Source organism: Scyliorhinus torazame, chromosome 9 (genome assembly GCF_047496885.1).
Source record: "Scyliorhinus torazame isolate Kashiwa2021f chromosome 9, sScyTor2.1, whole genome shotgun sequence".
Lineage (NCBI taxonomy): Eukaryota > Metazoa > Chordata > Chondrichthyes > Carcharhiniformes > Scyliorhinidae > Scyliorhinus > Scyliorhinus torazame.
In genome coordinates, this window is record NC_092715.1 from 183661904 (window position 1) to 183733992 (window position 72089).

Consider the following 72089-nt stretch of genomic DNA (forward strand, 5'->3'; position numbering starts at 1 on the left):
GAGACTTAACTGAAAGGATAGGGGTAAAGCAAAACTTTAAAATAAAAACAGCTGTTTATACCAATTAAGTTAAGACGCTTCTTTCCTTCTTGTAGGTGTAAACGTATTTACACTTCCAATATTATTTTAATTGATATTATCACCAATACGTTTACAAACTAAAATGCATGTGGATAGGATTCTTTTTTTTTATACTTGCAGTTTTAAGCCATTGGAAAACTGAATGGCATCTATATTAAATTACTCAACACCAATTTCAAGTCTTCTCCTGCAAAAACATTAACACCTTTATTGACAAAACATGCATATTAAAAATACCATAATTATAAATAAAAATACAAAGCAGATCCTTTGATTTATTGAGTACAACATGTTATACATTCCATAACATGTACAGCAAATGGTAATTAAGGGTGAAATAATGAGATAAAATATGGCTCAATTTGAAAAAGGAAAACGTTTAAATAACCTAAACCACCTAAATGCATGATTCCTTTGATGAAGAATATAGTTAATATAAAAAATTCTCCTCAGGATTAAATGGTTTTCTTTTCTTGCATTCTGCTTCACAAGTTACTTAAGTAACAAATATATCAATTTACTAAAGGGAACAAATTTATTAAGAACATCAGTGATATGTGTTTGGGCAAGTTCTATCGAGATAGAACCCACAATCTATGCTTGGAATTGTCAGTCACATCTGTTTAAAGTATACAAGTACTGTAACTCTTAAGCCAACGATTTAGGAAGATGGGATGCATTTGCTTAATGTGAATTAAAGTGTACTAATTTTATATATTACAGGTAATAGTTTCTAACTACAGGTATATTAATAGTGTATTTTGGCCAGTGTTTCTAAAATCTCTCCAAATGAGACGGACTGCTAGGACTCACTCTTCCACCATGGATCGACTACAGGCAGTAGGGTTACCTCAACCTGGTATTCCTCATCGAGGAATTTATTGGTAAAATTGTGTCTTCTCCCGGATTCACAACTGCAGCCAAGGAGTAATATCAGCACTGTAGTGCCAAAAATAACAGCAGAACTCATTTATTTATAACAAGCACTTTGAGGGGATGGCTTGAGATGTGGCAGAAATATTTTGCTGCATAAGTAAATAATATCAATCTCCAAACGTTCTCACCAGTACCTTTCTAGGTTTCTTTGCTCTGTTTCAATAAGCTGTTATCAATCTTTGTACCTTCCCTGTGTGTACTGATTATTGAATCAATTTATCGTAAGTAACTCACTTTTATTGGCATAAACAATTTGCTATGTATATGGCAACCTATATGTGACTAATTTTTGATATTTTTTGTAAAGGAAAACATGAAGATGTTGCATACCTAAACCTCCAGAAATGCCTTTCATAAAACAATGTGAAGGGTACCCATTAGAAACTAAGGTTAGTAGGTACCAGTTCAAAGATGTTGATTTAAAACTGCAAAGGGAAGGAATAAAAGGGTACCCAGAGGATCTTGATTGCAAGGGAGCAGAGGTATTGATTAGGCTTCGCCACCTCTTTCATGGAGGTAAGATCATTTTTGAAGCAGCTCAAGATAGCTGAAACGTTGAGACCAGCATGAGGAACTCCTGCAGCAATGTCCTGGAGTTGATGATTGGCCTCTTCAATCACAATCATCTTCTTTGTTCCCCCGTTTCACCCAGAAATTGCCCTTTTTAGAGCCGAATAGGCCCCATCATCTGCTAATTACATCAAGTATTTGGTTGCTTAATTAGCAACCAAATAATTGATTTTTTCCAAAGATTTTATATTGGCCCCAATGTTGTGCTTAGATGTGGCACACCTTAATATATGTGAAATTTCAGGCAATACACAGTGTAAAGCTATCTATTCAGGACAGTGTATTAACAAATAGAGTAATAATTTAAATACCAGTTATTGAATTGACTGTGCACTAAGATGAATTTTACCCACCATCTATCCTAAATCCAGTTGAACTGCATTCAATTTATTTCAGTATTCAAAGCTGTTGAGATAATCGAAAAGCAGGACAAGAGAGGGATATAATTGGAAAAGGCAAGTTGATGGAAAGGCTAAAGTTATACCAGTGCTACCAATCCAAGACTAATGGCCCCAAAGTGTAATGTACAATCAAAAGATTTGAGTTATACTGTCAGGTGTGAATTGCTTCAGATTGCAATGAGGCAGCCCGAAAGAAACATTCAGCAAACATATTCTGTAGCACACCGAGAGCTCTGCTCCTGGTTTTTCATATTCTGAAAATATAGACATAATGCCAACCCTTTACTAATATTAAGTGCAAAAGGCCATCTGGGAACATTAAATGAGAATACATACCAGGCTCAAGTTATGTGGGGAAAAGGCAAGGGAATAGGACTAATTTGATAGCCCGACCAACTTTGTGATAGAAATCCTTTGAGGGCTTTATTGCAACTAAGAATGAGCTTCAAAATTGACTGATGTAATTGTGGCTTTTTATCTGATATTTTCCTTTAACCCCTCTTCTCCTGAAGGTAATGATTCATAAGGTTCTATGAAATGTGATGGCCATCCAATAACTTGCTTGTAAGGTTTATTATGTGTCAGCATATCACTGCATGTGTTGGCAGGGTATTTGACTGTGAAGCCTCTCCAGACAAACAAATTTCATGCGTAAAATATACAATTTTAAATGAGCTGCAGGAACAGTGAAATCTGCGGGTGGATATTAAGAACATTTTTGAAGGTGGTAAACAAGTTGTGAAGACCATTAAAAAACAAATTGACATTTTGGTTATTAATAGACACATAGAATACAAACACAAAGAAAGTATGCAAAATCTTTATCCAACACTGGTTAGGTCTCAGCTGGAACATTGAGATCCATTCTGGCACGACACATTAGGAAGGATGTCAAGGCCATAGAAAGGGTACAAAAGTGATTTGGTGGAATCTTACCAAGGGTGAAGGACTTTAGTTATGTGCAAAGATTGCCAAAGCTGGTCTCTATTTCCTTACAGCAGAAGATTAAGAGGAGATTTGATAGAGGTGTACAAAATCATGAAAGGTTTTTACAGAGTTGGCGGTACACTGGTTAGCACTGTTGCCTCACCGTGCCAGGGACCCGGGTTCATTTCTGACCTTGGGTGACTGCCTGTGTGGAGTTTGCATATTCTTTCTGTGTCTGTGTGGGTTTCCTCTGGGTGCACCGGTTTCCTCCCATGGTCCAAAGATGTGCACGTTAGGTGGATTGGCCACATTAAATTGCCCCTTCCTGTCCAAAGGTTAGGGGGTTATGGGGACAGGGGGCGGAGTGGGCCTAGGTAGGCTTCTCTTTCTGAGGATCGGTGCAGACTCAGTGGGCCAAATGGCCTCCTTCTGCACTGTAGGAATTCTACGATTCAACAAGGAGGAACTGAATTCAAAAGTGTTGCTAACCAGAAGACAGAATTTTAAGGTGATGGCGAAAGAACAAGAGGTGACATTTTTATGCAGCCAGTTGTGGCCTGGAATGCACTGCCTAAAAGTGTGATGGAAGCAGATTCACTGGTAACATTTAGGGTGACATGGTAGCACAGTGATTAGCACCGTTGCTTCAGTGCATTAAGGAACCATGTTCGATTCCTGGCTTGGATCACTGACTGTGCGGAGTCTGTTCTCCCAACGTCTGCGTGGGTTTCCTCCGAGTGCTACGGTTTCCTCCCACAAATCCCAAAAGACGTGCTGTTTGGTAATTTGGACATTCTGAATTCTCCCTCTGTGTACTGAACAGGTGCCGGAATGTGGCAACCGGGGATTTTCACAGTAACTAGGGGCTGGTTTAGCACAGGGCTAAATAGCTGGCTTTTAAAGCAGACCATGGCAGGCCAGCAGCGCTGGTTCAATTCCCGTACCAGCCTCCCCAAACAGGCGCCGGAATGTGGCGACTAGGGGCTTTTCACAGTAACTTCATTTGAAGCCTACTTGTGACAATAAGCAATTTTCCTTTAATTTCATTTCATTTTTCAACTTCATTGCAGTGTTAATGTAAGCCGACTTGTGGCACTAATAAAGATTATTATTAAAAGAGAGCTGTATAAATACTTGCAGGTGGAGTTAATGATGATGCTATGGGGAAAAGGCAAGGGAATAGGGCTAATTTGTTAGCTGGATCACAGGGCCAGCACATGAACGTTGGGATGAATGGCCTCCTTCAGTGTTGTATTATTCTCCGATTCTGGGCAATGTAATTCCCGCGTTGAAACAGTAGAGTAGGGACCGTTGGGCTCATACCAGGGATATCGGAGGACAGGCAGCTTATATAATGTATAATATAGAATAAAAAACAGAGAGTTCCGCAAAAACTCAGCAAGTCTGCCAGCAGCTGTGGAGAGAGAAAGTTAACGTTTCGAGTCCAATATAACTTCTTCAGAACGCCCCACCACTGAATACTTTCATTGCACTGTCTGGGAGAATGCTGAATGACAAATGATTTCGATAGTACTTCATGTTTGGCACATTTAAAATATTGTATTATCACTCTTGCTCTATTTGGTAAGAATTCATAGGGGAGAGGGTTTTCATTCGGTAACATTCAAGAAAACCCTGCATTTTGCAGGGATTTGTGAGTGAAATTGCGCAAACATTTTGGAATTGAAGTTCATGTTAAACTGAACATTAATTCTAGAAATGTTAGCTTAACCTGCACAAAACGAAGCGAAGGGCATGTGTGCGCCCTGGGAAGGTCATTTGACCTGAAACGATAACTCTTCCTTCTCTCCCTCCAGCTGCCGCCTGAACTGCTGACTATTTCCAGTATTTTCTATCTTATTTCTGATTTGCAGCATCCGCAGTTTATTGCTGGTTTGTACAGGCCATACACTGGGAGCAGCCAATTGATCAGAATACCTGACGCAGGCCAACACATCATTTGCGCCCCTAGCTTGTGTTGAAACTGGGATTCTTGTTAAATGTTTAACCAATTAGGGGTGGTCGCTGGCAATGACTGCAAGCGCGGCCCCTGGATTCCTCCAGTCACTGACATGCCACACTTGTGTTTGAGGTGAGAGGCAGCGCTCAGTGTGGCCCCCGCTGTGTTCCCAAGCGGAGGGACAGGGGTTTGAGATTGGGAGCGGTGCCCCAGGTTGAAGAGCAGCCTGTGTGAGCTGGGCAGAGAGAGGAGCACCTTGTCAGACTGAGTGGGTGCTGTGGGAGGCAGGGCTGGGCCTCGGTGATGGATTGATTCTCCAGCTCTGTGCTGCATTGTGAGAGGGAGCGAGGAAAGGGCGCCTTCTCGCCCAGTTGTTACTGCTGACCTTTCCAGAGGAGAGCATCTTGTCCGCGGGCCGGCAATGACAGAGGTGGGGCATGCAACAAGCTGTCTGCAAGGACCCTGCAAGTCGGCTGCACATTTTCCAGCTGCAATCTCCTGCCTGTATGTGGCACTGATCGGTGTACAGTGGGTCTGTCCTCAGTGCCGGCGACTCCTTGCTGTGTGTCTCTGCTGCAAGTGGAGAGCCAACTCCCCGCTCACACTTCCATCGATTGAGTCAGTGTGCAAGATCCCTTCCTGCTGATGTGAGCGCCTGGACGCGGGGACCACAGCACCGAACCAACCCTGCTCGCCCCTCTCCAAAAATCACCGTGGCCACGGTCTCCGCCGTTCACTCTTCTCGATGGAGTTGTGAGTTTGCCTGAACCCCCCCCACCCCCCCCCCCCAAGCTGGATCCTCTCTCCAGACAAGTTTGCTGCTTAGAATCCACCCCCAGCATCTCTGAGCCCCTGTCCATGTGAGAGATGAACGCGTACGGATCGCCCTACATGTACATGGCTGGCCCGGTGTCCCAGCCTCGACCCCCTCTCCAAAGGACCCCCAAGTGCGCCCGCTGCCGGAACCACGGTGTCCTGTCCTGGCTCAAAGGGCATAAGCGCTACTGCCGCTTCAAAGACTGTACCTGCGAGAAGTGCATCCTGATCATCGAGAGGCAGCGGGTGATGGCCGCCCAGGTGGCCCTCCGGCGGCAGCAGGCCAACGAGTGCATGGGCAGCCTGATCCCCGACAGTATCCGAGCCGTGCAGGGGATAGCAGCCGCTGCTGCCCCCGCCCAGTGCCGCCAGCCTGCAGCTAAAGGCTGGCAGCAGGAGCAGCCGGACAGCGCGCTGCAAGCCAGGCCTGGTAAGAAGGATAAAGCTCCATCCTCACCCTCACCAAATCGGCTTCACAACGCGAGCTGTGCTATTGTTTAAACTCTCATTTAGTTCACTCCTATCAAATGTCCACTCCGGCTCATATCCCAGGGCAGGGAAGAGGGGAGAGAGATCCTGGACTGCAATAGAGGTGGAATGGAGGGGATTTGCTCAATCCCAGGGCAGGGGAGAGAGAGCCTGGACTGCAATAGAGGTGGAATGGAGGGGATTTGCTCAATCCCAGGGCATGAGGGGAGAGAGCCTGGACTGCAATAGAGGTGGAAATGGAGGGGATTTGCTCAATCCCAGGGCAGGGGAGAGAGAGCCTGGACTGCAATAGAGGTGGAAATGGAGGGGATTTGCTCAATCCCAGGGCAGGAGGGGAGAGGGAGCCTGGACTGCAATAGAGGTGGAAATGGAGGGGATTTGCTCAATCCCAGGGCAGGAGAGAGGGGAGAGAGAGCCTGGACTGCAATAGAGGTGGAAATGGAGTGGGTTTCAATGTGCGATCTGGAAAGAGCTTTAGGAACTAACGTGCAGGAAACACAGACTGAGGGTAGATTCGACCTGTGTGCCCAATACAACTTGCTTTAATTCCTTCTCCTGATTGACATATATTTACTAAAGAATGTTTTTAATTCTTAAAGTGATAGGAGGCGTCGCTGACAGGGTTCACAGAATAAACACACTGTGACTTGTTAAACTGGCAGAATAGATGGAAACCATTGGGCAAGGAACAAAACCTTTCGCTGGTTATATCAACACAGCCTGTGTGTGCCTCCTCCGACTTAACATGTTTAACTTTTTAAATCAAAGGATTTATTGCAATAAATTAAGCATTCTCTATTCTAAACATAGAGATGCGATCTAACCATGAACGGGTTTGCTATATTCTCAACAGGTTAAGCTGTGTTGCTCATCAGGAGGTAGATATGATTGCAAACCCCTCCAGTGTATATTTGTGTAGACTGACAGAGGCACAAGTGTGTAAACGGTGATTCAGTCCGAAGTGCTGAGCTGAACTTCCCCCAAGTAGTAAAGCTATGAAAGGTAGAGGTGATCTTTTCAAACCGAAGATGATCAGGTGGATTTAAAAAAAGACAAAGCGCAACGCTTTATTTCAAACTCTCATTCCGTTCATTTCTGGAATTACAGTGTGTGTGTGTGTGTGTGTGGCGGGGGGGGGGGGGGGTATTTATCTGGGTCTAGTCCTGTGTTATACCGGCGCCGAGATTGCTCGCGGCCATCCTCATTGACTGTCAGCTTCTAATCTGCGGGAAGAACTGTTTTATTTTATAAATAAGAACTCGTGTGATACACAGTTCCTGCTGAAGGATTTTTTTTGGTGGAGAGTTTCTTTTTAAATAACATCTCTACGTTTTTGGATAATAATTAAGGGCCCTTTCAATATAAAAAAATAATATATCACAGCCTTTCAATATATAACTCCCCAGCAGATTTCACCCGAATTCATTTTCCTTTGTATTGTCAGAAAATCTTCGATGCCAAGTGAGGTGTGGTTAACCCGGTTGCCGATTGGACATCACTTTGCTGTTTAATTTTTTGAATGGTCCCAAATGCTGCACCAGGGCTAAATAAGTAACCTGAAAAAGGGCATTGCCAGGCCCATTCGACAGGGAGCAGGGAAATAGCAGCGGTGCCGGATTACATGCGTTGGAAGTGGGATAAATATATATGTAAATCAGGAACTATTTTATTTATGTTAAAGATTTTTTTTTTAAAGCGAGAAATCCGCCTGCATGTTTCACGAGCAGAATGAAAGTTTTGAGTTTGGATGGAAACAAAGTGAGATATTTTAATGCACTATTGTTGATTGAAATTCTTTGGAGAAGAGGCTAAAGGGGCATTTAACCACCTCCTGTTCTCTCATCTCTTCCGGAAAGTGAGGGGTGTTTCTAAACCGGCGCTGAAGTTTGGTTGCAAACTCATGCACCTCTATAGTCTGTGCAAACTTCATGCCAGACAATAACTGATGCTCCAAATGATTCAACTTCGGCCAGCTCTCCAGGAAGGGGGGGGGAGAGAGAGAGAGAGAGAGAACCGTGACCTTTTCAACTGGAACCCAGGAAATAATCCATCCCCAGTGAAACTCCCCAAAATCTAACCATGCCAATCAATCGACATGTATGAGGTTAGGTTGTTTTGCGAATAGATCGTTTTAAAGTTCGTTACTTACAAAACAAATGCGTTTAAGGGATCGACATTAGGACGATATCAGGTAAACGGGGGTTTTCTGTAAATGAAGCACGCGGATAGGAAAATGTCCAAGACTTGTGCCGCTTGCTGGTTCCTATCGGAAGAGCCGTGTGTACAGTGCAAACAAGGGGCAGGGGGCCCGGCACGGTCAAGGACTTTGCACTCGGTCGTGTATGAACTTGGTTTCCGTGACCGCCGTGATAGCGAGAAGGCGAGGCTGTGCTAACTGGAGCTGAGCCGGGTCCTGAAATGTTCAAGTGTTCGAAAACATCCGACACAGCAACTCCAATCAATAAAGCATCTGCTTAATTTAAAGCTCAGAGTGGGTTAGAATAACATCACGGGTACTAATGCAGAGCAGAGGCTGACCTAAGTACCAGGTTGGCACAAACACAGAGCTGGTCAAGTTAGTATAAACCTGGAGCCCTGACACCTTTTCAAATAGTTTAACAAGACCGGAGGCGGTGTGCCGGTCACTCCAATAGCAATACCGGTTGCTGCACGTTTAGACCGGACCTGATCGTAAATGGTAAATCTAATGTTAACCTCGATACAAATAAAGCATAACTGCAGAAGGACTTTGAAAGTAGTCTTTCTGCAAACCGCTGTACCATTCAAGTGGATGTACGGAGCGAACGGGGAGGGTGCACTAACAATACTGCCCGAGTTTCATGACAAGTTATGACATTTAATACTGAATTAGTTGTAAAGGTGATGTTTAAGGACGAAGAATACGAAGAATAATTAAGAAATCTAGTTATGAATGTTGGTCCAATGATAACTAATATTTAAAAAGCTGCTCAGTGCATATCGATGATGCCGTAACTATAAACTGTGACGGATAAAGAAAGCTAAATTAAAACAGCTTCCCCAGGTGTCTTGAGAAATATTTGCCCCCGCAATATCGGATCAACTATAGCGGTGTGGGAACCTTGCTGTGTAGAAATTGGCCATCACGTTACCCTACTTTACTGGGCGTGTATCTGTGCATCAAACATATTCATTTGTTGTACAAATGCTCACTTCAAACGGTTGTTCATTTCAGCTGGGTGCAGGTTATTGGGCCAGTTCCCCAATGTATCTACACTCACTGTTAGATCAAATCGAGTAACGGGAAGTCTGCAGACCCAAATCGGGTTCTCATTCACCATAATTCTTTAAAAATCATTTTAATGGTTTTTCAAAGCGAGACTGCTGCTCTAACCACCTCTACTAAGCAGAACATTACATAACCACATTCCTTTATCGCTATATGGAACTGTTCTCTCTCGCAGAGACCTGGCTATATTTCCAGTAAATGCATTCCACATCCAGATAGCTGCTGCTGCTACTGGGAATATATTGTCGCTGTTTAGCTCCAGTGCGGTTTGGTTGGGGAGACATATTTTCAATACAAGCGAGATGTATATTAACAAGAAAACCATAACTGACTGAATAAAAGTTGAACTTCAATACGATTCAAAATGTGTTTTGCTGCGGCGGTCATATGGATCCGTTGTTGGATCTTTTGCTGTTTAATTTTGTTGCGGTTATCCAAACATCTTCAAACCAGATTGCTGAAATATTTCGTTCGGCTAGAGAAAATGACGATTGCTGTAAAGTTGGAATGGTTCGGTGTGGTATAGGTGGTGTAGGTGATTTACCAGTTTAATGAGGGGGTTGGATGAATCCACCTTTCCCCAAGGTGTATCCGCTTAACTCATTTAATTATTAGTTCTTTGTTGTGATGGTTTTCTTAGCTAGGTCAGGTAAAACATTGACGACAGTGTTTTTTTTTAACCAATGTTAAATCTGCAGCAATCCATTAAGGAGTTGGAATGGGTCCCTCTGGTTTCAGGCAAGGCCCTGTGAACAGTCAAGAAAGAGAGTCGGTTAACGAAGAATTCTGCAGGTCGGATTCACCTCATTAAAGGGTGGTTCCTGGAGATCATTAGTTATATACTAGTACTTGTGAGGCAGGCCCGGACGCACTGGTTTGAAATATCTCTGTTTCACCTTGCTTTCATATAAATACTGAATAAAGAGAGAAGAGCTGGCAGCCTTCACTGTGACCTATTACCAAAAGCAATGATAAAATTAACCTTCTGAGTTCATTCGCCCCTTGTGTTGTATTGAAGAAATACTAACCAAAAGCCTGGTTACAAGGTGAATCGGGGTTTGCAGCAATGTGAATTCTTTCTGGGCGGCACGGAATCGAGAACGGAAACTGGGGGAGGGGGATACAATTGTTGTGAGATTCGGAAAATACAATTTGCTAATGTCTGAATTCGTTATACTCAGAACCAACAAATTAATATTACAATTTCACACACTACATGGAACGGTGGTGATTTAAACTGCACTATTTTAAAGACACAAGCCAATGGATAGCAGCTGATACTCAGATGCTGCATTATGTTTTGCAAATTTACATTTGCATCGTAACCAAGTTCAAACACCTTCGACCATCTGTTTATTTGGGGACGATATTAACAAATGCGGAACCCTAACCAGTACAACAGTCAATAATGTAATCTGGTGCCATGTGTGTGTGTATGTGCATACCTTGGCCCGGACAAGTGCTGTTTCGGCACCTTTGTTTCCTTGTTCTCGTGATATCCATAATTAGAAAGGAGCCAGTTTCACGAAGAAAACAAAAAAATGGCATTTCTTCATTAAATTATGTTCCCAGGGCCCAGAGGAGAGAGAGATTTGTAACAATACAATTTAATTCGTTAGGCCAAACATTCTTCGAAGCTGCTACACAATGTTGGCTTGCGATTATGCAGCGCCCTTTATTTTATTTCGAAGTTTAAAATTGATTTGCAGATACAGAAAGAAAGATGTGTAAATTGATTATGGTCTGGCACTAGCTGTTGCAGTGGAGGATTTATTGATGGTTCCAAAAAGCACTTTATTTTCAAAAGAAACATTGCCGCAATTACAGCTGGCAGACTTTAGCACCTCGGTGTGAAAATAGATGCGGCCAATGGCACAGTATTGGATTTTGTACAGATGATTAATAATCGCGCTTTAAACGCGAGACTTAACAAATTACAGCAATCATTCTAAAGAAAATCCAATCGAAATGGGACAACAATAACTTCTTCAGAAAAGGTCAACCAACACTGAAATGTTACCAAGCAACAGGCGAGTTCTTTGGAAATACAATCATATCCGCATTGATGTACGGCGCGCTGGTATCCAGTCAGCAGTTCTCCTAACAGCATTCTAGGAGAGAAGTGAGAGTAAATCCTCATCAATCATAAGGGTACTGACATTTTGTACATTGATTCGCAAATGTTGCATTTCTCCACGGAAATTCAAGGTCAGGGGGATTATTGTTCCCAGAAACTCTTTATTTAAATTTAAAGGGGGTCATCTTCCCGTTGTTGAAGAGATGGTCGGAATAATCCCATATTCTTCAGATTTCCTACCTCTAAGTATGACCAAACTCCTCTGTGGGTTAGTATCCCAGTCTCCCTCTGTCCTAACCAAACATCACCCATTTTGTTTTCAAGGATCTTTTTTCCCCCTTCTTTCTTCCATCTCGCATTTACATTTTGCAAAATTATAGGAGGAGCTAAACCCTCTCTCCCTTGGACACGGGAATCAAGCGAAGGCGCCAAAACAATTCACTCGGAGATTTGTCCGCCTGAGCTGACTTTTAAAACCGAACAGTGGCATAAAGCTGCTTTGACCTTTTCTAAACAGCGTGACTGTACAGAGACATGTTTGATACCATTTACAATATGCTTCATCTGAAGTTGTAGCTCACAATCTATTTAAATACCGCTCTAAACGTAACAAGCTTATCGCGTTAAACACAATTGCCGCCTGACTTCTGTACTTCTGTGATAACACCACTAAAGGCAAATTGAAATTGACGGAAACCCACTTGAAACCGATCATCATCTCTCCGTCAGGATAATCTTCGTTTCGAGCCTGTTCTGTTGCTATTTCTGATTTCCAGTATTGGTGCTATTGATAAGCTTGTCCTGCAAATGAATGTTTTATATTTAAAACGACTTTCCATTTTGAGGTTAAGGCAATTGGGCTAGATGTATTGTAAAACTAGACCCGACACGGAATTACCAAACAAGGAACATTCACGGCAGAGCTGGCAAATGACAAAAAAACTCCATAAATATTTTTCACCAAGTCTGATGCAGAGAAATGTTAAAACAAGCAACAGGATTGTAACGCAATTCCCGAACTGAAAACCAAGAGTAAGGGTTAAAAACGGGCGGTGTAAATCAAACAGTCAAGTGACGAAATTGTGTTACATTAGAAAACGAATTGTAAGAAACATAATGAGTTTTAGAGAAGAAGAAATGTGTGAAAGGTTTCAGTTTCAACCACGATTCCCACGAAGGCAACCCGAATGTTCCTCCAAAGTGTAAAATCACAGAGAGAAATAAAAATGAAATGAATATGTGTGCTCTGCGCCCACTGCTTTGATCCTGGCGGGAGAACGTGAACATTCCCATACCATTTTCATCAGTTTATTGAATGTACACTTCAACAAACTTTCTCTATTTAAAAAAAAACGTTTCATTTTACGAACTTCTTGTTTCCGAAAGCAAGGGCCATTATTTGTTTGAAAAAAAAAGATTTGTAAATTTAAGCCATGAAGGAATTTTCCAAGAATTTTCACATTAGACTTTAAAACATATTCACATAGGTTGAAACTGCGGTTCATAACGTTGATTATTATGATTTCTCATGAGTATCCATTGTCTAAAGTCAGAGGAGCCACTCAGACAACAAAGGCATGACTGGATCATATGATCTGACCAAGGGTGTTCCCAAGACCACTCATATTGGTTAATTTGAAAGAAAATAATGTTAATGTACCCAAATGTGATAACGGTACATAGAGCACTACCCTTCTTGGCCAACAGTGTCTTCCATGACAGCATATTGCCCAATAGGATTATTCACTTAACACCTTGTTGTTCTATTCTAAGACTATGAGAAGAGACCCAATAAGTTATCAGGGCGGAGATAAAATCTCCATGAACCAACATATTTATATAAATTGGGAGGTGGTTTATTAAATTCTGTTAATCAGATTAATTGGACAAGAACTATTAACGGCAGATAAAATTCATTTTTCTAATGTTATATTCTAAATTCAGATTCAAGGGTTGGTGCTAGTAGTTATTAATTAGTGCTACATTTTAATACCAGTCTCCTTTTAGCACGGCAGCACAGTGGTTAGCACAGTTGCTTCACAGCTCCAGGGTCCCAGGTTCGATTCCCGGCTTAGGTCTCTGTCTGAGCGGATCTGCACGCTCTCCTCATGTCTGCGTGGGTTTCCTCCGGGTGCTCCGGTTTCCTCCCACAAGTCCCGAAAGACGTGCTGTTAGGTAATTTGGACATTCTGAATACTCCCTCTGTGTACCGAACAGGCGCTAGAATGTGGCGACTAGGGGCTTTTCACAGTGACTTCATTGCAGTGCTAATGTAAGCCTACTTGTGACAACAGAAACAAAAGTGGATCATCCCAATGACCATTAATTACTCAAGATCTATGTTGTGTTCGTAACCATTATTCTTTATAGCCATTGGTTTGAAGTTTTCTGAAACCTATTCCATCAAAAGCTCAGAATCCAATGTACAATGTATCAAAGGTGACATGTAACATCCAATACAAACCAATGGCTTGGTTGTAATACATTGATGAATCTCCCATGGCATTGCTCATCAAAAGTTGAAGATGCACTGTTAATAAATAAGCTCTGCTAAGTTCAGTGTGCAGCCACTCTTCTAGTAAAGCTGGTGGTAGCCCCCTTCCTAAGTTCAGTGTGCAGTCACTCTTCAAGTAAAGCTAGTGGTAGCCCCCTTCCTCGCAACAGGTTTTCTTTCTTTCCTTGCACCCAACAAACTGTTTCCCCCTTCTGCAGTAGTATTTGCCTTTTATGAGGTTATTTCTCTTAATTTCTTACATGTTTCCTGCTCAATAAATTATTTTTATTATCTCTCCAAATAAAGTCATCTCACGCTATTTGAAATAGATATCCAAGAAGATCTCTTTCTCTTCTGACTCCCCATGACCAATAGCATATTTTAAAAAACTTCACCCTCCTTTTTTTTTCAAAAGACCAAAAGAAATGAGAATGGGAGAAGGCCATTTGGGAGAAGGCTTGCGTCGCCATTCAATAAGATCAAGGTTGATTGAATTGTGGCCAGAACTCATTTGCCTGCCTGTCCCCCATAACCCTTGGCTCCCTTGTAGATCGAAAGCCTGTCTAACGCCGCCTAGAATCTATTCAATGACACTGCTCTCTGGGCAAGATAATGCCAAAGATTAATGACATTCATAGAATCATAGAATCCCTGCAGTGCAGGAGGTGGCTATTCAGTCCATTGAGTCTGCACTGACCTTTTTGAATGATCCACCCATTTAAACTTCCCCGTCCACTCCACCCTATCCCCATAACCCCATAGCATAAACTGCACATCGAGGTGCAATTTAGCATGGCTAATCTACTGAACCCTCATACCTTTGGGCTGTGGGAGCACCCGGAGGAAACCATGCAAAACCGGGAGAACGTACAAACCCCACACAGCCAGTCACCAAGGCCAGAATGGAACCCAGGCCCCTCGTGCTGTGAGACAGCAGTGCCACCGTCCGTGCTGCCCAAATTCTGAAAGAAGAAATTCCTCCTCATCTCCGTCTTAACTAATTTTGAAACTGACCTCTAGTTCTAGATTCTCCCACTGTGACTAGAAGAAACATCTTCTCAGCGTCTCCCTTTAACAGTAGTGTTAGACTTCCTGCTGCTTTGTCGCCCCAAGACCATTAAAATCCAGCCCAATAGTTTTCCATTATATTTAATTGCAAGTAACCCAAAAGTAGATGGGGATGGCTGAAGACTAGTGATGAGGAAAATTAGGATAGGTGTACAGAGGATGGGATTGGAATATAGATGAAGATTTGAGAGGGGGTGTAGGTTTTGAGATTGTGGTGATAGTGTGTGGCAAGTTTATGAACAGTTATCGCTGAAGATAAGGATTTAAAATTTGCATTCTATTTCAACACATATTACAGATGATCAGAATTCGTTATGGTGCCAGGGAATAATGCTCAGAGTCAATTTAACCAAAAGCAGCCAATCCTCGCAAATAGCTGGGGAATGATTGGAACTCATTGGCTAAAACAGATGGCTGCAGCACAACTTTACTACAGCATTTAATGCACCAACGACCATCCATTGGGGAAACAAATTAAAACCTTTCTTCATTACACAATTATTTCACAAACTATAATAAGTAAAAATAAGTAGTGTATCTACTATCAAGCCTCAGATGAATCATATGTTGTTTCAACTCAATATTGTAGAGGTGGCTGTAAGGAATCTTGGTTATAGACACATCATTTCATGTGCAAGTCATGGTCTGATTCAATTTGGGAGCATGGCCAGGGAGAGACATTGAGTCAGTAATTATGGGAAAGAGTTTACGCCTGGGCAAAATGATGGGTGATGGGGAGCAAGTGCAAGTCAATGGAGATGGGATAAGCTGTCTTAAAGAACAAAGAACAATACAGCACAGGAACAGGCCCTTCGGCCTTCCAAGCCTGTATCGGTCATGATACCACCCTTGGCCAAAATCCTCAGCACTTCCTTGTGCCGCATCCCTCTATACCCATCCTATCCATGTATTTGTCGAGATGCCTTTTGAACGCTGTTAATGTATCTGCTTCCACAACTTCCCCAGGCAATGCATTCCAGGTGCTCACACCCTCTGTGTAAAAAACCTGCCTCGCACATCTCTTCTAAACTTTGCCCCATGGACCTTAAACCTATGCCCTCTGGTGACTGACTCCTCCACCCTGGGAAAGAGTGTCTGCCGATCCACTTTATCCATGCCTCTCATAATCTTGTAGACTTCTATCAGGTCACCCCTCAACCTCTGGCATTTTAATGAAAACAGTCCAAGTCTATTCAGCCTCTCCACATAGCTAACCCCTTCCAGACCAGGCAACATCCTGATAAACCTCCTCTGCACCCTCTCCAAAGTCTCCACATTCTTCTGGTAGTGTGGCGACCAGAATTGTGTGCAATATTCCAAGTGCAGCCTTACCAAGGCTATATCCAACTGTAGCATGACTTGCCAGTTTTTGTACTCACTGTCCCATCCAATGAAGGCAAGCATCCCATATGCGTTCTTAACTACGCTGTCACTTGTGTTGCCACTTTCAAAGATCTGTGGACCTGTATGCCCAGATCTCTCTGACTTTCTATATTCCTAAGAGTTTTGCCATTTATGGTATATTTCCCCTCTTGCAGTTCCCCAAAGATAACTTTACATTGTCAAACATATCATCTGGGAGGTAAAGTACAGAAACCATTTGCAGTAATACAGATTAGAAGATAGCAACGCTGGCTCAAGTGGAATTGATATCCATAGAATCCCTACAGTCAAGGCCATTTGGCCCATCACATCTGCACCAACCCTCTGAAAGAGCACCCTACCTAGGCCCCCTATCCCCATTACTCCAGTTAACCTGCACACCTTTGGATACTGAGGGGCAATTTAGGGTGGCCAATCCATTCAACCTGCATGTCTTTGAACTGTGGGTGGAAAACGGAGCACCTGGAGAAAACCCACACAGACACATGGAGAACGTGCAAGTTCCATATAGACAAACCCCATACTGACAATAACCCAAGGCTGTAATTGAACCCGGTTCCCTGGGGCTGAGGCAGCAATGCTAACCACTTTGTCACTCTTGTGATCTTATAATCTGGGTGCCCTTTTGTCCCTGTATTGATGTATATTGATAAATAGTTTGGAATGTTTAGAGCTGCTGTTTAAATGCAAGTTTTTGATGATGATGTTAAATGAACTCACATCTATTACTCAGCAACCGGCCTCACATTGGCAGTATTCAAAGAAGAATTTCTATGATGATCCTGAGTCATGTTCCCCTTTCTAGTAGGTTCTGTAGGAATGCTGCACTTATTCCATTGCTGCAGTTTTAACACAAATTTCCTCTTATGATACAGTCTTTTCTGAAGACTCCTTAAACATCCCTTCTACTGCAACCGATTTACATCTTAGCTCCCAACAAGTCATTTTGACATGTACAGGTTTATTTCAATGGAAACATACCTACTTAACTAATTGGTTCTAAGCTATCACTCCTGCTAACTTGACCAACACCTGTCTTTTCCCTAAAGCAAACACTTTTCCCATTACCAAATTTGCCATGTCTCCAGCTTCCTTGTGATAACTTTTTAACCCCTCACTGTCTGTGAGGAATATCATATATATCTGCCAGAGCTGGTGCTTCCAGTACCTTAGAAGCCCTCTAAAGTTTTCCAGACGTGACCCAATAGCAAAAGGCATGCTGTTTTGAAATTCTCTGTATTATTGGAACAAAGCTTTGAGAATGAGAAAGAGCTACCTTCATTGATTAAAATCATTTGTAAAAAATATTTCTTTCTCCCATAGTAAATTCTACAAATGCTTCAGTCTTTCCTATAAGTCTGAAATTTCGACTGATAATTATTGATACAAAGCATAGTTTAAGGCTCAATTCAGGGTTGGTCAGGATGCAACAGCTGCAACTGACCTGGTTCTGCTGAGAAAGTAGCTGGGGTGGGAGATCGAGATCATAATAATAGAAGGGTGAGGGTGAAGATAGGTACTTCAGTCTTCCTTGCTGTTGATTAGATTGAATTTGTGACTCCAAGGCTTGATATTAGACAAACAGGCTGATAATATTGAGGTAGTCATTTGGTTCAGTCAAGTGGAACAGGATATCATTAGCATACATATGTAAGCTGGTCCCCGTTCCTGGATGATGTTACCATGAGGCAGGATATTAGGTAGAAGAGGGTGTTCAGAATAGATCCTTGTGTGATTTCAGTGGCGATGGGGCAGGCAAACAGAAGGCATTGCTGAGATGCACTTCCTATATTCATACAAGTGGGACTAGAACTACATAAGAGTCCCTGAACAATGGCCACAGAGACTGGTAGTCAACACCATGATGTGACTACTGAAAATTACAGTCAATTACATTTAAGACATTTATATATCTATATGAGAAATTATATCAACTTACTTGAATTAGAGAATTAACTGGGTGAGTTGCAAAGTATGAAGGGAATTTGCAACAGGAGAACAGAATACCTAAAGGCCTGAAGGGATGCTTCATGCTGTTTAAGCAAAGGGGAAGTTGTGAAGCCAAGATAAGGGGGAAATTTTTGACTTTTTAAATATGTGATAATTTGACTTTTAGGGATGTGGAGTGGAACAAGTGAGTAACTGTCATTGTCACTGTATTGCCAGGGGAGTTTCTCAGTAGAATAGGATGGGGGGTACATTGACTTAGAAAAAATAACTTGCAAAATATGATTGCTAAATTCCAATTCTACAATAAAAGGGAAAAACTCAAAGATTTAAAAACCTAACTGGCTAGGATGAAGAAAATTGATCATTGACATGACACTCAAAGTTGACAACAGTTTAGATCAGGTTCAATGTACATTACAGACACAGTGGATTTTATTAAATGCATAGGAATTGCTAGACGAGGAAAGACCAAGGTCGACCTGGTTTGCGCCCTACCACCTAGGTAGTCGCATGATCCAGAAATGCATTTACTGTTTCTATTTAATGAATAAAACTCATTTGATTTGCCCTTCTTTACAGCATTGTTCTTTACTGTCGGAAAGTGGTATTTGTCAAAGATGTAGGTACAGTGTGATGTTCGTCACGACAACTATTATGTTTTACCTGACTTTCATACCAGCAGAATATAAGTAATTGTAACATGTAGTTTTTATTATAATTGCAGTGCAGATTTGGAAGTGGAAGTAGACTGGCTGATAAACTTCCTTGATTATTTAGAATGTATTACAAATGCAGCACATGGTGGAACTCTCTGCTATACAGTTCTTCGATTACAGAATTCTTCAAAGTAAACGAAAACCAAAAGGATCCAGTGTAGTTTATGGAACTGGAAATTAGTTCAAAATAAGAGTACTGGAGAAAATGTTAGTCTAGAAAGATGTTGGCTGGAGCTCCTGGTCAGTGCTTAGAAATCTCTTATTCCTATTCTGCATTCATGATCATTGAGCTTAAATATAAACTTGTTACATTATTAAAGGCATCAGCACAGGGTGTGCAGTATTCAGCAGAAGACTAAGTTTGTCAATGCAACTGAGCAGACAAACACAATTGTAAATTCACAAAGTATGTTTGGAATTTGCATTTGAATTCTCCCGATCTTCCACTATAATTTTAGAGGAAGATTAGCGTAATCCCCAGGGAAATAGCACAAATGGCTAAAAATTGTCATCCCTCCAGGGGTCTGGTGAGTTTCTGATAAACGTATAGTGGGAAATCAGGAGAATCCAAGAGAAATTCAGACCCATGTTGGAGCACGTTGGTCAAAATCTCCCATATATACACAATGAATGGGATTGGATTGGACAAGAGAATCTTGGAGAAAGAATTTGGAAATGTCAGCACTTTCAATGTCTGACCAAAGTGAAAACATTTAAGAAGCAGATCTAGGATTTATAACCAGAACAATTCAAGTCTGTGTGGGTTAATTTGAGGAATTGAAACCCACTGGCCACATCACACTTGCGCGATTCAGCAAACATAAAACAAATTCCACTTTCAGGCGTGTTTGGCAGGGTGTTCTTGATGGCTGCAGCGCCAAGATGTGCCTCGCTACTTTTGAGCCTTGGGGAGTTTCTCTCTGTCGTGGGCACACTTTGCTCTTTCCTACACTGGCAAGCTTTTTGACCCCCCGTTTTCAGCCCCCTCCCTCTTTAAGAACCCTCCCTCAGCCACCAACCTTTCTGTAGCCCCTGGCACCCTCCCCTCTCATGGGCAAGCATCCCCCCCTCCCCCCCAGGCCCAACCCCTGACAGTGCCAATGTGGCACACAGGCACTTTGACACTTCCAGTCTGGCATCCTGGCAGTAGCACAGGAACACAACTAGAGTGCTAGGCTGGCAGTGCCAAGGTGCCCATGTGCTGGGGGGGAGTGCCACGGCACAATCCTTCCCTGTCCATGACCACCAAGAGCCCCCCCCCCCCCCCCACCCCCAAGGTTCCATCACACCTGGTCCATGTTTGTGGAAACTATCACTAAACAAGGCCCAATCAAGGTCTTGCAGGCTCGTTGACTCCCAGGTGCTGTGTAAAAGCAGTATCTGGGTATTTAAATGTGCTTAATGACACATTTAAATATGCTGCTCTGGATCATGCTCAGTGAGGCTGTGATTCAGACCATGCTGGGTGAAGCGAGTCGGGTGACGTGATCGGTCCGGTGCGGAGCCCGATTTGGGGCTCTTGCAGGATTAACCTGTTGAACCCGGATCTGTGCCGGGTGCAACGTGGTGGCCGAATTTTGCCCATTTGTGCCAAATGAGGGGCACGATTCCAAGACCTTGTTGTGCCTGACTTGGCATTGGGACATGGTGGTTGAATCCCGGGAGAGGTCAAAATCAGCCTTCACGCCAGGCAAAACACTTTGCGATATGTACGGGACACATGAGGCTCGGTGCAATCTTGATCTCGCCCTTGCTGGGCAAGAGCTACGGGGGGAGGTGAGGGAGGAGGTCCGGAGCTATTTACCCCTTGAGGGGAGGGCATCCCTGATTAGAAGGGGGTTCCTGATAGTGGTAGCCCCTAACTACCCATCTGAGATTGAGAATGTTAACTTTTTCTGTTTCCCACCCTGAGATATCTGGCGGCTGACAGCCTGAAAGCTGAGACTGGGTGAGAAAAGACCTTCAAGTGGCCATTAAGGGGGTGGGGTGCGAGGGGAGCATCAAATTGCATGGACACTAACAAGACATCCAAAAGCTCTTTACACCCAAGAAATTGCTCTTGAAGTATAGTCACAGTTGTAATATAGAAAATGAACAGCAAGCTCCCACAAAAGTGGGAGCAATGTGATAATTACCAGATCATTTGTTTTGTTTGTGATGTTGATTGGGGAATAAATATCAGGACAGCAGAGATAACTCCCCAGTTCATCTTAAAATTAGTGCCTTAGGATATTTTACATTCACCTGAGAGGGCAGAAGAAGCTTTGGTTTACTGCCTCATCTGAAAGATGGCACCTCTGACATTGTAGCACTCCCTCAGTTAATAGCAAAAGGATACCATTGGATAATCTGGACATCTTGGAAACAATCTTGGAACAATCTGACCTTAACAGAAATGTTTTAGGAAGCAGGGATACTTTCTTCCATATCATCTTCACAGTAAATTCATTCCAGTGTTAATATAAGCCTACTTGTGACAATAATAAAGATTATTATTATAAACAATTCCAATCCTGGCTTTTGGGAAACTATGTGCAGGGCATTCACACAAACAGAACAGTTAAATCTCCAGCCAGCAATGTAAAGAAATATCCTGCATGCTGGTGAAATGTAGCTTTTGGTTTCAAACCAATAGCTGCAGTATATGTGCTGCCCCTGCTCACTTGTATTCAACCAAGACCCAAGCTACACTTCAAAATTGAAAATTACGTGACAAACTGCTGAATGTTTGTAAGAGCTGCAGTGTGGGAACAGAAAGTTTGTATATTGGCGTAGAAATATTCTGGCTGTTTAAGGGTGCATTTATATTACACATGGGTTTGAACTAATTTTTAGTTCGCCCAAAACTAATCTTGCAGTGTTTGTTTAAGCATCAATTTTAACCTACAGTGAGAGTGCACCATGAAAATAAGCACAACTTCCTTCTCACAATGTGACTGGAGTGCAGTGGACATATACATAATGGCGCCAGCATGAGGCTGGGGCAAATTTGACCTCCAGCACCAGTTGCTAATTTGTGTTCTGGTGCTGGTGTCGATGATGTGGAGGCCAAAGCCTGGGAATTGAAAATCGGGCAGCTGCAAGCTGAAGTTGTTACTGGTAAGGCAAGTGAAGGGTTTGAAAATTCCTGATGATCACAGTCAGGGAGGCAGAGGAGTTCCAAAGATTCCTTGTGGATCAGGGGGGGGGGGGGGGGGGGGAAGGGGGGAGCATGGGGAGCATTCTGCCAAGGAGGAATCTTTAAAGGGAAGGGACTCCTTAACCCTAATACTATTAGGCCCCAGGTTTTGAATGGTTCAATACAAGGTTTTCATCTCTGGAGGTTTGGTTTGAATCTTGCCCATGTTGACAGGGCGATTGCTTCCTTTGTCTGTGAGTTATTTGTACCTAGAGGGCATGCAGCCACAGAATTAGCTGCCCTAATTTAATAATAATATTAACCTTTATTGTCACAAGTAGGCTTACATTGTAATGAAGTTACTGTGAAAAGTCCCCAGTCGCCACATTCCAGTGCCTGTTTGGGTAGAGGGAGAATTCAGAATGTCCAAATTACATAACAGTATGCTTTTTGGGCCTAGTGGTAGGAAACCAGAGCACCCGGAGGAAACCCATGCAGACACGGGGAGAACATGCAGACTCCACACAGGCAGTGACCCAGCCGGGAATCGAACCTGGGACCCTGGCACTGTGAAGCCACAATGCGAACCACTGTGCTACCGTGCTGCCACTTGGCATTCAGAGAAGCCACAGGATCACTGGTGGAAAATGGACACTGTCAGGAAGTAGATTGTTATGGGTCAGGGTTTATAGAATCCCAAAGTGTATCATGGAATTCACCTGAACTTTTAATAGATTGTGATATGGGGAGCACACGGCCCACTCCACAAGTGTGGTACTTCAGAAATGGAAAAGTTATTTTTTAAAGCAAAACAATGTTTATTCTATGAACTCAAGTTAACCTTTTTAAAACATACAGTGAATATCTTAGCAACCAGTAAATCAAATACACCCCCCAAAGAATACAACACTAAGTAATCTGTATGCTGTTCTTTTAACACCCAGAAAACTTAACAAACCTTTAAACATAAGCACATCAGAGTTTACAGTCACTACTGAAAACATTTATAATTCTTCTGAATTCACCAAATGATCAAGAGATAGTCCTTCATGGCAGAGAGGCCAACAATACAGCTGCTTTGCCTGACTACAGCTGCAACACACTGCAAAACGAAACCAAAAAGACAGACAAACCCAAGCTTTTCTCAAAGTGAAACTAAAAAGCAGAACCAGAGCTTCATCCACACTCTGACATCACTGCAGTAACATGAGTAGCTAAACATTTCTTAAAGCGACATTATCATGACAAGATGCTCATCCAAAGTTAGTGCGGAGACATCATTGTGGGAAGAGAAGAGGGAGATTTACTGGATGAATTTTGTCAATTCACTTTGAAAACCTAAATGGCGGGATTCTCCGACCCCCCGCCGGGTCAGAGAATCGCCGGAGGGCAGCGCGAATCCCACCCTGCCACCCCGAAGCCGGCTGCCATATTTTCCGGCGCCGTTTTTCTTTGGTAGCAGCCCCCCTGGCAATTCTCTGGGCCCCAATGGGCTGAGCGGCCGTCTTTTTTTGCCTGTCCTGCTGACATGAATCACTCAGCTCACGTACCGGTGGGACCTGGCAGGTAAGTCGGCGGGGACGGTCCTTGGGGGGGCGGGGACCCATGGTGGCCTGGCCCGCGATCGGGGCCCACCGATCTGCGGGCGGGCCTGTTCCATGGAGGTCTTCCTCTTCCGCGCCGGCCCCTGTATGGCTCTGCCATGGCCGGCGCGGAGAAGAGACAAAATACACCGGCCGGTCTGCGCATGTGTGGAACCATGCCGGCGGTTCCGCGCATGTGCGAGATCATGCCGGCTCTTTGGTGCCAGTTGGAGGGCCACCAACCATTCCGGTGTCCACCTAGTGCGGAGAATTGGATTGGATTTGTTTATTGTCACATGTACCGAGGTACAGTTTAAAGTATTTTTCTGCGAGCAACTCAACACATCATTAAGTACATGGGAAGAAAAGGGAATAAAAGAAAATACATAATAGGCAACACAAGGTAAACAATGTAACTACATAAGCACCGGCATCGGATGAAGCATACAGGGTGGAGTGTGAATGAGGTCACTCTGCACTGTGTGAAGTCCGCACTTTCGGGGACTGTTGACGCTGGAGTGGCTGGCGCTGGTTCTCTCGCCGGCGTAGGGACTTAGTCCCCAGAAGGGAGAATCCTGCTGAAAAGCTCAGTACGATCACCCGCAGTTTTCACTGCTTCAAATGAAATAAACAAAAATTCCTTAACATTTTCTCATATTTTAAGTTTGTCTTTCTTGCCTCTGTGTCCTTTCAAGGGAAAGTTTTCTTATGATTATGTATTCAGAATAATTACAGTATTCCAGATGGGGGAGTTGTACTCGAAAGATACAAGATCTTCAAATTTTTGCTCTCTTGCTCCAAAGCTAAGAACAGCATCGTTTGGTTTATACATTTCCTCACTAACCGTCAGGACCCAGATAAACCACAAACATGTTAAATAAGAATGTTAGCTGCTGTGGGATTCCACTACTGTTCGTAAAAAAAAATTAAATAGTCAAGGGTAGGGGCTGATGATTTGGCTAACATCCTCCCCAACCCACCTCCCACTGAAGACTGTAGAAATGCAAGCAAAGGGTGATCTGCTCAGTGGGTGGAGGGTGAGAAACATTCATTGGCTAAAAAAAATTCAGTCCCTACTCATTTTTAAATTAGTCCCATTTCACCTCGTATTGATCAGATATGGCTGATGAAACATGATTAATGCTGAATTGTGTCCTAACTGAAATGAAATGAAAATCGCTTATTGTCACAAGTAGGCTTCAAATGAAGTTACTGTGAAAAGCCCCTAGTCGCCACATTCCGGTGCCTGTTCGGGGAGGCTGGTACGGGAATTGAACCGTGCTGCTGGACTGCCTTGGTCTGCTTTCAAAGCCAGCGATTTAGCCTTGTGCTAAACAGCCTGGGGACCAAAATGTGGGAACACTCAACTCAGCAGGATCTGCAACCTCCCCCCTTTCCTTCACACAACCTCCGCCCTTTTACATTGATGGCTTTGATGGGAAGGTGGAGGAGACCATACTGTGACACAAAGATAGGTGGGAAAGTAAAATGTGAGGAGGACTCAAGTAGGCTACAAAAGGATAGAGACAGGTTAAGTGGGCAAAATATTTGACAGATGTCATTGTGTGGGTACGTGGAGTTGAGATTACAATCAGATCAACCATGATCTTATTGAATGGTAGAGCAGGTTCGAGAGGAGTTGAGTGGCCTAATCCTCATCCTAATTCATATGTTCGTGTGTCTATTAAGCATTAAGACATAAACTGGAGGAACAGGTTTCGGTTGAGTTTGAGGATACCTGGAGGACTCCAAATGAATTAATGGTGGATTTCCGCTGGAATGACTGGGCAATTTGAAGCACTAGATTATCTTAATGAATAGTGTATTCAAAAATTGGCTTAATTTAATGAAAAATGCATTGATGGAATTAGAAAATGAACAAGAAATGAAGAAAGGAAAATTTGCTTCTAATTTTGACTAATAGCATGCTATCTCAACCTAATCCCGCCTGGTGGTAGCTGCATGGAAGTGTGATCTGATTGTTTGATACAGTATTTCAAAGCATAAATAGATGCAACAGTCCCTTAACAAGTTCAAAAATCCCTCAATAAAATGGTCAATGTGGCCCGCTAGACTCGTTTTCATCACCTGAGGGGGTTGGTGAGGAATTTCCTAGCTTTTTTTCCCCTTCGATTGGCCTTTTGAGTTTTTGAAAACTTATTCTATAGATGGCGCGACTGATAGTGGGCAGCTGGCTATTTGAGCTGGCAGGTAAACGTGGTGGGGAATTTTGATGCTATATTGTTGTTGTGTGGGGTAGGCAAGTTGGACCAGCTGGTCTTTTCCTGCCCATTGATTTTGTATGATAAAGTGTTGTATTGCGATATTAAAAGTTGTGCTTTTTTTTTGCTAGTTGTAAATGTCAGGTCATATTTCGAAAGGAGAAAAAAAAAGCAGAGCCATGGGGGCTCCGGATAATGCTGGGAATGAATCCACTTTTAGAATTTGATACCGCAGAGAAGCTATGAATTACATTATTTGCTTCCTTACTAAACGGAGGGTGCCTGTAGCAGTAAACTGCTCGTGGTCCCATACAGTGCTACTTTAGTAGTATCAGTATATTTCTGCTCATAATGTGATTTTTCTCTTATATAATAGATACAAGTATGTATTTGGATGCACAATGTTCATTTTGGGCAACAATGCAAAATAATATAGCTACCCTTGGCAAAAAGCTGAGAAATTATAAAGCATAATTTTAAAAACAGGAGGGGCAAACTCATGGGGGGGGGGGGGAGAAATCTCTTCCTGCCTTTTTTTTTCTCTTTCCCTGCATGTATGAAGTGCTTGATCTCGATTCAGGGCCCAAATGGAATCAATGTACACCATGTGGGATAATTTCCTCTGTTCTATCCTTGAAATCACCAAAGTATTTTCATTAATTCCAAAGCTTCTAAGTAAATATGTCAGTACACATAAATAGATATGTATCTTAACACCCAGCATGTAATATTCTTACAAAAATATATGTCTTGCTGATAAAAAAAGCTCAGAGGAGTAAAATAAAGATTTATTTAAACAACCTATAATTATTGAGAATATTCTAAAACAATCAGACTAGCTCAGCATACTATGACTATTTTAAGCTTGTGCTTTCTTGACAATTTCATGCTTTAGTACTAGACAGACCACAAGGTTCATTATTAAGCTTAGAATTCTGATAGAATCCTGAAACTGTTTATCATCAGGTTCATCTTTCTCTCTTTTATTCCTTAGACACAAGTGAGGAACGTTTAGACAGCCAGGTTGGCGATGAGACAGTGGAATCATACAGTGACAAAGAGTCAGGACAAACAAATTCACCAGACCTGGCCAAAGGCAAGAATTGCTACACAGCTGAAAGCCCCGAAATGGCCGTGATTGATGAAGAACGGTTTCCAGTTGAGAAGAGTGACAATGGCTTAGAAACAGCACCAGAAAGCTCCAAATCGAATCTGGACCAAAACCAATTACTGATGGAGGGTCTAGCTGGAACTGTGTCAATTCCTTTCTCTTTAAAAGGTAACAGACCTCCAATTGAAGTGCTGAAGAAGATATTCCCAAATCACAAAGCTACAGTCCTTGAGCTGATTTTGAAAGGTTGTGGGGGTGACCTTGTTGGTGCCATTGAAATTCTTCTGTCAAGTCGCTCTGCTTTGGCTTCCGATAGACCCGCAGAAACCCCGGATGTCCTCTCTGTATCTTCTAATGGACAGACATTTTTTGAACATGCTTTTGGCTCCTACCCCGTTGCCTCCTCTAAGTGGTCTGTTGGATCAGCCTTCAGGGTCCCAGATTCCTTGAGATTCTCCAGTGATCCTGGCAATGTCATGTCAGGCCCGCTGGCCATGCCATTACAACACCCATTTCCTCAGCCTCCTCGCTACCCACTGGTCCTGAGGAACAGCCTGAGTAGAAACCAGGGAAATCCGTTTATAACAAATGATGTTGCTTTATGGAACACCATGACACTCCAGCAGCAGTACCAGCTCAGATCCCAGTATCTCACCCCTTTCCCAAACACCTCAGCTGGCATCTTTCGCAGTTCCCCAGTGCTATCCTCTCATCCTACCAATGATCCCAGGCTTTCAATTGCTGATGAGGGCTGTTCGATGGTTACTAAACAACCCATTTATACAGAGGAGGACTATGGTGAAAGGTCTGATTCTGCAGATTCTAGAACATTGAACTCATCCTCGTAAATAATATGTAGTTATCGTTCACCAAATAGAATATGAAAAGGAAAATACTTGAATGTAGTAACAAGAACTCGAAGTAGATACTCCATCCACTAATTACTATCCCTAACTGGGCATAGCCAAAGGATTATAATACATAGTTATCCAGTTTATATTGTCATGATTAGATGTGTTAGTTTAAGAATATGTATAACTGGTAGCTATACTTCTTAATGCATGTAATATGCTGTGATCATGATGGCAAGTGAAAATAAAACTAGGGACTTGAACAGCTATCTGTAGCACGCCCACCATTTTAAATGCAAATAAATGAAAATGATATACGTATTCAGCTGCGCAAAATGTCATTCACACCGACTGTTTCATTCATTACATTTGGCACCAGTCAGGTGCATATTTTAAGCAATGTAATAGCTTTCATGCAATCCAGACTTAGAATAAAAGTAAATGCGTATTTGAGATACGTTTGACTATGATGGAGATGAATGAACAAATCATTATATTTAACAAATAAAGGCATTGGGTTTCCTAATCCCATTCTATAGAATAGAAAGAACAGTTGCATAGATATAGGTCAAAGGATACTTTGTATTGTATTGGGTATTGAGAGGTGCCTATTTTGCTCTTCAATATGTTGTCTTCTCACTGTTATACTCCCTGAAAGGGTTTAAATCTAAATTGCTTTGCGAATAATAATTTACCCAAAACTTAATGTATTTGAAGAGCCAAAAGCATGGAAGCAAGCATCTGTATAAAATTGGTTCAGACAAATCTGTGGCATCAATCTACAGTATTTACTGATGGAACTGTAGGTTAGAGCAGTTGATGTTCCTCTGAGCAGGAGGTCAACTCAGACTACAATTACTTAGCAGGAAATCAATTGTGAAAAAATAGTTACTGATGCTGCAATTGTTTGAGATATATATTTTTTATTAAATTGTGTATTTTACAAAGAACTTACAATAGAACATATCAACTTATATCAACCACGCAAAAACACACATTAACAGGAGTACTATACAGTTTAGGATGCAGGGAATAAGACACATTGTACAGACTTCATCTGTATAATGTCAAATTCATAAGGTGAAAAGAATAAGCTAACACAAAGGACCCTGGAAACAAAATACAAATACTGAACATGCAGCAGGTCAGGGGACATAGGTGGAGAGTGAAACAGAACAAACCCCCAAAATTGGGTAGGCTTGGGTCAGGTGGAATGGCAAAACATGTTAAAATCTCAAACCCGAACCCAGCACAAACCATACTCACCCAGTTCAGATTGTAACAGAAGCAATATTGTAGATCGTCTACCAACACACTCCCAGAAGAGAGATTGTTTATTTAATCAAGTTATGTGCCTCAGATACATACAAAAATACAAAATAGGAGTGGGAGTATGATATTCAGCCCCTCGAGCCTGCTCCACCATTCAAAAAGATCATGGCTGCTTTGATTGTGGTCTCAACTCCACATTTCCACATACCCAGATAACATTTGGCTACTTTGGTCAAGATCTATCTGTTGTGTTATTCACCCTGGGGTAACACGGACTGCAACAGGATGCAGATGAACTGTAAAGCATGCTCCAAACGTAGGCGTTGGTTCAATACGATTTATTGAACTTCTGTAACGATGCACACGGCTGGCTGTGGGTTGACACTCTACTACTCTAAGTGTACTAACTCTAGCTTACTAAACCAGGCTAGCTCTGATCCACGTGTAGAAGGTGCTGACTGATATATACACCCTGACTGTCACTACAGTTGTCACCAGTGGAAAGAGGCGGAGTGCTGATGCCTCGTGTGTTTTATAGTTGGAAGCCCCCCCTCTGGTGTTCTGTCTGGTGATTGGTTGTGTTCTGTCCTGTATGTTGATTGGCTAACCTGGGTGTCTATCACTGCCTGTTCTTACCTCATGATGTGCATGGGTGCATATTATGAAACTATCTACCTTTGTCTTTAAAATATTCAATGACCCAGCCTCCACTATTCTCTCAGGAAGAGAGTTCCAGAGACTCCTGACTCTCTCAAAGAAAATATTTCCCCTCATCTCCATCTTGAGTGCAATTCTCTCGCCATGTTGTGCTCTTGCTTGATTGCAATGCTGCCGGAGAATGCCAGGAGAGGCTTGCAGCAAGCCTTCCCACAGGCTCCGTACCTCCCGGGATTCTCCCAAGTCCTGCGAGACGTCGGAGTTGGAACCCCGCCCCAAATAGGCGGGACCGAATGATGCTCGCGGAGGTAGGACGTAAACCTACTTACGAGCTACCAACGGCCTCCCTCGATTCTTTGGCCTCCCCAGAGAGGCTGCAGCCAGGTGCCGATCAGTTCTGGTCCACCCAAACGTGGACCAGGTGAACGGCACCTGTGGGTGGGGGGGGCTCCCGGGCCACGGGAGACCCCAGGCTGGTCAGAATAAGTGCAGGGTGGCTTCTTGGCCCTCCCCCTGCAATGTGGGCAACTTGACACTGCCGAGCTGGCACTTTGGTACTGCCAAGGTGCCCAGATGGCACTGCCAAGCCAGCAGGAGCACTGCGTGGATGCCTGGGTGACAGTGAAGGGTGCCCAATTGCTGCCAATGGCCCGTGGGCGAGGGAGGCCATACCCATGAAATGAGGGTGGAGGGGGTTTGAAGGGTGGGGGAGTGCAGGGCAAGTAAGTAGGAGCCTCCGGGAGGTTGGGTGGGTGATGGGTGCGGATCCTAGAAGGGAGGGGGTGCTGTAAGAGGGCTTGGGGGGTCCTGATGAGGGGGTGCCCCAGGGACCCTGTAGCAGGGTGTCCTCACTTGAGGGGTGTGGGGTAGTGTCCATGTGTGTGAGAGGGTGACATTGCCCATGGGTGGGGGTTGTGGGGGACCCACAAGCTCACTTAAAGATCGGGGCACCCTTTCAAAATGACAGGTTTGGGATAAATCGGTGAGAAACTCCCCAGGACCCCAAAAAGTGATTAAGTGTCGTTGAATAGCGGTGGGAGCTCGCCGGTGGGAAACTCCGTGAAAAACCTACCACAAATTAACTTAGAAATTATGGGGGTGAATCGCACCCCTTTATTTTTAAACCGTGAACTCTAGTTCCAGTCTTTCTCATAAGAGGAAACATCCTTTCAACATCTACCCTGTCAAACCCTGTAAGGGTCTTATGTGTTTCAATTAGGGAGCTTCTCATTCTCCCAAACTCAAGTGGATATAGGCTCAACCTCTCCAACTGTTCCCCATAAGATAACCTCTTTATCCCAGGTATCAGTCACTTGAACGTTCTCTACACTGCTTCTCATGCATTTATATCCTTTCCGAAATAACAAGACCAAAATTGTACACAGTGCTCCAGATGTGATCTCACCAATGCAGGGATCCCTGTGGCACGCCACTCATCACATCTTGCCAGCCAAAATAATGGTCCATTTATGCCTATTCTGCTTCCTATTAGCTTACCAATAATCCATCCATGTTAATATGTTGCCCCCTACACTATGAGCTCTTATTTTGTGTAGTAACCTTTGATGTGGCGCCTTGTTTCATCTCTCTTTCCTAGCTTTAAAGGCAGTCAGCCAGGTTTTCCGTGCCATGGGACCCTAGCAGATACAGGGAAGTGTGGACTGCTGCATAGAAGAGGTAAGTACTTTTCCAGCACTGCCTGTGAACCAGGAACAGGGGAGGATGTTTCTCATCCCACCATACTAACCTGCATCTTCCCCTGTGATTGGAACCCTGTCATCCTTGAATGATTCGGCACCCCCACAATCAGATACCTACCTACAATCTTTGACCTCCTCCATGATCAGACCTCCCTGCAGTGATTGAAACCCCACAAGGTTGATGCCCCAACCGTGATCATCCGCCGTCACTCCCCCCAATCACCCCATGGCCCTCAAAATCGTGCTCTACCACCAATCTGCACCACTTTGTGATTTCCATCCCAGCAGCATGAGCTTACCTGCCTCTGGGCTGTGGGCCCTTCTGCAGTGTTTCCCACCCAACAGGGAACTAAGCCTATCAATCAAACTGGCTTCCAGCAGGGATCTTGTTGAACAGAAAAAACACATGTTTAGTGACCAGAATTTCTCCTCTTGGAAATCCTGCCCCCCTCCTCCAACCCGAGCAAAGGCCGGAGACAGTGTTGTAGGTGAATGACCTTTCAATATGAAACTGCTAGACATTTTACCTGGAAGGTAAAGACATAGTAGACAGTTTGGATACTGAAAATATCCAATACTAACTCAACTAAAGATGATGAGGGAGAGTGACAGGCAGCCCCAGCAATTGTGTAGGCTACGTTTCAAGGGGCTTGGGAGCCTCTACAGTAAAGAAACGAGAAAGAGGAAGGATGATCTCTGCATTTATAATAGGACTGCAGGAAAAGGTATACGCCATTTAGTCCCTCAAACTTGTTCCCGCACTTCGTGAGATTATTGCTAAATAGCAATCAAACACCATGGGCTGGATTCTCCGATTTGGAGACAATGTCCCCACACTGGCGTGGGAACAGTGGCGTCTTACGCCAGGAAAACTGGCGCAAAACGGCTACCAATTCCCTGTTTTGCTGGGGGCTAGCAGGGAGGCAGCGTGGAGCACCCAGCTCTAGCTGTCGAAATGCCCCGGGGAATTGCCAGGTCTGTGGCCCCACATGCGCACGGTGGCCTGCAGCAGCCGCACCGTGCTTCATGGCGGATGCCACTCGTGGATCCGGCCCGCGAAATAATCCCCCGCTTTGGCCCCGGACTGCCCCACCACAGTGCCGCCAGCCCCGAATATGTCCATCCCTGCCCGCGGTTCTCTGGTGGGTGTGGCTGCGTTCCCGATGGGTGAGACCATGAGAGGTCCACGCCGTTGGGAACTCGGCCGGTCGGGGAGGAGCATTGGGGGCGGGCCTCAGGCAATGGCCTGAGGCCGTGGATAAGTGGCGCGGCGTGCTTTGGAGGGGGCGGAGCATTGCGGAAGTGGCACCCCCCCCACTCTGTCGGGAATTTGGATTCTCCGGCCCATCGCCGAACGTGATTTAGGCGTCGGCGACTGGAGAATCCAGCCCCATCCACCTGTCTGTACCCCATATCATCTTTGGTTAATAAAAATCTATCAATCTCTGTTTTAAAAGTAATCTTTGATCTCGCATGAATTGCATTTTAGGGAAGAAAGTTTCAAACATATACCACCCTTTCTGTGAAGAAGTATTTCCTAATTTAACTCTGGAAAGGTCTGCTTCTAATGTTTAGATTATGCTCCCTGTTCCGAGGTTTCCCAGCCAGCAGAATTAGATTTGCCCAATTTATTCTATCTATTCCTCTGTTGATGCTAACTGAGATGTATTCTGCTTCCAATTGGAGATTTGAATATTACAGAAAAAATAACTGTCATTTAGCTTGGTCTTTCAAAACTACGTCTAATGCCAAATATAACTTGGGTGCAAGACAAGCCTGCTGCCTATGATCTGTAGTGTGCCAAGGGAATGACACCAAAAGTCTTCGCGCATCCAATTACTTCATTTTATGGTGGAGTTCAACAACTTGCACTGATGTGGCAGCTTCAATGCAGCAAAACATCGCAAGTACTTTACAAAGGGGAACCAAATACAGGACGAGGATTTAGCAGAGGGTTATGTGCGATTACTGAAGGTCCAATTGAACAGGTGTTTTGAGGACAGTTGTGAAGCCAAAAGGGCAGAGCAACAGGGGAATAAGGGGAAAAAAATCACCTTCTGTGAGCCAAATTCCATTAGGTCCAGGGTATGGGACACCTCATCCAGAAAAAGATCATGATGGGCAAGTCTTTGTTTTGGGGAAATGGACGTTTTGTAGGAAATACAGAAAAGACAAGTGGGAAACCCAAGAAAATGGTAGGGCAGGAGACTTGGGGCAGCGGGAATGAAAAGATGTGGGAACATTGCAGAAATTTATTCTTTTAAAGTGAGGCGAACAAATTGTATATTGAAAGGAGATGAGGCTTCTCTGTTTTAATAAAAAGAGACCTAGTTTCTCTAGTCTCTACTCATAACTAAGCTTTGTATCCTTGATATTTTAACAGAGCTCTTCTTCACTCTCTCCCTGGTCTGAAATATCCTTCTTCTAGGAGGCCATTGCTTTACTGCAAGAACAAAAGAATCATGGAGTTTTACAAAACAAAGGAGTGTTTTGGCCCATAATATCTACACCCCTGGTTTTTGAAAGATATATTCAGTATATTCATCTGCCATTAACCCATACCCTTTTCTTTTTGTGCTTTTTCAGTTACTTCTTCACTTCCCCTTTAAAAGCCAGTATGGATTTATTTCAACCACGGTTTCTGTTAGAGCATTTTATGTTCTAATAACACTTTACACAAAAATGCCCTCATCTTTCTTTTGGTAATGATTGTAAATATGTTGGGGACTAAATTGGACAGCTCCTGTCAACGGGCATGGGATGGTGATGTGCAACCAAACGACCCAAATTCATTGATTGCAATGCAGACAGCATGGCAACTTTGTGCTGTCAGCTCATATGAATGATCTCTGCGTCTAGTTAATGCTAACTGTGAGGTTCATTGACTGATAGGGGACTAATACCATAAGTGGTATCATCACTCAAAGTCAGCCTACAGTGCTTAAAGTTAGGCTATGCTCCTTAAATAAGCTGTTACTGTGTGATCTGCTTGAAGAGAATTTGACCTAGGAAAGAGTGAGAAATTGTACAACAGGGGAAAGTTTTCCAGACACTGCTGTGGGGGATCGTGGTGAGGAGGAAAAACATCTGATAGCCACAGGAGGAAAGAAGCCCTCAAGACAAATGGTCGAAAGATAATGGCAGCAGATAGCCATGGAGGCGAATGACAAGAGTCAAGTGCTGGAAGAAGTTCAATTACCTCACATGAGTCGTCAAGGTCAGGGAATGCATCTTCCCCGTCACCCCACAATCTCTTCTGATCTACAAGCTGCAGATCGTGTGAGCATTCACCTCTTACTTTCGCCGTCTCGCCGCACCATGTCTCTCATGTTGACATGGTGCAGCCTGCATTGGGGCCTTCTAGACCTGGAGCAGCTCGAGGTCATCACCTAAATCCATTTGCAGTCAGCTCCATTGAAAATCATCAGCCTTCCACCAATCTTACTGTAGCCATTGAGGTAGTATGCTCAAGAAAGGCAGGATTTTCTGTTTGGGAGACCATATTCTCCCGCCCACACACACACTGTGATCAGCCTCTCTCTCATCCGCACATACGGTAATCAGCCTCTCTTCTGCCTACACACACTTCAGTCAGCCTCCCTCCCACCCGCACACACTGCAATCAATCTCTCTCCTGTCCCCCCACACACCTTGAATCAGCCTCTCTCCTACCTGCACACAATGTAAATCAGCCACTCCAGAACCCCCACACGCTGTAATCGTGGATAAAAGCAAATTACTGCAGGTGCTGGAATCTGAAACCAAAGGAGAAAGTGCTGGAAAATCTCAGCAGGTCTTGCAGCATGTAAGGAGAGAAAAGAGCTGATGTTTCCTCTCCCCTGCCTACACACACTGCAATCAACCTCTTTCCTGCCATCCACTCACACTGTAATCAGCCTCTGTCCCACCTGCACACACTGCTGTAATCAGCTTCTTTCCCACCTGCATACACTGTAATCAGCCTCTCTCTCACCTGCACACACTGTAATCAGCTAATTTCCCACCTGCACTCACTGTAATCAGCCTCTCTCCCCCCACACACACTGTAATCAACCTCTCTCCCACCTGCACACAATATAAACAGCCTCTCTCCCACCTGCACACACTGTAATCAGCCTCTCTCCCACCTGCATGCACTGTAATCAACCTCTCTCCCACCTGCATGCACTGTAATCAACCTCTCTCCTCCCCCCCCCACTCACACTGTAATCAACTTCTCACCCACCTGCACACACTGTAATCAGCCTCTCACCTGCACACGCTGTAATCAGTCTCTCACCCACCTGCACACACTGTAATCAGCCTCTCTCACCTGCACACACTGTAATCAGTCTCTCTCCCACCTGCACACACTGTAATCAGCCTCTCTCTCACCTCACACACTGTAATCAGCCTCTCCTCCCACCTGCACATGCTGTAATCAGCTTCTTTCCCACCAGCACCCACTGTAAACAGCCTCTCTCCCACCTGCACGCACTGTAATCAACCTCTCTCCTGCCCCCCCCCCCACTCACACTGTAATCAGCCTCACTCCAACCTGCATGAACCGTAATCAACATCTCTCCTGCACCCCCACACACACTGAAATCAGCCTCTATCCTACCTGAACGCACTGTTACCAACCTTCTCGCGCCCCACACACACCTGTAATCTGCCTTTCTCCCACCCCCACTCACACAGTAATCAGCCTCTCTCCCACCTGCACACACTGTAATCAGCCACTCTCCCGCTTGCACTCACTGTAATCAACCTCTCTCCAGTCACCTCCCCCCCACGCACACTGTAATCAGTCTCTCACTCACCCCCCACTCACACTGTAATCCGCCTCACTTCCCCTCCACACACATTGTAATCAACCTCTCCCCGCCAGCACATACTGTAACCAATCTCTCCTCAGTCCCCCATACACACTGTAATCAGCCTCTCTCCCTCCGACCCACACATACACACATACTGTAATCAGCCTTTCTCCCACCCACACACACTGTAATCAGCCTCTCTCTCACCCACACATACTGTAATCATCCTCTCTCCCGCCCCCACATACTGTAACCATCCTCTCTTCCACCCGCACACAGCTTAATCAGCATCTCTACACCCACAAACTCATTGTAATTAGCTTCTCTCCTACACATACACATTCTATTCAACCTCTCCAGAACCCACACACACTGTAATCATCCTGTGGTAACACCAGGTATTGCGGTACCTGAGAGGTGGATGACCATTGGCTAGACCCAGGAGGCTACAATTGGCCGATGTACATAGCTCCGCCCTGAGAGGAGGAGCATAAGAGCCAGTGCCGTCCCAGCAGCCTTCACTTTCTGTATCGAAGCTGCTGGGGAATAGTTCTAGCAGATTAAAGCCTATTAGTTATGACTCACCTTGTCTTGAGAGTAATTGATTGCGCATCAATTTAATCTGCTACAACTTCAGTGAAAGGATGGATCTCCGTATCAAACCGGAGTGCCTTCACAGCTCAGCCCCCACGCGGACAACTCTGCTGCTATCTTTAAACATTGGCTGGCGTGCTTTAAGGGCTACCTCGACACGGCCGCCGACACCCCCACGGAAAGACAAATAATGCACCTTCTACGCTCGAATGTCAGCCCTGGGATCTACTCTCTGATCGAGGAGGCGGAGAATTATGCTTCGGCGATTGAACTGCTAGAAGGACACTATATCCGCCCTGTGAACCAGGTCTACGCTCGTCACCTGCTGGCGACTAGGAGGCAAAGTCCCGAGGAAACGTTGGAAGACTTCTACCAGGCGCTGCCCACCAGTTTCGGGGAACGAGCACACGGAACTTCTGATCAGGGATGCTTTCGTGGCAGGTATGACTTCCCCGACATCCGCCGCAGGCTCCTAGAAATGGACACTCTTGGACTGACTGAGACACGGGCCCTGGCGGGGTCCATGGACGTTGCGTATAAAAACGCGCTGGCTTTTTCTCCCGGATGCGCAGCGGCCCCCTGGGCTGCATGACACCCTCTGCAGCAGCCCCTCAGACCTTTCCCCTGACCCCGGAAGCCTGCGCGGCGAGACGGCCCGCTACCGCCGCCGGACAACGCTGTTTCTTCTGCGGGCAGATGAATCATCTCCGCCCGTGCTGTCCGGCCCGCATCGCCACCTGCAAAGGGTGCGGCAAGAAGGGCCACTATGTCGGGGTCTGCCAGGCCTGCGCCGTGGCCGCCGTCTCCAGCGACTATCGGCAGCCCCCTTTTCAGGCCCCGGCCGTCCTAAGCCCATCGGCAGCCCCCTACCCTCAGGCCGCGTGCGATCTGCGGCCGCAGCCATTTTGCCCCCCGGCCACCACGCTGGATGGGTGGGCGCCGCCATTTTGTCCCTCGCCGCCACCATCTTCTTTGTCCCCGGACTCCATGTGCGACCCATGGCTGACGCCATCTTGGATGGGGCCTCAGGCCCCAGCACAGCCGACTACACGCTGCCCGACCAGAACTCGAACTCTCAATTACTTCAGCTGGCCTCGGTGACTCTGGACCACAGTCGGCCTTGGACGCGAAAGCTACAATGACGATCTCCATCAACGGCCATGTGACGTCGTGCTTGATCGACTCCGGGAGCACGGAGAGCTTTGTTCACTCCGACACAGGAAGGCGCTGTTCTCTTGTCACCCATCCCGTTAACCAAAGGATCTTCCTGGCCTCCGGGTCACACGCGGTGGAGATAAAAGGGTTCTGCCTAGCGAACCTCACGGTCCAAGGCCGGGAATTCCACAATTTCCGCCTGTACATCCTGCCGCACCTCTGTGCAGCCACCCTCCTTGGGCTGGATTTCCAGTGCCATCTGCAAAGCCAGACCTTTAAATTCGGCGGCCCGATACCCCCCCTTACTGTCTGCGGCCTTGCGACCCTTAAGTCGACCCGCCTTCCCTGTTTGCGAACCTCACCCCGGATTGCAAACCCGTCGCCACCAGGAGCAGCCGGTACAGTGCCCAGGACCGGACCTTCATCAGGTCAGAGGTCCAAAGGCTGCTGAGAGAAGGGGTCATCGAAGCGAGCAACAGCCCCTGGAGGGCTCAAGTAGTGGTGGTAAAGACCGGGGAGAAATACAGGATGGTCATTGACTACAGCCAGACCATCAACAGATTTACGCAGCTGGATGCATACCCTCTCCCCCGTATAGCCGACCTGGTGAACAGGGTCGCGCAATACAAGGTTTTCTCCATGGTGGATCTCAAATCTGCCTACCACCAGCTACCCCACCGTCATGGGGACCGCCAGTACACTGCCTTCGAAGCAGATGGGCGGCTCTATCACTTTTTAAGGGTTCCCTTCGGTGTCACGAACGGGGTCTCGGTCTTCCAACGAGAGATGGACCGAACGTTCGACCGGTACGGCTTACACGCAACATTCCCGTATCTTGATAACGTCACCATCTGCGCCCATGACCAGCAGGACTACGACACCAACCTCCGAAAATTTCTCCAGACCGCGAATATCCTTAATCTGATTTACAGTAAGGATAAATGCGCGTTTAGCACCGACCGGCTAGCCATTCTGGGCTACGTAGTGCGAAGTGGAGTCATAGACCCCGACCCTGAGCGCATATGCCCCCTCATGGAGTTCCCCCTCCCTCACTGCCCCAAGGCCCTAAATCGCTGCCTCGGCTTCTTCAGCTATTATGCACAGTGGGTCCCCAATTACGCCGACAAGGCTCGACCCCTGGTCCAATCCACAACCTTCCCCCTGTCGACGGAGGCCCGCCAGGCTTTCTGCCGTATCAAGGCAGACATTGCTAAAGCCACCGTGCGCGCCATCGATGAGTCCCTCCCCTTCCAGGTCGAGAGCGATGCCTCCGACGTAGCTCTGGCGGCCACCCTCAACCAAGCGGGCAGGCCCGTGTCTTTCTTCTCCCGCACTCTTCATGCTTCTGAAATTCGCCACACCTCGGTCGAAAAGGAGGCCCAGGCCATAGTAGAAGCTTTGCGACAGTGGAGGCATTACCTGGCCGGCAGGAGATTCACTCTCCTCACGGACCAACGGTCGGTTGCCTTCATGTTCGATAATGCACAGCGGGGCAAGATTAAGAACAACAAGATCTTGCGGTGGAGGATCGAACTCTCCACCTACAATTACGAGATCTTGTACCGTCCCTGGAAGCTGAACGAGCCTCCTGATGCCCTGTCCCACGGCACTTGTGCCACCGCACAAGTGGACCGCCTCCGCTCCCTCCACGAGGACCTCTGCCACCCGGGGGTCACTCGTCTCTGTCATTTTATCAAGACCCGCAACCTGCCCTACTCCATCGAGGAGGTCAGGTCCGTCACCAGGGACTGTCAAATCTGCGCCGAGTGCAAACCGCACTTCTACCGGCCAGAGAGAGCGCATCTGATAAAGGCTTCCCGTCCCTTTGAACGCCTCAGCATGGATTTCAAAGGCCCCCTCCCCTCCACCGACCGCAACACGTACTTCCTGAACGTGATTGACGAGTACTCCCGGTTCCCATTCGCCATCCCCTGCCCAGACGTGACCACAACCACCGTCATCAAGGCCCTCCAGGGTATCTTTACACTGTTTGATTTCCCCGCATACATTCACAGTGATAGGGGGTCCTCCTTCATGAGTGACGAACTGCGTCAATTCCTGTTCAGCAAGGGCATCGCCTCGAGCAGGACGACCAGTTACAACCCCCGGGGAAATGGGCAGGTTGAGAGGGAGAACGGAACGGTCTGGAAGACCGTCCTGCTGGCACTACGGTCCAGGAATCTCACAGTCTCCCGCTGGCAGGAAGTCCTCCCGGTGGCCCTCCACTCCATCCGGTCGCTGCTCTGTACTACCACAAATCAGACACCTCATGAACGTCTCCTTGTTTTCCCCAGGAAGTCCTCCTCCGGGACCTCGCTCCCAACCTGGCTAGCGACACCCGGACCCATCCTGCTTCGGAAACATGTGAGGGCACACAAGTCAGACCCGTTGGTCAAGAGGGTCCACCTGCTGCACGCCAACCCCCAGTACGCCTATGTAACGTTCCCGGACGGCCGCCAAGACACGGTCTCCCTTCGGGATCTGGCGCCTGCAGGAGCCCCACGCACCCCCGCACCTGTGCCCCCACCCCCACCCTCCCCGCAACACCTGACCAGAGGGTCAGTACTCCCGCCGCCCCTGCCTCGGCCCGAAACAGCACAGATGCCCCCTACAGGCGCCCCCCACCCCCCCGTCCTGCCCACTTTTCGCCCCAACAGTGCCGCCTAGGGGTGACGAAGCTGCCTGGGAGGATGACACCACGTTCCCGGAATCGCAACCACCGGGACCCTCATCAGGATCACCACCGAAGCCCAGACGCTCCAGAACGACGACCAGGCCACCCGATCGACTGATTGCGGCACCATGAACACTTTGCTATTACCCTCGACATCACGGCACCTCAATACCTGGTCCTACCATGCGAAAGGCGACATTAACGCCATCACCCCGCCGGATTCTTTTTAACAGGGGGTGAATGTGGTAATACCAGGTATTGCGGTACCTGAGAGGTGGATGACCATTGGCTAGACCCAGGAGGCTACAATTGGCCGATGTACATAGCTCCGCCCTGAGAGGAGGAGCATAAGAACCAGTGCCGTCCCAGCAGCCTTCACTTTCTGTATCGAAGCTGCTGGGGAATAGTTCTAGCAGATTAAAGCCTATTAGTTATGACTCACCTTGTCTTGAGAGTAATTGATTGCACATCACATCCTCTCCCCACCCACACATGCAGTAATCAGCCTCTCTATTGCCCGCACAAACACTGTAAACATCTTCCCTCCTGCCCACACACACACAGTAATCAACCATCTTCCTGTCAACACACACGGTGTGGTAAACCACTGTTATGTACAATATGTGTAATGTGGTAAATGGCCACTGTGTAATGTGTAGTATGGTAAACCACTGCCGATGGCTCCGCCTCCCCTCGGGCCGGTAAAAAGGTGGCTGGTCTCCGCCTCTGATCCAGTTCGGGATCAGAGGCCAGGAGGCTTTTTGTTTAGCGTATTAAAGCCTCAGTTACGTTCACCACTCGTCATGTGTTCATTGATGGCATATCAATTTAATACACTAAACATCTAATATGAATTTGTCACTCAAGCCTGATCGCCTGGAGCTGGGCCCACAGACAGCCGATGCCACTGCAACATTTTAGCACTGGCTAAGCTGCTTCGAAGCGTATCCTTCACTGAACACTTCACTGACCTCCAAAAGAAGCAGATCCTCCACGCATGGGTGAGCCCGCAAGTCTTTCTTCTCATCAGGGAAGCCCCTTCATATACGGAGGCGATAATGCTGCTGAAGGGACACTATGTTAAGTCTGTGAACGAGGTGTATGCTAGGCGCCTTCTCACCATGAGACGACAATGCCCTGGGGAATCACTAGCAGAATTCCTGCGTGCCTTGCGTGTACTCTGCCGGAACTGTGACTGCCAGGCGATATCGGCTACCCAACACACAGAGCTGTTGGTCAGGGATGCTTATGTCGAGGGCATGAAACCAAACTACATCCGCCAGCGATTGCTAGAAGGGGGTACACGCGGCCTCCCAGAGACAGTGCAGCTCTCAAACTCGCTGGAGTAGGCCTCCCAGAACATGGAGGCCGACACCTCCGACCGCGCGGCACCCTCGTGGACCCCGTGTGCGCTGCCATCATCCGACCCGGGTGCGGCACAAGCCTGTGCCGCGCAGCAGCTCGCCAACGCCGGAAGCCCGAAGTGCTACTTTTGCGGCCAGGGTAATCATCCCAGACAACGCTGCCCTGCATAGAACGAGACTGGCAACGGGTGTGGGAGGAAGGGCCACTTTGCGAAAGCCTGCCAGGCCCGATCTCTCCCTAAAGCTTCTAGGCCCAGCAGCGCAGTCTGCTGCCTGTCAGGGCTGCCCCCAGCTGCCGCGCCACCTGCCATGTGCGATCCGTGGGTGCCGCCATCTTCGCCGCCATTTTCGATTTCGCCGCCACGTGCGACCCATGGGAGCCACCAACTTTAACACCATTTTGTGCTTCACCCGCCACGCGCGACCCATGGGGGCCGCCATCTTTGACGCCGGATGCACTATCAATTATGACGAGACGAGAGTAGAGAGTAATCGAGGCTTTATTACACAGAGATGTGTGGCCTCCTACAGCTGCTGCCGAAATGGCTGCAGTTCGGAGAGCACACACATTTATACTCCACCTACTGGGCGCAGCCATCAGGCAGGGATCTACCCCCGTACCTGTAGTACAGGAGCCTTACCGTAATACCCTCGTATGCAGTGCAGTATATACCACATTCACCCCCTGTTAAAAATGAGTCCAGCGGGGGTGGTGGAAAACTATTTACATAGAGGTTGTCATTAAAATTTCAGAGAAGGTTACCAATTTAGACGGTTGGGCGCCTTGATCCGTCATTGAGAGCGCCGCAGTGCTGGTGGCGTGTCCGGCGTCGGCTCGGTCGTCGCTGATTCCAGGAGCGTGTCAACATCTTCTTCACCCCCGGGTGGGACCAAGGGGAGGACGGATTGTCCTGGAGCGGGGGCTGTGATGGGGTGCACTGGGAGAAGGGTGGGTGGCGCCGGGGCAGAGGGGTGGGGGGGTGTGGGGACCCAGCTGGTGCCAGGTCCCTGAGGGAGACTGTGTCTTGGCGGCCGTTGGGGTACGCTATGTAGGCGTACTGCGGGTTTGCGTGGAGTAGCTGTACCCTCTCAAGCAACGGGTCCGCTTTGTGGAGCCGCACGTGCTTGCGGAGGAGGACGGGCCCTGGAGCTGCCAGCCACGTTGGGAGCGAAACCCCGGAGATGGACTTCCTGGGGAAGGCAAAGAGACGTTCACGGGGGGTTTCGTTAGTCGCTGTGAACAGGAGCGACCGAATGGAGTGAAGTGCGTCGGGGAGGACCTCCTGCCAGCGGGAGGCCGGGAGATTTCTGGACCGTAGGGCCAACTGGACGGCCTTCCAGACCGTCCCATTCTCCACCTGCCCGTTTCCCCGGGTGTTGTAGCTGGTCGTCCTGCTCGAGGCAATGCCCCTGTTGAGCAGGTACTGGCGCAGCTCATCGCTCATAAATGAGGTCCCCGTTCGCTGTGGACGTAGGCGGGGAAACCGAACAGAGCGAAGATGGTGGTGAGGGCTTTGATGACGGTGGCAGACGTCATATTGGGGCATGGGATGGCGAAGGGGAATCTGGAGTATTCGTCGACCACATTGAGAAAATATGTGTTGCGGTCGGTGGAGGGGAGGGGCCCTTTGAAGTCCACGCTGAGGTGTTCAAAGGGGCGGGAGGCCTTCACCAGGCGTGCACGGTCTGGCCGGTAGAAGTGCGGTTTACACTCTGCGCAGACCTGGCAGTCTCTGGTGACAACCCTGACTTCCTCGACGGAGGAGGGTAGATTGCGGGCCTTAATGAAGTGTTAAAAGTGGGTGAACCCTGGGTGACAGAGAGCGTTGTGCAGGGTCCGGAGTCAGATCACTTGTGCGCTGGCACATGTACGTCGGGACAGGGCATCGGGGGGCTCGTTGAGCTTCCCGGGGCGATACAAAATCTCGTAATTAAAGGTGGAGAGCTTGATCCTCCACCGCAAGATCTTATCATTTTTGATCTTACCCCACTGTGTGTTATTGAACATGAAGGCAACCAACCGTTGGTCAGTGAGGAGAGTGAATCTCCTGCCGGCCAGGTAATGCCTCCAATACCGCACAGCTTCAACGATGGCTTGGGCCTCCTTTACTTTGGAGGAGTGCCGAATTTCAGAGGCATGGAGGGTGCGGGAAAATAATGCCACGGGCCTGCCTGCCTGGTTGAGGGTGGCAGCCAGAGCGACGTCTGATGCATCACTCTCAACTTGGAAGGGGAGCGTCTCATCGACCGCGTGCATCGCCGCCTTGGCGATGTCGGCCTTGATAAGGTTGAAGGCCTGGTGAGCCTCGGCCGTCAGTGGGAAACCGGTGGAGTGGATGAGTGGGCATGCCTTGTCCGCATAGTTAGGGACCACTGGGCGTAGTACGAAAAGAACCCCGGGCATTGTTTAAGGGCCTCGGGGCAGTGGGGAAGGGGAAGATCCATGAGGGGGCGCATGCGATCGGGGTCGGGCTCTAGAACTCCGTTCTGAACCACATAGCCGAGGATGGCTAATCGGTTTGTGCTGAACCCACACTTCTCCTTGTTGTTGGTTAGGTTGAGGAGTTTGGCGGTGTGGAGAAATTTGGAAAAGTTAGCATCGTGGCCCTGCTGGTCGTGGTAGCAGATGGTGATGTTGTCCATGTACGGGAAGGAGGCCCGCAGTCCGTACCAGTCAACCATTCGGTCCATCTCCTGTTGGAAGACCGAAACCCCGTTGATGACGCTGAAGGGAACCCTAAGAAAGTTGTAAAGGCGGCCGTCTACTTCGAACGCAGTGTATGGGTGGTCCGCCTTACGGATGGGGAGATGGTGGTAGGTAGACTTCAGGTCCACTGTCGAGAAGACCCGCTATTGTGCAATCTGATTGACCATATCAGATATGCGTGGGAGGGGATACGCGTCGAGCTGTGTGTATCGGTTGATGGTCTGACTGTAGTCAACGACCATCCTATTTTTCTCCCCGGTTTTCACCACTATCACTTGGGCTCTCCAGGGGCTGTTGCTGGCCTCGATGATACCTTCCCGCAGCAGCCGCTGGACCTCAGACCTGATGAAGGTCCTGTCCTGGGCGCTGTACCGTCTGCTCCTGGTGGCGGTGGGTTTGCAATCCGGTGTTAGGTTTGCAAAAAGGGAAGGCGGGTCGACCTTAAGTGTCGCGAGGCCGCAAACAGTAAGGGGAGGTAAGGACCCGCCAAATTTCAGGGTTAAGCTCTGGAGGTTGCACTGGAAGTCCAGGCCGAGTAGCAAGGCAGCGCAGAGGTTGGAGAGGATGTAGAGGCGGAAGCCGCTGTACTCCACACCCTGGACGGTGAGGGTGGCGATGCAGTGCCCCCAGATCGCCCCGGAGTGGGATCCGGAGGCCAGGGAAATTCTCTGGTTAACGGGGTGTACCGCGAGGGAGCAGCGCCACGATGCACGTTGTGGACGAGTCCATTCCATTCCAGGTGGAGAGCGATGCGACGGACTTTGCCATGGCCGCTACCCTCAACCAGGCGGGCAGGCCCGTGGCTTTCTTCTCCCGTACCCTCTATGCCTCCGAGATTCAACACTCCTCCGTCGAAAAGGAAGCCCAAGCCATTGTAGAAGCTGTGCGACATTGGAGGCATTACCTGGCCGGCAGGCGATTCACTCTCCTCACTGACCAGCAATCGGTTGCCTTCATGTTTAACAATACACAGCGGGGCAAGATCAAGAACGATAAGATTCTGAGGTGGAGGATCGAGCTCTCCACCTATAATTACGACATCTTGTATCGACCTGGGACTCTCAATGAGCCCCCAGATGCCCTTTCCCGCGGTACATGTGCCAGCGCACAAGTAGACCGGCTTCGGGCCCTCCACCATGACCTCTGTCACCCGGGGTCACCCGTTTTTTTCACTTTATCAATACTCGCAACCTGCCTTATTCCATCGAGGAGGTCAGGACCGTGACCAGGGACTGCCAGGTCTGGGCGGAGTGCAAACCGCACTTCTATCGGCCAGACAGGGCACACCTGGTAAAGGCCTCTCTCCCCTTTGAGCGCCTCAGTATCGACTTCAAAGGGTCCTCCCCTCCACTGACCGTAACGTGTACTTCCTCAACATTGTTGTCAAATACTCAAGATTCCCTTTTGCCATCCCTTGCTCTGACATGACCTCCGCCACCATCATCAAGGCCCTGCACAGTCTTTTCACCCTGTTCGGGTTCCCCACCTACATCCATAGCGATCGGGGTTCCTCCTTCATGAGCAACGAGTTGCATCAGTTCCTGCTTAGCAAGGGCATCGCCTCCAGCAGGACGACCAGCTACAACCCCCGGGGCAACGGACAGGTGGAGAGGGAGAACGCGACGGTCTGGAAGGCCGTCCTCCTGGCCCTACGGTCTAGACGTCTCCCAGTCTCCCGCTGGCAGGAGATCCTCTCCGATGCGCTCAACTCCATCCGGTCGCTCCTGTGCACTGCCACCAATGAGACCCCTCACGAGCGTATGCTTGCTTTCCCTAGGAAGTCCACCTCCGGGGTCTCGCTCCCATCCTAGGTGACAGTCCCAGGGCCCGTCCTCCGGAAGCATGCGAGGAGCCATAAATCAGATCCCCTCATCGAGAAGGTCCTGCTCCTCCATGCCAATCCACAATATGCCTACGTGGCACATCAGGATGGGCGACAGGACACAGTCTCCCTTCGGGATTTGGCACCTGCAGGTTCCCCAGCGACCATCACCACCACCCCCAACCCTACACAGTCTTCCCCATCTCTACCCACCTACCTCAAGAACTGGCACTTGCAGGCCCACCGGCGACCATCACCACCACCCCCACCCATACACCGCCCCCCCACCCCCTCCACCATCTCAACAACTGGGTGAAGAAGAGGACAACACGCTCCCGGATGCGCAGGTATCGACACCGGTGCCCACACCACAGCCGGGACTGAGGCGATCATGGCGGAAGGTCAAGGCCCCCGACAGACTTGACCTTTAAGACCACTTCATCCCCGCTGGACTCTTTTTTTAATAGGGGGTGAATGTGGTAAACCACTGTAATATATAATACATGTATTGTGGTAAATGGCCACTGTATTATGTGTAGTATGGTAAACCACTGCCGATGGCTCCGCCTCCCCTCGGGCCTGGTATAAAGGTGGCTGGTCTCCGCCTCTGATCCAGTTCGGGATCAGAGGCCAGGAGGCTTTCTGTTTAGTGTATTAAAGCCTCAGTTACGTTCACTACTCGTCGTGTGTTCATTGGTGGCATATCACACACATTGTACTCAGCTTCTCTCCCGCCCACACACAGTGTAATCAGCCTTTCTCCTGCCCCCACGCTGTAATCACCCTCTCTCCTCCCCACACACACTGTAATCAGCTCCTCTCTTACGCACATATACTGCAATCAGCCTCTCTCCCACCCACACAGACTGTAATCAGCCTCTCTCCCACCCACACACACTGTAATCAGCGTCTCTCCCACCCACACACACTGTAATCAGCGTCTCTCCCACCCACACACACTGTAATCAGCGTCTCTCCCACCCACACACACGGTAATCAGCGTCTCTCCCACCCACACGCACTGTAATCAGCCTCTCTCCCACCCACACAGAGTAATCAGCGTCTCTCCCACCCACACACACTGTAATCAGCCTCTCTCCCACCCACACACACTGTAATCAGCGTCTCTCCCACCCACACACACTGTAATCAGCGTCTCTCCCACCCACACACACTGTAATCAGCGTCTCTCCCACCCACACACACTGTAATCAGCGCCTCTCCCACCCACACACACGGTAATCAGCGTCTCTCCCACCCACACGCACTGTAATCAGCCTCTCTCCCACCCACACAGAGTAATCAGCGTCTCTCCCACCCACACACACTGTAATCAGCCTCTCTCCCACCCACACAGAGTAATCAGCGTCTCTCCCACCCACACACACGGTAATCAGCATCTCTCCCACCCACACAGAGTAATCAGCGTCTCTCCCACCCACACACACTGTAATCAGCCTCTCTCCCACCCACACAGAGTAATCAGCGTCTCTCCCACCCACACAGAGTAATCAGCCTCTCTCCTGCCCACATACTTGATGCACTATCAATTACGACGAGACGAGAGTAGAATGTAATCGAGGCTTCATTACACAGAGATGTGTAGCCTCCTATAGCAGCTTACGAAATGGCTGCTGTTCGGAGAGCACGCACATTTATACTCCGCCTACTGGGCGGAGCCAGCAGGCCGGGATCTACCCCCGTACCTGTAGTCTAGGGGCCTTACCGTAAAACCCATATATATACAGTATAATACATCAGTGCTGAGTACCACATTCACTCCCTGTTAAAAATGAGTCCAGCGGGGATGGTGGAGAACTATACACAGGCAAGTTGCTTTTAAAAATCACAGACAATATTACAAATTTAGGCGGTCCGGTGCCTTGATCTGTCGTCGAGAGCGCCGCAGTGCTGGTGGCGACTCAGGCATCGGCTTGGTCTTCGGTGACTCCGGGACCGTGTCAAAATCTTCTCCATCCCTGGGTGGGAGCAAGGGAAGGACGGATTGTCCTGGAGCGGGGGCTGCGCCGGGGGAAGGGGAGGGTGGCGCCGGGGCAGGGGGGGTGTGTGGGGACCCAGCTGGTGCCAGGTCCCTGAGGGAGACTGTGTCTTGGCGGCAGTCGGGGTACGCTATGTAAGCGTACTGCGGGTTAGCGTGGAGTAGCTGTACCCTCTCAACCAACAGGTCCGCCTTGTGGAGCCGCACGTGCTTGCGGAGGAGGACGGGTCCTGGAGCTGCCAGCCACGTTGGGAGCGAAACCCCAGAGGTGGACTTCCTGGGGAAGGCAAAGAGACGTTCATGGGAGGTTTCGTTAGTCGCGGTGCACAGGAGCGACCGAATGGAGTGAGGTGCGTCGGGGAGGACCTCCTGCCAGTGGGAGGCCGGGAGATTTCTGGACCGTAGGGCCAGTTTGACGGCCTTCCAGACCGTCCCATTCTCCAGCTCCTGCTGCCCGTTTCCCCTGGGGTTGTAGCTGGTCATCCTACTCGAGGCAATGCCCCTGTTGAGCAGGTACTGGCGCAGCTCATCGCTCATAAATCAGGATCCCCATCGCTGTGGACGTAGGCGGGGAAACCGAACAGAGCGAAGATGGTGTTGAGGGCTTTGATGACGGTGGCAGACGTTATGTTGGGGCATGGGACGGGAAAATGGAATTATTCGTCTACCACACCGAGGAAGTACTTGTTGCGGTCGGTGGAGGGGAGGGGGTCCTTTGAAGTCCACGCTGAGGCGTTCAAAGGGGCGGGAGGCCTTCACCAGGCGCGCACGGTCTGGCTGGTAGAAGTGCGGTTTACAGTCCGCGCAGACCTGGCAGTCTCTGTTGATAGCCCTGACTTCCTCGATGGAGTAGGGCAGATTGCGGGCCTTAATGAAGTGGTAAAAACGGGTGACTCCTGGGTGACAGAGATTGTCGTGCAGGGTCCGGAGTCGGTCCACTTGTGCGCTGGCACATGTGCCTCAGGATAGGGCATCGGGGGGCTCGTTGAGCTTACTGGGGCGATACAAATTTGTGTAGTTGTAGATGGAGAGCTCGATCCTCCACCTCAAATTTTGGCATTTTTGATCTTACCCCGCTGTGTGTTATTGAACATGAAGGCAACCGACCATTGGTCAGTGAGGAGAGTGAATCTCTTGCTGGCCAGGTAATGCCTCCAATGCCGCACAGCTTCAACGATGGCTTGGGCCTCCTTTTCGATGGAGGAGTGCCGAATTTCGGACGCATGGAGGGTGCGGGAAAATAATGCCATGGGCCTGCCTGCCTGGTTGAGGGTGGCGGCCAGAGCGACATCTGATGCATCGCTCTCGACTTGGAAGGGGAGCGTCTCGTCGACCGCGTGCATCGCGGCCTTGGCGATGTCGGCCTTGATACGGTGTAAGGCCTGGTGAGCCTCGGCTGTCAGTCGGAAAACGGTGAATTGAATTAGTGGGCGGGCCTTGTCCACATAGTTTGGGACCCACTGGGCGTAATACGAAAAGAACCCCAGGCATCGTTTGAGGGCCTTGGGGCAGTGGGGGAGGGGGAGTACCATGAGGGGGCGCATGCGATTGGGGTCGGGCCCCAGAACTCCGGTCTGGACCACATAGCTGAGGATGGCTAATCGGTTTGTGCTGAACATGCACTTCTCCTTGTTATACATGAGGTTGAGGAGAGTGGCAGTGTGGAGAAATTTGGAAAGGTTAGTGTCATGGTCCTGCTGGTTGTGGCCTCAGATGGTGACGTTGTCCAGGTACGGGAAGGTGGCCCGCAGTCCGTACCGGTCAACCATTCGGTCCATCTGCTGTTGGAAGACCGAAACCCCGTTGGTGACGCCGAAGGGAACCCTAAGAAAGTTGTAAAGGCGGCCGTCTGCTTCAAACGCAGTGTATGGGCGGTCCGCCTTACGGATGGGGAGCTGGTGGTAGGAAGATTTCAGGTCCACTGTCGAGAAGACCCGGTACTGTCCAATCTGATTGACCATATCAGATATGCGTGGGAGGGGGTACGCGTCGAGCTGTGTGTATCGATTGATGGTCTGACTGTAGTGAACGACCATCCTGTTTTTCTCCCCGGTTTTCACCACTTCCACTTGGGCTCTCCAGGGGCTGTTGCTGGCCACGATGATGCCTTCCCGCAGCAGCCGCTGAACCTCAGACCTGATGAAGGTCCTGTCCTGGGCGTTGTACCGTCTGCTCCTGGTGGCGACGGGCTTGCAATCCGGGGTTGGGTTTGCAAAAAGGGAAGGTGGGTCGACCTTAAGGGTCGCGAGGCTGCAAACAGTAAGGGGAGGTAAGGGCCCGCCAAATTTCAAGGTTAAGCTCTGGAGGTTGCATTGGACGTCCAGGCCAAGTAGCAAGGCAGCGCAGAGGTTGGAGAGGACGTAGAGGCGGAAGCCACTGTACTCCACACCCTGGACTGTGAGGGTGGCGATGCGGAGTGGGCTCCGGAGGCCAGGGAAATTCTCTGGTTAACGGGGTGTACCACGAGGGAGCAGCGCCTTACCGTATCGGGGTGGATGAAGCTCTCAGTGCTCCCGGAGTCCAGAAGGCAGGAGGTCTTGTGCCCGTCGACCTTCACCTTTGTCGAAGTGGTCGCGAGGTTGTGCAGTCGAGACTGGTCAATCGTGACCGAGGCGAGACGCGGCTGGCCGTCGTCGGTTGCAGGTGAAGAGCGGCCTGATGAGGGGGTCCTGAGGTGGGTAAGATGGCGGTGCCCACGGGCCGCACGTGTTGTGAGTAGAGCAAGATGGCGGTGCCCACTGGCTGCACGTGGGAGGTGCCGGGTGAATAGCGGCGATTGAGCGGGCCTGGCACACTGCAGTGAAATGTCCCTTCTCGCCACAGGCCTTGCAGAGAGCACTCTGCGCCGGCAGCGCTCCCGGGGGTGTTTTGAATGTCCACAGAAGTAGCATTTGGGTCCCCCGGGTTTGGTTGGCTGCCGCGCGGCGCCGGCGCGGGGCTGGCTGGGGGCTGTCGTTGATGGGGTCCATGATGGAGTGGCCGTCGGTGGAGTCCACAATGCATAGGGGGTTGGGCAGCATGGTCGGGGGCATAGGCCTGAACGTGGCGTGATGCGACCGTAAGCAAGAGCGCTAGTTTTTTGGTCGCTGCGAGGTCAAGCATGGCCCCGTCTAAGAGGCGCTGGCGAATGTAGTCAGACCCTATGCCCGTAACGAACGCGTCTCTCATCAGCAGGTTCGCGTGTTCAGTGGCCGAAACAGCCTGGCAGTCACAGTCTCTCTCCAGGGCGAGCAGGGCACGCCAGAAACCTTCCACAGACTCACCGGGAAGTTGGTGCCGCATGGATAGGAGATGCCTGGCGTAGATTTTGTTGGTCCGCTGAGCGTAATTGTCCTTCAGTAGCGCCATGGCTTCTGCATAGGTCGGCGCGTCCTGGACAAGGGGAAAACGTTGGAGCTCAGCCGTATGTACAGAATCTGGAGCTTCTGTGCTTCTGAGATTCGGTCTGGCGCAGATCCGAAGTAAGTTTCAAAACAGGCTAGCCAATGTTCGAAGTCTTTTTTGACGTTGTCTGCTTGAGGATGCAGCTGCAGGCGATCCGGCTTGATGCGGAGATCCATCTCTGAGAAATCTCTGTGTAATAAATTGATGCACTTTCAATTACGATGAAACGAGAGTAGAATGTAATCGAGGCTTTATTACACAGAGATGTGTGGCCTCCTACAGCAGCTTACAAAATGGCTGCTGTTCGGAGAGCACGCACATTTATACTCCGCCTACTGGGCGGAGCCAGCAGGCAGGGATCTACCCCGTACCTATAGTACAGGCGCCTTACCGTAAAATCCATATATATATACAGTATAATACATCAGTGGTGACTACCACAATACTGCAATCAGCCTCCCTCCCCGACACACACACTGTAATCACCCTCTCTCCTCCCCACAAACACTGTAATCAGCCTCTCTCCTGCCCACACACACTGTAATCAGCTTCTCTCCTCCCACACACCCTGTAATCAGCCTCTCTCCCACCCACACACTGTAATCAGCGTCTCTCCTGCCCAAACATGCTGTAATCAGCCTCTCTCCTGCCCACACACATTGTAATCAGCCTCTCTCCCGCCCACACATGCTGTAATCGGCCTCTCTCCCACCCACACATGCTGTAATCAGCCTCTCTCTCGCCAAACACACTGTCATCAGCCTTTCGTCCACCCATAAACACTATAATCAGCCTCTCTCCCACCCACTGACAATGTTATCAGCCTCTCTCTCGCCCGTACACACTGTAATCAGCCTGTCTCCTGCCCACACGCAGTGCACTCAGCCTCTCTCTCACCCACACACACTGGAATTAACCTCCCTCCCACCCTCACACACTGTAACAAGACTCTCCTTCCCACATACACTGTAATTAGCTTCTCTCCATCTCCCCGACTATACATTGTAATTTGCACCTTGTCCTCCATCCTTGACCCATACACTTAGCCATGATGTGGAGATGCCGGCGTTGGACTGGCGTGAGCACAGTACGAAGTCTTACAACACCAGGTTAAAGTCCAACAGGTTTGTTTCGATGTCACTAGCTTTCGGAGCGCTGCTCCTTCCTCAGGTGAATGAAGAGGTCTGTTCCAGAAACACATATATAGACAAATTCAAAGATGCCAAACAACGCTAGGAATGCGACCATTAGCAGGTGATTAAATCCTTACAGATCCAGAGATGTCATGGCAATCTCTGCAAGACGTGCCAGATCATCGACATGGATACCACTATTACACGTGAGAACACCACCCACCAGGTACGCGGTACATACTCGTGCGACTCGGCCAACGTTGTCTACCTCATACGCTGCAGGAAAGGATGTCCCGAAGCGTGGTACATTGGCGAGACCATGCAGACGCTGCAACAACGAATGAACGGACATCGCGCAACAATCACCAGGCAGGAATGTTCCCTTCCAGTCGGGGAACACTTCAGCAGTCAAGGGCATTCAGCCTCTGATCTCCGGGTAAGCGTTCTCCAAGGCGGCCTTCAGGACCCGCGACAACGCAGAATCGGCGAGCAGAAACTTATAGCCAAGTTCCGCACACATGAGTGCGGCCTCAATCGGGACCTGGGATTCATGTCGCATTACATTCATCCCCCACCATCTGGCCTGCGAAATCCTACCAACTGTCCTGGCTTGATACAATTCACACCTCTTTAACCTGGGGTTACCCCATCTCTGGATCTGTAAGGATTTAATCACCTGCTAATGGTCGCATTCCTAGCATTGTTTGGCATCTTTGAATTTGTCTATATGTGTGTTTCTGGAACAGACCTCTTCATTCATCTGAGGAAGGAGCAGCGCTCCGAAAGCTAGTGACATCGAAACAAACCTGTTGGACTTTAACCTGGTGTTGTAAGACTTCGTACCATACACTTAGGTCAGCCAACTGGTGGCAGATAGCAGGAAAGCACAGCTGCTCTGACAGCTCATGCCCAAGCCCAAACTTGAGCCCCGTGTGTAGCATCAGCCTTGCTCTTGACATTATTAAATGGTCTTGAGAAGAAGTTTGTCAATGCCAAAGTTGAGCCTAGTTGGAAGATTCAATGAGGGAAGTATGAAATGCTTTTCCATGGGATGAGTTTCTTTCTGTGTTTCAATGATGTAACATTAACTGCAGATCACGACTTGGAGGGGGGACTTAGAGATGGGCAGGACAGGACAGACCCAGGCACCACCTGGGTCTTGTGTTTGTGTGGGGCAAAGACTCAGAAGAGGAAGAGGCCACTTCAGTTGATGTTTCTGAGACACTAATTGGGGTCATGGCTCCCAGTTTGGGAAATGCTGCTTTAATAACATGCAACTTAACTTTATCTACAAACAGTTGAAATTACAGTTTTTGAAACTTTGTAACCAGGCCACTGAAAAATTAAGTTATTTTTTGTGCTTTAATTTGAATGATCTAATAGTTAGTTTAAGTAATGCAAACAACTCAGCATAGTGAAAAAGTAGCACTAAAATAACATTATCTGATATTTTGAATTCAATTTCTTTGATTTAAGAGTAAAGTAGAAAGAACATGCATGTATATCATGTTTTTCATGTCTACAGTATGTCTCAAAGCTCTTCTCTGTTAATTAAGTGCTTTGCAAGGTAAGCGTCATGGTAATGTAAGCAACATCAATTCCTTAATCAATATCTACCACATTTCTTCAAAAAAACACTTAAGTTTGTCATTGAGACTTGGCTTTTCTAAATCTGTGCTGGCTGCTTTTACTGAGTGTAAATCTTTGTGTTATTTATTATAAGTTGAGGAGGCAATCGGTTTCCTTGTTCTTTGTTGAACTTCAGCCACGGAACCTCATATGGTCCAGATTCAATGCTGATCACGGACTATTTATGAGAGCAACAACACCTCTGGGGAGTGGAGGGGTTCTCTTCTGCTGATGGGTCAGGACACACCCGGAAAGAGCCTGGGCTGTTGGCAGAAATGTCTGATTCTGTGAGTGTAACTAAGTCAGGGTGGTGCTTGACTGCTCTGTTGACTTCATCATTGAATGTTAGATGTTGACGAGGAAGAATCTGCAAGATTTACTCGACTGGGATTGCCAGAATCTTGTAATGATTTTGTGCCGGGATCATTGTTGATAGGTCCATTCAATATTTTTCTATTGATTCCATTCTGTTGTAGTTGTTTTACAATCGAATGGCTTCCTAGGCCCTTTGGAGGACAATAAATGTCAATCACAGATTATGGGATTGGATTCATGTATAGGGCAAACCAGGCAAGGTTGCCTTCCTGAAGGGTATTAATCAAGCAGAACAATTTATACAACACTGACAGTTTTAATAGTGCTATCCTTATGAATGATCAGATTATGGCATTTGGTTTCACAACCTTCTAGAGTGGGATTTGAACCCACTTTCCAATCCAATACCAATAACCATTTTATGCCACATGCCCATCAACTCCCATTTTAATCAGGAAAGTAGAGGCAGCAGCAACAGAGTATCCTGGGGATGAAATCAGTGGACTCAGCTCTTTGGAGAGAAGAATTTGGAATCAGAAGATCAATGGAGGGGCAGTGATGTATATAATGGAATAAATTAAACCTTCTCTAGCTGTGTTTGCTTCAGGCTGGAGTAAATATCATCTAATACAAGGTTTCAGCAAAAATGGGATTCGAATATCCATGTAATTCTCTTTTAATAGTATGATGTAACTTACAGATCCTCTTCCTACTTCATTTATAACCGTTATTATAATATGTTCTATAATTATGAATTATTATAGTGTGATCGATGTATCCATGTATGGAGTGATCTGCCAGGATTGTAGCAGAACAATACTCTTCACTGTACCTTGGTACACATGACAATAAATAAATAAATCTAAATCTAACTGAAACAAAGTTGCAGCTCTATAATTGCTAATATTAATTATAGTGAGGGAGAATTTCAATTTTTTGCACTTAACAATAATGATAATCCTCACCACCTCAAAAGTAGGAGGTTTCCACAAATGTCTTTTTAATGATGTTCAACTGCTAAAACCGATTGCTCTTTGATATCATCTTTGATATTGTTCAGCTTTAAAGGCTGCCTACTCTGTAACCTCAGTCATATGATAGCATCATGACGTCAACACAACCTCATCTGAATTTCAGACTACAGTCTGAGATGTTGGCCTGATGCAGCCCTTTTCAAATCTTAGCATTTCACATCAGAAACATTAAGTTGATACATTTTAAAGTACTCAGACTATTGCAACCTCACTCCAGGCTTTAAAGTTCCTTCATTATCCAATATTGAATTGTTTGCTCCCTAAACGAAGAACAATTCAATCAAAGAGTTCAGGTGGCAACATAAACTGGAAGAGCAAAGTCTGAGTGGCCTATTATAAAAATCTGAATAGTAAAATTAGATACTGTTGTGTAATCATACACTATGAATCTTATGAACAGTTTAACGTATACTGTTAATCCATGGGATGGCTTTTTTTGTTCAGTTTTGGACTGGCTGTCTGCTGATGGTAGCAGCCTATATGTTTCTTGTCTGTGATATGTCTCACCAGAGGATTATAAACTGTGAGATCATTACTGAAATTTTACAAAGAACAAATTGGCAGCTCATTGTAAGGAAATTCTATGACCCAGTTGTTTAATTTGCAGTTAATGGGAGGGACTGTATGGTCGCTAAATCTGCCGATGACGCCAAGATAAGTAGGAAAATAAGTTGTCAAGCGGAGGTAGAGAATCTACAAAGGGATATAGACAGGGTAAGCGAGCGGGCAAATATTTGGCAGCGAATTAGTGGGAAAATGTGAGGTTGTCCACTTTGGCAGGAAGAATGGAAAAGCAGAATATAATTTAAATGGAGAGAGCTTTTTGAACTCAATGGTAAAGAGGGATCTGGGATGAAACACAAATAGTTAGTGTACAGGTACAACAAGTGATTGGGAATGCAAATGGAATGTTGATGTTTATGGCCAGAGGACTGAAATATGACAGTATGGAAATTTTACTGTAGTTGTACAGGGCCTTGAGGAGACCACATCTGGAGTACTGTGTGCAGTTTAGTCTCTTTACTTGAAAAGGATACAAGTGCATTAGAAGCAGCGCAAAGAAAGTTTGCTCCACTGATTCCTAGGATGAATGGCATATCTTACGAAGATAGGTTGAACAGGTTTTGCCTCTACCCATTGTTGGAGTTTAGAAGAATAAGAGGTGATCTTATTGAGACATGTAAGATCCTGAGGGGACTTGGTAAGGTAGATATCGGGAGGATATTTCCTCATGTGGGTGAGTCCAGAGCTAGGGGGACACAGTTTAAGAATAAAAGGTCTCCCTTTTATCTTGGAGATGAGGAGATTTTTTTCTCTCAGAAGGTTGTTAGTGAGTGGAATTCTCTTACGCAGACAGAAGTGGAGACTGGGTCATTACATTTTTGATAGACAAGGTTATGAGGGGGGAGGGGTGTCTAGAGAGGGGAGGGGGTGGGGCTCCTAAGTTTAGTGTTCAATAATTCACTGCCAAGTTTCACCCAGAACGGGGCCTATATTCCCTGCTTCCCGGCCTAATAGGGTTGCAACAATGCCCAATTTGGCATTGGGATGGCTCACGCCAAATCTATTCAGGCCACTGCAAAATATATTGGGTTTATTTTTCAGGTAAACAGATCCCTTAATGAGGGGCTGAATGCCTGCTATAAGTCCCTTGCCAAAAGTGATTGATGTTAAACAACTGAGCCTGCTGCATCTTGGATTCTTCAGAACCCCCTGTGGCTGCCAATGTTTGGTATGTATACTATCATTTGTAATGCTTTTGCTAAGCGCCTTGAGACATTACATTACTTTAAACGTGCTGTATAAATGTAAGTTGTTGTTGTATTTTCAAATAAATTAGAAATTGTTCATTAGAACAGGAGTGATCCCTTGACTCCACAACTTTTGTGATCAGCCAAGCCATACATTACCTCCCCGTCGCCACCCTAACCCTGCCTTCTAGGCCTTACCTTCGAGTCACAGTCGATGGAATCTCAACAGATGCTGGCAACTCAATGAGGCTTCACATATTGTGACTCGCGGTTGGGGAACATGCTATTTTCGTGTTGCTGGCTATGAATCCAAAAACATATCAGAACCAAGTTTCAACAAGGTTTATGTCCCGTGTCTCCTAGTCTGCTTTGAGTTCTTGAATGATTAAATACAAAGTTTCATTACGTGGCAACTCTGACTCTTAATTACTATAAAATTCAAATTAAACAATTCAAGTATTAAGTGTTTTGCTAACCGTGTTTTTTTGTCTGCTATGTTTGACTTATTCAAGTTTAAGTTTTGTGGGGCTACATGTTTGCACTTTTTAGAAGCAGAAGAATGCTAAACAGTTGTTGACTTTTACATTTGAACAAGTCCTTGGTTTGTACCAGGATTGTAATGGGCTGGATTTTAATGAGCTGGGAGGCCCAGTGGTGCTGGGGAAATCCAGAAGTGCATGCAGCAGATGTGTCCAAGGCTTTTTAACCCAACCACTGCATTAATATCTTATTTACAGGTTACTTGTCCAATTAACTTCAGTGGATTTGATGACAACCTGCATGTGTACTTGACTACAGTTTTTAAAAGGAATACTCCAAATATGCAAGTTAAAGCAGGTGAAGAAACGATCCTGGTTCCAGTGCAGGAAGTGCTTCAATTACCTAAACAGGGAAGCAAAAGTGAGAGCAAAGTGAGAGCAATGGCACACTGTCTTACATCATGATTAGCATATTGGAATGATATGTTTATATGTAGACAAGTAAAGGGTTAATTATTACATCTCAGTGTAACATAACTGCTAGAGGGCACCACTAGTTCCAACTATAATATAAAAACTCTGGGGATCTTGGGTACTTCTAACCAGGAGAGTCTAGACAGTAGAATGTAAGAGAGATAGATCATAGCATAAATAAAGCAGCACGTGTAGTTTAAATTAGTTATTACATAAATATAGATTACTTGATTACTAGTTATAGTTCTGTGGAGTGTGCGAACATAACAAGAACATAAGAACTAGGAGCAGGAGTAGGCCATCTGGCCCATCGAGCCTGCTCCACCACTCAATGAGATCATGGCTGATCTTTTGTGGACTCAGCTCCACTTTCCCTCCCAAGCACCATAACACTTTATTCCTTTATTCTTCAAAAACTATCTATCTTTATCTTGAAAACATTTAATGAAGGAGCCTCAACTGCTTCACTGGGCAGGGAATTCCATAGATTCACAACCCTTTGGGAGAAGAAGTTCTTACTAAGCTCAGTCCTAAATCTACTTCCCCTTATTTTGAGGCTATGTGCCTTAGTTCTGCTTTCACCCGCCAGTGGAAACAACCTCCCCTTATCTATCAAATATTAATCAATCGTTATTTAATAAATCAGTTTTGTTTTAAGGTAGAGATTGGTCGTTATTTATAATCACACCATCAGACCATTCTGGATTGCGAAGCAAAGAGTAACGATAAATTACCGAAGAGTAATATAACATGGTACCAGGTCATTGGCTACAGAAACTAGCGTGCATAAATTAGTAAGATTAGGAAAAAAGAAAAAACAAAGAAGCTATTCGACTTGTGAAGCACCAACCTGAACCTGCAGAACTTCGATGAATCCAGGATCGATGGATAAAACTCAAGCTTCTCGACATCTAAGCATTAGCACGCTGGGCTAAATCGCTGGCTTTTAAAGCAGACCAAGGCAGGCCAGCAGGATGGTTCAATTCCCGTACCAGCCTCCCCGAACAGGCACCGGAATGTGGCGACTAGGGGCTTTTCACAGTAACTTCATTGAAGCCTACTCGTGACAATAAGTGATTTTCATTTCATTTCATTCCATCGCAAGGTTTCTGGCAAATGCAATTGGATGACTCAAGCAGAAAGCTCTGCATCTTCAACACATCTTTTGGCAGATTTTGCTTTAACAGGATGCCTTTCGGAATAATCTCTGTGTCTGAAATCTTCCACCGCATTAAGGAGCAGATGACTGAGGGCATAGAAGATGTTCGAGTCTATGTCTACGACATTATCATATGGTCATCAACAAAGGAAGAACATCTCTCAAGACTGAAAATATTTTTTCAACAAATTTACAAGTATGGTCTAAAGGTGAACCAATCCAAGTGTAGTTTTGGCACTCCACGCTCAAGTTCCTTGGCGACCAGTTTTCTGAACATTGTGTCGACCCGACACTGACAAACTGCAGCCATTCAGGGAATGAAAGCTCCAGAGGACAAAAAAAGCAGTACTACTGTTTCTAGGTGTTGTAAATTTATTTAGGCAAGTTCATACCTAATCTATCAACCAGAAAAACAGCTCTTAGAAATTTGATTAAAAGGCCAACCACTTTCAAAGGACAAGTGACCATCAAAAAGAATGGCACCTCTTGTAGCATTTTTCGATCCAAGCAGAGAGACGAAAATTTTGACCGATGAAAGTCAGGATAGAATAGGGGCAGTACTGTTGCAACAAAATGACAGCTTGTCTTGGGTTCCTGTGGCATATGCATCCAAAGTGATGACACCAACAGAACGTCGATATGCTCAAATTTAAAAAGAATGTCTTGGACTTCTAACCAGCATATTAAAGTTCCATGACTATGTAAATGGACTCCCTACTTTCACTGTAGAAACGGATCACCGATCGCTGGTGCATATAATACAGAAGTATCTGGACTTCCGGTGACGGCGGGCGGGAGGCGGCCGCACAATGGAGGGCTCCCGTTCGGGAACGGCATTTTCGGGGCTTTAAGCCCGGTCCCAGGGTCTGCGGAGGCGGTAGAAGCAGGGAGAAGGCACGGAGGAGGCACAGTGAAGACACAGGAGGAAAAAAAGAACAAAGAAAAATGTCGAGGGTGAGCAAGAAAACGGCCGAGAAAAAAACAGCTGGAGGTCCGTCGGGGAGTGGAAAGGTCACCGCGGGGTCACCAGGAAAAATGGAGGCTGGAGCACCAGGGAAGGCCGCACTGCTTACGGCTGAAGAAATAACTAAGGTGATGGCTGCGGAATTTGAAAAACAGTTGGCGCAGATTGCGAAATGCATGGAGACGGTGAGGAAGGAGATGAGGGAGGTTTTGAGTGTACTAGTGGAGGAGGCGGTTTCCCCGGTGAGGACGGAGGTGGCGAGCGCAGTGGCGGAGGTGCGAGAGCAACGGGAGGCGCTGAAGGAAGTGGAGGAGACGTTATTGCAGCATGGCGATCAACTAGCCTCGATGGGGAAAGAGATGCGGAAGGTGATGGATACTAACAAGGATCTGCGAGGAAAAATGGAAGACCTTGAAAACAGATCCAGGCGACAGAATTTGAGGATTGTGGGGCTGCCCGAAGGAGTTGAAGGACCAAAGCCGACTGAGTATTTTGCCGCGATGCTGGCAAAACTATTGGGGGAGGGGGAGGATCCCTCCCGATAGGAACTGATTCGGGCTCATTGGTCGTGGAGGCCTGTACCAAAGGCGAGTGAGCCGCCAAGGGCAGTGACTCTGTGCTTCCGTAGGTACAGGGTGAAGGAGAAGGTCCTGAGCTGGGTCAAGCAGAAGCGGGTGGTGCAGTGGGCTGGAGCTGGTATACGTGTATACCAGGACTTTACGGTGGAGCTGGCAAGGAGGCGGGCTGCCTTCAACCGGGTGAAGAGGGCACTGTACATTAGCAAGGTGCGGTGCGGCATCGTATATCCAGCGAAGCTGAGGGTGACTTACAAGCTCAGGGACTTTTATTTTGGAACGGCGGAAGCAGCGGAGGGGTTTGTGAAAGCAGAAGGACTGTGGCAGAACTGACAAATTGAGGAATGGCCATGTGCCAATGTAACCTCATGACTGTATTTTCTTCTTTTTTGTATCACTGCACGCGGGTGTAGAGATTAAAGGAGCCAAGGTGGTATATATTTGGACAAGGGAAGGGACGGGACTTTCACTCGAAATGAGAGTTCTTTGGGATGTAGGTGGATATGCGGGGTTTGTGTGCTAAAAGGGGATCTTTGGGCTTTCCTAGGGCCGGGCAAGTGGGAAAGGGACCTGGGCGGGGGCCTCCACGCTGGCCGGTTTAAGCCGGCCAGTGAACGGGAGTGAGATGGGGGGAGGGGCTGCGGCCATCGGAGCCTGGCAGAACCGGGTCCGAGTGGTCTAGCCGGGGTGGAAAGTTGGGGGGAGGGAACCGAGGTTGGGAGGAGGAGTTTTACAAGAGGCAGTAGACGGGAGGAGCTGGAGACCTGGGGAGGGGGGGGGGGGGAGGGGGGGGGGGGGGGAGCTGTGTAAGATTAAGGGTGACTACGGGTAATCCCTGATTCCTTTTTGTCATTTGTTTATGTAGAGGTTTCGGGGTTGGTGGGTAGATGGGATCGTTGTTATTATGGGGACTGACATATCTTGCGGATTATTGTTTATTGTTGATGGATGTAAATGCGGGAGAAAATGTGAAAAAGGAGGAGGATAAAAAAAATAAAAAATAAAATAAAAAAATAATAAGACAGAAGTACCTCAACGACATGACTCCACGGCTCCAAAGCATTTTGATGAAACTCAGAAGGTACGACTTTAACCTCATCTATACACCTGGAAAAGACCTGATAATAGCAGATGCGTTATCATGCTCCATCACATCAGAAAATGAACCTTTTGAGTTCATACAGCATGTAGAATCTCAAGTACAGCAGTGTACAGAAAATCTTCGGGCCTCAGATGAAAATATCAACTTCAGCTGAGAAGAGACAAAGGATGCAATGCCGCAACGCGTCATACACCATATCAGCAATGGATGGCCGAAAGGGCATTGTCGTCAATACAGAAATGTTCAAGAAGATTTGACAATCGTGGATGGATTGTTGCTTCAACTGGACCGCACTGTCTCTTAGACCAATGGTTCTCAACCAAATTCACGAAGGTCACCTCGGCATTGAAAAATACAAGCGAAGGGCGATACAAGCAGTATACTGGCCAAGTATTAATCGGGACATCACTGACATGGTACTTGGATGTGAGTCGTGTCAGAAGTTTCAGCCTGCGCAATGCAAGGAGAAACTACAGCAGAATGCGTTAGAAACATCTCGTTAGGCCAAAGTTGGTAAAACCTATTCCACTGCAATGGTCGTGACTATGTTCTGATAATCGACTATTACTCGAATTAACTGGAGATCATGATGTTACCAGATCTAACATCCAAATCTGTCATCAAAGTAAGTAAAGAAACTTTCGCCAGACATGGAATACCTACCACTGTCATGTCAGACAATGACTGTGTTTCGACAGCAAGAACTGGGCCGAGTTTTTACGACTCTGTAGTGATCTGTACATCTGTACATACATCTGCACATACACCAAGGACTACAGACAGATGTAACAGCCACAGCATCACTAGAGGGAGCATCAGGGACGGGTATAAAGGGTCGAGCCCAAGGCAGGATCCGCCTCTTTTAGAAGCACAGAGCTAGTGAGCAGCAGCACATAGGGATAGCTTAGCATAGGCAGTTTACCTTAGTTTCACTGGTCATACCTCATGACTGTTTTACATCTAGTTGAGCACTGGAAGCAGAACAAACCCTTTGAATAAAGTGTTTGTGTTAACTGTCAGTCTACAGTCTTTATTCAGACTTAGAGAATAATATAGACTCTACAACTTTATACATATAACGTCAGGTCCATATTACCCAGTCGAACCGGAAAGTAGAAAAAGGAGTACATATAAGTCAATAACTAATAAACAAAGCTTTGGATTCTTCGTCAGACATCAATCTTGTGCTACTATCCTACAGAGCGACTCCTCTTTCAACTGGACTATCACCGCCACAAATGCGAATGAATAGAGATATGAGAACAACATTACCATCAATACATCTTCCAAATCCAGATCATCTGCCAGTGATACAGAAAATGAAACATCAGCGTGAACGACAGAAAATGTACTACGATCAACATGCAACCAATCTGGACTCATTGCTTCCAGATAATACCGTCAGGATCAAGGTACCTGATGGAGGTTGGCTTGCTCCTGCCAGAGTCATCAGACAAGCAGCACCACGTTCGTACATAGTTCAAACAGCTGAAGGGAACATACTTCAAAGAAATCGTCGAGCACTTCAACCAGTAAAGCTACACACCAAAATTTTTCCAGACTTATAACTTCATGAGAGTAATTTTCATGATACTCTAACCAACATTCAGGTTTGTGATGACACAGAAAGAACAGTAAAAACTTCGACGTCACCTCCTCGTGCATTAAGGAAATCCACGAGAAGAAGAAGACCTAATAGACTGAATTTGTAGATAATTTACAGTGATCGTTACTCATTTTGCTATGTACAAAGATATACATATCATGTTTTGTTACAATATTATTCTACATTTTTCCTTTTGTTACACATCAGAAAGGAATGTTAAAAAAGAGGGATGTAATGATATGTATATATGTGGACAAGTAAAAGGTTAATTATTACATCTTAGTGTAACACAACCACTAGAGGGAACCACTAGCTCCCATTATAAATAGAAGAACTCAGGGGATCTTGGGTACTTCTAACCAGGAGAGTCTAGACAGTAGAGTGTAAGAGAGATAGATCACAGCATAGTTAAAGCAGCACATGTAGTTTAAATTAGTTCTTACTTAAATATAGATTACTTGATTACTAGTTATAGTTCTGTGGAGTGTACAAACTCAATATTAATTAATCGTTATTCAATAAATCAGTTTTGCTTTAAATTAGAGATTGGTGGTTTATTTATAATCACACCATCAGACCATTCTGGATTGCGAAGCAAAGAGTAACGATATATTACCAAAGAGTAATATAACACGTATCACTTCATTCTATGCTCCAGAGCCCACTCCAGCACAACACTCCTCACCCCCATTTACCTTCTCTCGCCTTCCTAATATTCGATTCATTCATCCACCACTGACAATCGCCCTCATCTTTGTGCAATGTCAGATCTCTGTCTCAAAGTCACCTTCAGCAAATGCCCTCAATCCATCCATTTAACACCTGCCTTTACTTTCACTCCTAAGCCTCTTCTTTCCCTCCTTCCATGATAAGAGTGCACAGAACAGCGCGGAGAGGCAGAGAACTAGTTGCAGTCCTCTGCAGGTCTCATAACTAAAGCTGCAAAAGAGGAGGTGTTAGAGATCAGCGGTGTGTTGGCATGGCTGCTTATCAGAGATGGGGAGGTGGAAGCCTTTCAGGTACCTGGCGACAGAGTTGAAAATCAGATAGCCACAATGTATACAAAACACACTCATGCTGATGTGATGTTAACAGCGAGAGAGAAATGATCACATGAATCTTCAAACATTCTTACCTAGACGATGTTCATTAATGTCTTTTTACTCCCATTGAGACCTCACATGTCCACTTGGAGATGGTCACAGTTAACCATGAAGATAAAGACTCTTCAGAAGATTTCACACCCTCTAAGGGATGCACCTTCATCGACTTATGCAGACCATGCACCAGCTCAGATAATTTCACTAGTAAGAGATGTTCTTGGGCTTTCACCTGGTGATTGACTCTTCACAAATGTGCAAGAGCAGATGGAGGAGGCAGCGACAGCAATGGAGAGTCTGAATCAGAGGGCGCATGCCTCTTGAATACCGGCTCAGTTGGACACTGACAATGTACCTCAGAGGTGGACGATGGAGAGGGTAGTTCTGGAGCAGCAGCTGAGGATGTGATGTGCTGACAGGCATTCCAAGTCCACTGTGAACACTGAAGAGAGATTGAAGGATTCTGGCTCAAGTACAAATGACATGCTCCTCCAGGCAATTGTGATGATGGGCATGATTCTGAGAACTCAAGTTAAAGCCTACAGCCCCGAGAAAGACCCTGCTATTCAACGGCCGTTTTTTTGGCCTCAGCGAGTGATGCACGATCAATGACCACTAAAGAGAGGTTGTAGTCCAACTGAAGGCTTTGATAAGCTAGATGTTTCCCCCAGCAGCTCAGGTACAGAATGAAGGCTGCTGGGGCGGCACGGGTTCTTATACCCCGCCTATTAGGCGGAGCTATTATACACTCTAGCCAATAGAAAGCATACAGGTTCTACCAAATGTGTTTTAGCCTCTCAGGTACCGTAATACCTATAATACCACATTCACCCCCTGTTAAAAAACAAGTCCGGCGGGGGTTGTGGCCAGAAACTACAAAACATAACAACATGGTATAATTAGTTATAGAGGTACCGTAATACCTCCGTACAGTGTTTAGTAACTATTTACAAGTCTGGTAGCTATGTACATTTGATGGTTTATATTTACAGATTACAGTTAAAATGAAGCAATCAGTCGATCGGGGGCCCTGGTCGTCCTCGGTGATCGTCGGAGCCTCGGTGGTGACTCCGGTGGAGGCTCGGGCGTCTGTGACTCCGGGAGCGTGGCTTTGATCTCCATGGCAGCTTCGTCACCCCTAGACAACGCTGGTGGGACAAATGGCTGACCTGGGAAGGGAGCGCCTGCGGGGGACGTCGGTGGGTGGGGGGGCCTAGATGGGGGCGGTAGAAGGACCGAGCCTCCTGTAAGGTGCTGCGGTGGAGGGGAGGGTGGGACTAGTGGCTGGAATGTGCGTGGAGTTCCAGCGGGCACCAGGTCCCGTAGGGAGACTGTATCTTGTTGGCTGTCGGGGTACGCCACGTAGGCGTACTGGGGGTTAGAATGGAGCAGATGGACCCCCTCGACCAACGGGTCCAACTTGTGCGCCCGCACGTGTTTTCGGAGCAGGATGGGTCCGGGTGCTGCCAGCCAGGTCGGGAGCGAGGTCCCCGAGGAGGACTTCCTAGGGAAGACAAGGAGACGTTTGTGAGGTGTCTGATTGGTGGTCAGTATGGTGACCGGATGGAGTGGAGGGCATCCGGGAGGACTTCTTGCCAGCAGGAGACTGGGAGATTCCGGGACCTTAGGGCCAGTAGGACGGTCTTCCAGACCGTTCCGTTCTCCCTCTCTACCTGTCCGTTACCCCGGGGGTTGTAATTGGTCGTCCTGCTCGAGGCAATGCCCTTGATGAGCAGGAATTGACGCAGTTTGTCGCTCATAAAGGAGGACCCCCTATCACTGTGTAAGTAAGCGGGGAGCCCGAACAGTGCAAAGATGCTATGGAGGGCCTTGATGACGGTGGTGGTGGTCATGTCGGGGCAGGGGCTGGCGAATGGGAAGCAGGAATACTCGTCAATCACGTTCAGGAAGTACGTGTTGCGGTCGGTGGAGGGGAGGGGGTCTTTGAAGTCCATGCTGAGGCGTTCAAAGGGACGGGAAGCCTTTATCAGGTGCACTCTCTCTGGCCGGTAGAAGTGCGGTTTGCACTCCGCGCAGATTTGGCAGCCCCTGGTGACTGTCCTGATCTCCTCGATGGAGTAGGGCAGGTTGTGGGTCTTGACAAAATGGAAAAAGTGAGTGACCCCCGGGTGGCAGAGGTCCTCGTGGAGGGCTCGGAGGCGGCCCACTTGTGCGGTGGCACATATGCCACGGGACAGGGCATCAGGAGGCTCGTTTAGCTTCCCATGATTATACAAGATCTCGTAGTTGTAGGTGGAGAGTTCGATCCTCCACCGCAAGATCTTGTCATTTTTTATCTTGCCCCGCTGTGCATTATCAAACATGAAAGCAACCGACCGTTGGTCAGTGAAGAGAGTGAATCTCCTGCCTCCCAGGTAATGCCTCCAATGTCGCACAGCTTGTACTATGGCCTGGGCCTCCTTTTCGACTGAGGAGTGGCGGATTTCGGAAGCATGGAGGGTACGGGAGAAGAAGGCCACAGGTCTGCCCACTTGGTTGAGGGTGACCGCCAGAGCTACGTCGGACGCATCGCTCTCAACCTGGAAGGGGAGGGACTCGTCGATGGCGTGCATCGTGGCCTTTGCAATGTCTGCTTGGATGCGGCTGAAGGCCTGGCGGGCCTCTATCGACAGGGGAAAAGCTGTGGATTGGAACAGGGGACGGGCCTTGTCCGCATAGTTGGGGACTCACTGGGCGTAGTAGCTAAAAAACCCTAGGCAGCGTTTCAGGGCCTTGGGGCAGTGAGGGAGGGGAACTGCATAAAGGGGCGCAGGCATTCAGGGTCGGGGCCGATAACTCCATTTCGCACTACGTAGCCGAGAATGGCTAGACGGTCGGTGCTAAACACGCATTTATCCTTATTGTATGTTAGGTTAAGGATTTTAGCGGTCTGGAGAAATTTTCGGAGGTTGGTGTCGTGGTCCTGCTGGTCGTGGCTGCAGATGGTGATATTATCGAGATATGGGAATGTTGCCCATAAACCGTACCGGTCAACCATTCAATCCATCTCGCGCTGGAAGACCGAGACCCCGTCGGTGACACCAAAGGGAACCCTTAAGAAGTGATAGAGCCGCCCGACTGCCTCGAAGGCAGTACATTTGCGGTCACTAGTGCGGATGGGGGGCTGGTGGTAGGCGGACTTGAGATCCACCGTGGAGAAGACCTTATAATGCGCGATCCTGTTTACCAGGTCGGATATGCGGGGGAGGGGGTACGCGTCCAGCTGCGTAAACCTGTTGATGGTCTGACTGTAGTCGATGACCATCCTATGCTTCTCCCCGGTCTTTACTACCACTACTTGAGCTCTCCAGGGGCTGTTATTGGCTTCAATGACCCTTCCCTCAGTAGCCTTTGGACCTCTGACCTAATAAAGATCTGGTCCTGGGCACTGTAGCGTCTGCTCCTGGTGGCGACGGGTTTGCAATCCAGGGTGAGGCAAACAGGGAAGGCGGGTCGACCTTAAGAGTCGCGAGGCTGCAGACAGTAAGGGGGGGTATAGGGCCGCCGAATTGGCAGGTCAGACTTTGAAGGTTACACTGGAAGTCTAAACCCAGGAGTGTAGCCGCGCAGAGGTGGGGAAGGATGTAGAGACGGAAATTTTTGAACTCCCTTCCCTGGACTGTGAGGTTTGCTACACAAAACCCCTTTATCTCCACTGAGTGGGAACCGGAGGCCAGTGAGATTTTTTGATTAACAGGGTGGATGAGGAGGGAACAGCTCCTTACCGTGTCGGGGTGTATGAAGCTCTCCGTGCTCCCAGAGTCGATTAGGCAGGACGTTTCCTGCCCGTGGATGAAAACGGTCGTCGTAGCGGTTGAGAGTGTTTGAGGTCGAAACTGATCCAGAGTCACCGAGGCCAATCGCAGTAGTTGAGAGTTCTGGTCAGGCAGTGTGTGGTCAGCTGAGCTGGGGTCCTGGGGGTTCATCCAAGATGGCGTCTCCCATTGGTCGCACATGGCCAGGGGTGCACAAAATAGCGGGCCCCATCCCTCCAGCGTGGCGTCCGCGGAACAAGATGGAGGCACCCGTGGTCCGCACGTGGCCCTGGGATATGGAGGTGGCGGCGACCACTGGCCGCATGGGGCCCGTGGAGAAGTTTGTGGTCGCGGTCCGCATTCGCCGCTGGAGACCGCGGCCACCGCTCGGGCCTGACATACCCCCACGAAATGGCTCTTTTTGCCGCATCCCTTGCAGGTGGATGCGCGGGCCGGGCAGCGCTGGCGGGGGTGCTTGGCCTGCCCGCAGAAGTAGCAGCGGGGCCCCTCGGGGTTGTCAGACCGCCTTGCAGCACAGGCCTGAGGGGGAACGGTGGAAGTCACGGGTCGGCCGCGGCGGGGTTCCACGCTGCCCAGGGGACTGCCGCGCGGTAGGGAACGTAGGCGCGGGTGTTCCTGGGCGCAACGTCCAGGGAGCCTGCAAGGGCCCGTGCCTCCATGAGACCCAGGGTGTCCTTCTCTAACAGGCGCTGGCGGATTTGTGATGAAAGCATACCTGCCACAAAAGCGTCCCGGACTAAGAGTTCCATCTGTTCGCTAGCCGAAACTTGCAGGCAGTCGCAGCTTCTTCCCAGCACCAGGAGTGTGCGGTAGAATTCCTCCAGTGATTCCCCAGGGGTTTGTCACCTTGTTGCAAGCAGGTGCTGGGCGTAGGACTTTTAGCAGCTCAATTGCTGCATCGAAGTATCCGTTTCCTCGATGAGGGTGTAAATCTCCGGGCTCACCCTTGAGTTCAGGACGTGCAGTTTCAGCTCTCCCGCGGGTGCGTTTTCGGCCGTCTCGAGATACCCTTTAAAGCACGCCAGCCAGTGCTTAAAGATTGCCGCTGAGTTCACCGCGTGGGGGCTAAGTTGCAGACACTCCGGCTTGAATCGGAGCTCCATCCTTTCTTCTCAAAATTCTAGCTTATTAAATTGATGCACGATCAATGACCACTAAAGCGAGGTTGTAGTCCAACTGAAGGCTTTAATAAGCTAGATGTTTCCCCCAGCAGCTCAGGTACAGAATGAGGGCTGCTGGGGTGGCACGGGTTCTTATACCCCACCTATCAGGGCGGAGCTATTATACACACTAGCCAATAGAAAGCATAGAGGTTCTACCAATGGTGCTTTAGCCTCTCAGGTACCGTAATACCTATAATACCACAGCGAGGAACTCCCCGAGGAGGTCACTCTTTACATCATTGCAGGACGACTACTCATGGATCGTGGTGCCATTTTTAAAGGCAGCCCCGATATTTCGACCCCCCCCCTCTAGACCCACCACAGCCTCAGGACATCCCCCACTAAACACAACATACCTCTTATGGGGTCCTCGAACCCCATCACTCCAGCTCTTATGGGCAAGCCCACCCTGGGCCTGACACCTGGCACGGGCAACCTGGCACCTTGGCACTGATAGTCTGACACCCTGACATTGCTTCTTCCAGACTGTCTGTGCTAGGGTGGCACTGTCAGGGTGCCAGAATGGAAGTGCCAAGGTGCCATGCTGGCAGTGCCAAGATGCCCAGATGCCAGGAGGAGTGCCAGGGTGTCAACCTCCCCAGTACCCGGCCAACCAGAGGGGGTCGTCAACTCCCCAGTGAGACCCCCTGATGTGCCACCACGATTGATTCACGATATTTGTGAACCAAACAGCACCATGTTGAGGCCTCGCTGGCGAGGCCAGTGAATACCAGGCCCCGGGTAAATTGGGCGAGCACATATTTAAATGATCCATAAATATGCATGCCTGAACATTGCCCGGCGAGAGTGAGATCCAGATCGCGATGCACCGCAAGATTCCATTTTATCTTGCAAGGCGTTTTGAGCATCACAAATCTGATACAGGCCTCTCCCTCTTGTGCGATTCAACAGCCTCGTCCCAACACCAAGTCGGGCGTGACAAGGCCGCTGAATCGAGTCCGATGTCTTGCATTGAGCATCACAAGGCAGTGATCACAAAAGTGTATGCAAGACTTCAGCCAACAGCTTTCACACTCTGAATGGCACTTTAAATAGAATAATAGATATCCTCCTCTTGAAGGTTCAGCACTCCATTAATGCAGCCAAGTATTCTCCAGCCCATTGCTAGCAGGGAAGTGTGCCTGGACCATGAGAGTGATGAAGACAAAGGTGACATGGAAGTGGGGCCTTGATTCAAAGTGCTTTAAATTTTCACCCATTGTCTCCCCCCACCACCCCTCACCACCCCCCCCCCCCCCCGCCCCCTTCAGATAATACCTGACATGTTGTCTTATCACCCAATAGCTGAATCTACCCTGCACATATTCAAGTGGCGCAGTCTTTGCAGGACCCTTTTGGGCTCTAAAACTCAGAGGACATGACCAAGACCATCTTAACAATCAGAACATGATCTGAGCATTCTGCCTCCATGTCTGCTGAAACCATAAGGGTAGCACCATGCAGAAGTTCCAAGAAAATAAAGAGTAAAATTGGCCTTGCACAAGTGCATGCACATGCATATAGGACACAATGTTGGATTTTAAAGTTTTCATTGTTCATTTTAATTATCTTGTTCATTTGAATCCATTTCCCATCTTGCCCATGCTGGTTGGCAATGATCTTTTCATTTATTTGATGGTGAATGGGAAGACAAGCAATGATGGGGAAGAGCTTTGAAAGG

The 72089-nt window shown here is 47.6% G+C and overlaps 1 protein-coding gene across 1 annotated transcript; it reads left to right on the top strand.

The window, feature by feature from the left end:
* The first annotated feature begins 5649 nt into the window (after nucleotides 1-5649).
* On the top strand, nucleotides 5650-28361 carry dmrt3a (doublesex and mab-3 related transcription factor 3a). Its single transcript, XM_072516876.1, has 2 exons — nucleotides 5650-6121; nucleotides 27054-28361. Exons 1-2 carry the CDS (start codon nucleotides 5743-5745, stop codon nucleotides 28016-28018), a joined length of 1344 nt encoding a protein of 447 aa, XP_072372977.1. The 5' UTR covers nucleotides 5650-5742; the 3' UTR covers nucleotides 28019-28361.
* Nucleotides 28362-72089: the final 43728 nt, after the last annotated feature.

Excerpts from the sequence above, each read along its gene's own strand:
- dmrt3a (XM_072516876.1), top strand. The coding sequence starts at position 5,743 with ATGAACGCGTACGGATCGCCCTACATGTACATGGCTGGCCCGGTGTCC. Across the intron at positions 6,122-27,053 it reads CGCGCTGCAAGCCAGGCCTG|ACACAAGTGAGGAACGTTTA; the intron begins GTAAGAAGGATA and ends TTTATTCCTTAG.